This window comes from Phoenix dactylifera, chromosome 11, assembly GCF_009389715.1.
Source record: "Phoenix dactylifera cultivar Barhee BC4 chromosome 11, palm_55x_up_171113_PBpolish2nd_filt_p, whole genome shotgun sequence".
Taxonomy (NCBI): domain Eukaryota; kingdom Viridiplantae; phylum Streptophyta; class Magnoliopsida; order Arecales; family Arecaceae; genus Phoenix; species Phoenix dactylifera.
Window position 1 is genome coordinate 25,755,793 of NC_052402.1, and position 62,739 is coordinate 25,818,531.

Here is a 62,739-nt window from a genome sequence, read left to right on the forward strand (position 1 = left end):
GAGCGTGCCGAGATTTAGGCCCACGGTTGCTGGCGGTTCCCGGCGGCCGATCGTGCCGAAGTTCACGCTAGTAGTGCGGGTGGATCTCAGTGGTCAGTGGTGATGGCCGGCAACCGGTCACCTGCTCCGGCACTGGGTCTCTTCTCACTAGGAATGTCTTCCCGTCTCTCTTCGTGTGCGCGGTGGCCGACAGGCGCTGCAGCGGGTCCGAGGGACAGAGCCGAAAGAAGGGCAGCGATGCTCCTCTTCTTTTTGACAACGGGAGTCACTGGTGGTCCGTCAGCACGCTCCGGCATCCGGAGTCGGGTTACTGCGTAGATTTCGTGTGCCCACCTGAATCCTGGGATCCGACGGTGCTCCGTCATACACTGGCGTGGTGCTTCTGTGGAAGAAGTGGCTGAGAATGGAAGTGGAGGACCAGCCGTAGAGGCTTCTGCTTTGTTTTTTTTTTTTTGTCTAGTGTGAGATCCGAGATAGAGGGAGGAGGCAGCAGAAGGTGTTTATTTTATCTGAAACCGAAAGGAGAAGAGAACAGTAGGAACAGTGGAAGAGACAGAAGAGGGATCGAGGCTTTAGCAACAGTGGCAAGCCTGTCTAAGCTCTAATACCAAACTGATGCGGGACAGATGATTTAGGGTAGAAAATATAAATAGAAAGGAGAGAGGAGGGAAGTTCTGGAGTCCACCAGATGTCAAGACAAATTTTTCATTCCAAATTACTCTACCTCCAACAGTAGATATAGGGTGCCATATATAACCTCCTATACAACTACCCATGATCCTCATAAATGATCATGTAACTACCCATGATCCAACAACATCATGGATCACTACACTAGCTAAATACAACCATACAAGTCAGCAACTAATAAAAGACGAAAATACATAATAAATAAATAAAAATACACAAAAAAATAAAACTAGGGTGGCCAAAGTGCTATGCACGCCGGCGACGCCTATATACATGCTGGAAACGATGGTCTATGTCCCCACCACAAGCGTTCTCGTATGCATGCACAGTCCTCTTCTGTAGCTTGTGTTCTTCTACAAGTTATGTTGTGGCTGAGCAGACTCCAACAGCTCAGTTAGCATCAAAATGTGTGCAGTAGTTGCATAAACTATAAATGATATGCAAATAACGATGCATGTTTATTCCATAAGGAATGTTTCACAAGTTCTTGTAGCTCTCTCCCAGATTACATGCTGAAAACACTAAAAAAAGTTCAAAAAAACAAAATTGCTACTTAATAAGCCTAAAGACAGTCCAGTTATGAATAGCTTTGTCTCTGCAGAGTGGAATCATGTTTCTGAAATATTTTAAGTGGAAGGAACCAGTAGAAAATAGATAGATAACAAGCTCTCAAAAAGGCTGCATAACATCTTGATATAAGAAGAGACGAAAGATAATATTTGCTTTATCTATAATAGATTCATAGATTCAGAAAGTCTGATGATCTCAAAAGTAGAACAAAGAGAAAGAACATTATCACGAAAGCCTATGTAACAGTTTATATTTGTTCAGAAATTTCAGCTTTTTCATGATCACTGAAGAGTTGTTTTACCTGCCAATATGATCACAAAGTAAATATGAGCTGCAAAAGTCATGAACTGATAGATACAATCCTCGATAAATCGTGCCTTCGATATGGTACAAGATATGAAATATGACAGCAAAATGAACTGATTGAGGAGAGATCATGAACTGGCTGACAAGATGAACCGTCTAGCTAATATCAAGCCTTGGGAGACTCCCAATCGACCCCAAAGAGTTGGATCAGGAAGTGGTTTTCTATAAATTGGTCAAAGTTTGACATTCGGTTCACTTAGAGTATCCATAATTTGCTATCCGTCAAGCTTGCTCAGGCAACTAGATCATAAGCATACTTCACTTAAGACAAGAAATATCCATTAGATTGATTATCAACCTCAATACCAATGAAATTGCGAAGAATGCCAAGATCCTTCATTCAAAGGATTCACTCACCAGCATGTAGTGTCATAATGCCATCTAAATCACCATGTGTGATGACCATGTCATCAACATATAGGTGAACAATCACCCCTTAGCTGTAAAGAGAGTAAACACAGCAATATCATGACAACTTTCAGAAAAGCCATTTGTTAAATGGTGGACTGGAATTTACCAAGCATGCAGTGCTTGGTTAAGACCATAGAAAGATAACGAAGTCAACATACTTGATTTAGCTTACATGACATGCCGAGAGGTGGTGTCATATGGATCTCTTTATGGACATACCCAATGAGGAAAGCATCCTTAACATCTATCTAATATAGTTGCCATCTTGAGTTACAACAACAGCAAGAAGAGTGCGAATTATAATCATACCAGCAACAAGAGCAGAAGTCTCTTTGTAATCAACCCCATATTCTTAATTGAATCCCTTTGTAACTAATCAAGCCTTATACCATACAATAGATCCATCAAATTTGTTTTTGATCTTGGAGAACCCTTAACTTCCTTCTATAGACCTTCCAGGAGGTAAACTGACAACTTCCTAAGTATTGGACTTTTGAAGTGCAATAAGTTCTTCATTCATAGCTTCCTATCAGCATGAATTAAATGAAGCTTCTTGGTAGGACTGAGGCTCATATAGAGAAAGAACGGTGGATGGATAACAGCAATAGTCCCTGAGATATGGTGGAGGATGTTGTTTGCGAAATGGATAGTGGTGCTCAAGAGTAGCTGGTGGTGGATCACACATTGGGTCAATAAAGTCTAGATAAGGTGCTTTTGGTCAGATTCAAAAGAAGGAATAGCATTTGTGGTTGAATGGTTGTTTTAAGAAGTAATGGGATTCAAATCAAGAAAAGGATCAACAAAATGAAGTTAATGGAAGGAATTTTGTGCATTTAGGAGTGTGAAAAATGGAGTCCTTTCCCAGAAGGTAACATGATGAGGCATATATACTTTCTAAGGTCATAACAGTGAAATCTTTTTGTTGAATCCCATGGCCCAAAAACATATAAAAAACAGATTTGGTGCTACGATTGTCTTTTCTCTTTTTGAAGAACAAAACAAGTTGAACAAAAAACGTGAAGAGGGAAATGGCTAGGAGTAATATGAGATGGATGCTTTAATAAGGTTACTTCTGCAATTACAGTGGAAGGCATATGATTAATGGGATAAACAGTTATGTTCACAGCTTCTCCCCAAAATTCTACTGGCACAGAAGAAGACAAAAGTAATGTACAAATAGTTTCCATAATATGATGGTCTTTGAGTTCAGAAAACCTATTTTATCGAGGTGTTTCAGCACAAGACAATTAAGCAGTTGTCACCTGTGACTTAAGATCTTCAACGAAAGCCTTAGAAAGATATTCACCACAAGAATCTAAGCAGAAAACTTTTATGGTTTCAAAAATTGTGTTTTTATTATGTTTAAAGATTCTATGTAAACTTTAAGAAAATCAAGTTGAGAATGAAGTAGAAATATCAATATGTAGCAATGACATAAATTGAGCTCTTCTATAGAGGCAAGAGGAGCAGGCTCCCACACATCAAATGAATAAGATCAAAAGGAGCAGTTAAAATAGAATTACTAAGCATAAAATGTAGCGCAAATCCTAAAAATTTAACTGATCCTAAAAACTTAACCCTAGAACTTAACTGATCCTAAAAACTTGACATAACATTGTTCTTTATCAAACTTAACTGATCCTAAAAACTTCTATTAATCATATAAAGAAGTTGTAGAAAGGAAACATGACCTAAGAGGCTATGCTAATATATAAGAAAACGCATGACAGGAGTAGAAGCATCAATAGGATAGGTATTGAAAGGAGGTAGAACATGCAAGTTATCAAAAACTTAGAAACAACCAAGATTATACCCTATACCTACTTCCCCTGTCAAACATTCCTACAAACATAGTTAGACAAAGAGAATGTGATGGAAAAGCCTCATATAATTGTCCAATTGACATTAAATTGATTGAGAGTTTGGGCACAGGAAAAACATTAGGTAAAGAGAGATCATTAGATACGGTTTGAACATTTCTAACATGACTCACAACAATTGCAGACCCGTCAACAGTATGAATGAAAGGTGAGGAAGAAATAGGAATAGGCTTATAGTTCATGTGATTTGAGGCACTAGAATCAAAGAACCACCAAGCAGATGAAGTGCTTGAGAAAGTGGAGAGGACAAAAGCAAAAGTTGTATTACCAATACTAGAGAAAGCTTTCTTGATCATATCCTAGATGTCTTCCACAGTAGGACTAAATGATTCAGATGGACTAGCAACTAATCCAGGAGAAGGCTCCGACTGAGTGAGGGGTGCTGCAAACTTTTGTTTATAAAAAGTCTTTTTGTTGACCTACATGTTTCTAGAGATAGAAGAGGTGCAATTCTTAACCACATTTCCAAACTATTTGTAGTATTTGCACTATACTTGCGACATGTCTCTAAGTGGAAGTGCAGAAAGTTTAGGGTGTTGGAGAGGACAAGATAAGAAGCAGCTAAAATAATTGAGGCACTATTTGTTGTGGAGAAGTTGGTTGTGCTTTTACATGTTTCTTCTGCTATTGACTCTGAAAGGGCAGCATCAACAGGGTGCGGACTAGTAGAGTATTGAGGCTTGATTATACTCAAAATCATCTTGAAGAGCCATCAAGAATTGAACAAATCTAGTTTCCTCCCGGTAGTGATAATAGAGTTCAACATCAGGAATTGGGATTTCAGTACCCCTTATGGGTAGTGTCATGTATTGGGCTTATATTAATACCTATGTTTCAAATTGTTTTATATTTAATATATTTTTAAATTTTAGTTAATTTAGTATCAAAATTTTAATTTAAAACCACAAGCCCAAACCAGTCCATTTATATCATTAATGTCATACACTGACTAGGGCTAGTTTCGATGTCCCACATCTTGTTTCCATCTAGGATGCCACCAGAACAATATGGTATTGGTGGTACGACACCAAGCAGGTGGTATTTAAATCTTGGATGTAAAAATATTAAAAAGTGAAGCAAGGAAGGGAGAAAACAAATACTTGGGTGCATGAAGCACCATCCAAGATGGATCTTTGAGCATTGAACAAAATTAGCACTAAGCAAATGCAGGTGCAGGTTAAGGAGATGTGTTGAAGCAATATTGGATTAGAGATGGTTCTTCGATGATTGTGGAGTCAAAGGAACTTTGAGGAAGAATTTGGAAAAGATCCTGAGTTAGATGCCCAAGCCAGACTAGAGACAAGAAGGGATCAAGAACCAGGGCTCTAACACCATATTATAGAATATAGTAAAATGTGAGGAATAGTTGTATTTTGTGTATTATTCACTTGGGTAATCAACCTTTTGTATACAAGTTGATGCCAACTATATAATACATGGTAGTTTTCATTAAGTTATCATAAAAGATTAGCTAGCAGTATGTGAGCAAATAAAGTAAGTGTGGATGTTAATCTATAGGCTAATAAGATAATTATGGTGTCCACGTCCAGGCTAGATGCATGGTATATTAGTTTCCATGGTAGGCATGGTATATATGGTGGTAGTGTTTTCACGTTGGGTCACCTACACATAGGGTTGAAAATGAGCCGGGTCATGCAATCTCGGGCTTCAGGCCAAGCTTAGACCAAAAAAATTTTGGAAAATCAAGGCTGGGGGCGACCCAAATTAGCCCGTTTGGGCCAGAACTAGGACAGCCCTATTTGGCATGTTGTAACAGGAATAATTTGGCATAGATATCATTGTACACCAGTGTTGGCTGGGACCTAGGAATCCTTTAATCCCACAATGCTGAACATGAATTGAAATTACTGGGCCTATGGATGTTAGATGACTTCAGTCCAGGCACTAAACTAATAAAGTTACTTCCACAAAGTGCTCACAGGCAGTTTCTACCTGCTGGAGTAATTGATAACAAAACTCAGGGCAATTTCTTAAAGATTAAAGAAAACCATACAGGCAGTCCTGCTACCCCAGCCACTTCCTGACTCCAGAGCTAGACCCAAAAGGCCTGAAGACTTCTCTCAGTCATCTGCATCGAAGTCATGAGGCATTGCAATTCCAAACAATTATAAAGCAAAGAAATTGCTTGTGGATTAGGAACAACCATCAGGAGAGACCTCGAAGAGGTTGTGGAGAAGTCGGAGGCGGCCATTGGGATGGAAATCGAGAGCTGGGTTGTGGAGAATGAGGTCCGGTTGGACCTCTCCTCTTCCAGAGCTGACTAAGAATCTTTCGTCTTAGGCCACCCATCAAAGAAAGCCCAGTCGATATGCCTGCCTCCAGATCAAAAAAAAATCCCAAAAAATCGGAGAAAAACCAGGAAAATCGACAGAATTCGAGTCCGCGAGGGAAACCCTAGAAGTTGAGCAAGATGACGAGGATGCTGAATAGATGGGTCATGTCGCCGGCGAGCCGCAAGGCTAATAACGAGAGAAGCCCTAGAATTTTTCGCTGTGATCCGAGTGGGATTTGAGGGGGATTGGGAGAAGAGCGGTGGAGGGATCAGTGAGGGAGAAAACAAGTGGGGCGAATGTCCTTGAAGGGATCCGTTGCGACCGAGCCCGGATTTACTTGGACCCGACCACTTCTCAAATTACGCTGGGCCAGACGTCGGGCCAGCTCCGGCCTTGACTTCGGACACGGTTCGGGCTTTATTCGACCTCAGGCTCAGCCAGTCTCGGGTACGCGAGTCCGTCCGAAACATCTATGCGCACCAAACTTAAATCCAAATTTGATCCGAATCGACTCGGGCCTATAGCCCATAAACCCTATTTTTAGCAAACCCGATGAAACTTTTAAAATTGGCTTAATTGTGACAAGGATGACTGTACCTTGGTCATAGTGAACAAGTACATCGGGCTCGTTTGATTCATGGGAAGCATTTTTTCTCTTAGAAAAATGATTCATGAGAAGATGATGCCTGAGAAAGTACTTTTGGCATGTTTGGTTAACAATGGGAAGGTGACAGATTTTCAAAATGGTTGACCATCCACTTTTCTGGAAAAGTTATGTGTAATTTCTATTATACCCTTAATAAAAATTAGGTCTTTAATGCCTCTTTAATGCTGAAGGATCTTTTTGAAAAAAAAAAAATATAGTGATTCCTGACTCATGGGAAAGTAACTTTTCCATGTTTCCATAGGAAAAGACTTTTCCATTAAATATGTGAATCATATTCTTATGGAAATATAACTTTTCCATCTCTCTCCTTTTAAAACTCCAACCAAATAAGAGGCATCTCATTACTTTTCTGTTGACCACACTTTCTCCCATTCTTTTACCACAAATCAAACGAGCCCGATCATCTCTCATCACCAAAACAGATTAAATTCTTGTATAGAACTGGTCGTGTTTACATAATAATGAATAAGTCGTAAGAACCTTAAATCCAATTGGTACGGTACCTTTAATATTTTAATAACTAAAATGTCTATATTTTGGTACAATAAATAAATTAATTATCAATTCTGTTGCATTTTTTGAAACTTTAAATTTTATAATCAAATATTTTTTACAGATTCATGCTGTCGATTTGCATTATTTAACTTTATTATGTAACTATTTTGATTAATATTATATAATTAAGTGAAATAAATTAGAGAGTATCAAAGAAACCTTAAAATTAGATCAAAAATAAGCTTGTAAAACAAAAAAAAAAACATGAAATAAGCTTCATTTTTTATTATATATCCATACTAAAGTTAATTCTATAGTCATTTTTTATATTTTTATATTTTTGTTATTTTAGTATTTATATATTTTATTTGTGATATTATGAGCATGGGTTGACCCGTGGTGGAACCACTAAGCCATGAACCCGCCACCAAAATGGGTCGCTGTGGGTCAACAAGATTAAAACATCCTATCGTAGGTTTGGATGTAATTCCACATCACATTGACTTACATAAGCCTCCACGAGTTATACTAAAAAGTCTAGTTTCTACAACCATAGTCTTCCTCCCAAACATGCTCGCAAACTAGATGACACAAAGGGATAAGCACTAGCATAATGGTGCTAGTTTTTTTTTTTTTTTTTTGCTGAGGCGATGGATCATATCTGCCGAGTATAGATGCACCCAATAAAATCAAAAAATAAAATACCTCGGAGTGCTAGGGACAACTCTCCATCACCAGCCTACAGGGTGCTACCGGAATGACTGGCTACATAAACAGCCACCCAGTCCGTAGCCTTATTAGCATAATGGTGCTAGTTGTCTGGTCATCTGAATTGAGTATGGGCTAAATGATTTCCATATTAAGGCTTTTTTGGTTGCTGATGACCTAATAAGCTAGCTTTTAGATTGTGGTCTTGGGCATATTGTGGCATCATTTTTCTTGTTGTGCCTATATGGACCTTCCTTTAACTTGCCACCATTAGGGTAGCGTATGCCCTAAAAACAATTTATATATAATTGTAAATGAAGAAGTCTGGGAGAAGATATGTCGAAGCTACAGTGGCCGGCACATTCCTTGAAAACTGGCACGGCACTGAAACTGCTCTGCTACAGTAAACTGTTGAGAAAGCAGAGAACATGAAAGAAGAGTTTGAATGTGATTTTCATTGATTGCAAAGAGCTTACAGTAGGTGTGTATTTATAGCTGATGATCCAGGATACAAGTAAACCAGCTGCTGATTAGCTGGAGTTGGTTACAACAGTTGTAAACTAACTGAATTCAGTTGGGATTAACTGAATTCAGATCTTGCTAGAAGTTTACAGAGTGTGCTAGAGAATTCTGGAATGGACTAGTAGCTTAACACCCCCCTTCAAGCTGAAGGTAGGGAAGAGACCTTCAGCTTGGAATAGAGGAGAGAATGTCTTCTAGCAGTGAGTGATTTTGTGAAGATATCAGCAGGTTGATCAGCACTAGATACATGAGCAATATGAAGCTCTTTGGAAAGCACCTTCTCCCTGATAAAATGATAGTCCACCTCTATATGCTTCGTTCGTGCATGGAAGACGGGATTTGAAGTAAGAGCAATGGCCGAAATGTTGTCACAGTAGATATCAGTGGGTGAATCAACTGAAATATCAAGCTCACGAAGTAGTCGACGCAGCCAGATCAACTCAGAAGCTGTGATAGCCAAGGCCCTGTACTCAGCTTCAGTAGAAGAGCGAGCAACAGTCGGCTGCTTCTTGGCACACCAAGAAATCAAATTGGAACCCAAAAAGACACAAAAACCAGAAGTAGAGCGACGATCAAGTGAGTCGCCAACCCAGTCTGAGTCACAAAATGCGGAGAGAATGAGAGGTCCTAACTTAAAATGAAGAGAATGATTCAAGGTCCCTTTAATGTAATGAAGAACTCTCTTTAGCAGCTGAAAATGACAGATCTTTGGAGAATGCATGAATTGGCAGAGGTAATTAACGACATAGGAAATGTCAGGACGTGTATCCGTTAAATATTGAAGGGAACCTGCCAAGCTTCGATACAATTCAGGTGAAGTAAACAAGGCATCATTCGGACAGGAGGCTCCAAGTTTAAGTGGCAATGGGGAAGAGGCTGGCTTGCAAGTCAGCATCCCAGCTCGGTGTAATAAAGTATTGGCATAAGTAGCCTGACTAAGAAAAACACCAGCTGAAGTGAAGGTCGTTGTGATGCCCAGGAAATGAGAACATGAGCCAAGGTCCTTCATTTTGAATCTACTCTGCAGCTGAAGAAAAAGAGAAGACATAGCACTGGTATTGTTACCAGTGAGCAATATATCATCAACATAAATCAGCAGATATAGGACAACTCCATCTCAAGTGAAAAGCAGAAGAGAGGGATCAGCTGAACTGCTCTAAAATCCCTGCTTAATGAGAAAACTAGTGAATGTAGCAAACCATTGTCTTGGTGCTTGCTTTAAGCCATAGATTGCCTTTTTAAGACGGCAAACATGATCCAGATAATGAGGATCAATAAAACCCTTTGGCTATTCCATAAACACCTGATCATCCAATTTACCATGCAAAAATGCATTTGAAACATCTAATTGACGAATATCCCAGCCTGAAGTAATTGCAAGGGAGAGAAGAACTCGGATTGTTTGAAACTTGGCCACAGGGCTGAAAGTTTCTGTAAAATCAACTCCATATTCCTGTTTAAAGCCTTGTGCCACAACTCGAGCTTTGTACCGGGCCAAGGAGCCATCAGAATTCCTTTTGACCCTAAAAATCCAACGACAGCCAAGAACATGCTGTGAAGAACACCTAGGAACCAGCTCCCAGGTTTGCTGTGTTAAAACCCGCCCATGCCGCAGAAAATTAAAAAATTCAGATGGTAGCGGAAGAGGCATGCGCAGGATCAACCGTTCATCACATGAACGTTGTTCAAAAACCGTTCATAGTTAGATAAGGATTAAAAACTTTTAAACTATTAGAAAGATCAGATCTTCACCTTGTGCGGGTAGATGATCACCGCAAACTGATGATCGTGGTTTAGGATGAAGGTTCGCTTGAAGCCGTTCACGTGTCCGGCCTCTACGGGTATCCACACGAAGCAAAAACCGATCCTGGTTTCTTTGTCTCCCCGGGATGCTAGCTCCCTTGCAGAGACAACTTTAATGGCTGATCTCCTCTCTTTATTTCAACTCTTGAATGTGCTTGAGAGGAGGAAGAAGAAGGATGAAGAATAGTAAAAGAACAAAGCCCCTGCAGCCTTCTTTCTTTTCCCTGCTTTGGAAGGAGGAAGGGAGGATGAAGAGGCCACCTTTCGTTTTCTTCCCTTGCTTGCGGCTGAACCAAGAGGAGGAAGAGAGGGGGCGTACGGCTGAGGAGAAGAAGGTTTCAATACCCTAGGTCAGCCCCCACACCTCCTCTTAAATAGCATGTGGAGCTCCTACAAAGTAGGAGCTCCTTGATTAAATTCCAAGAGGGGCGCCGGCCCCTCTTCTTTGCCGCACCAAGCAAGGAAAAGGAGGAGGGGCGTGTGCCCCTCCTTCATGGTTAACCTAATCTTCCTCTAAGGAGGATTAGGAAGGTCACTCATGGTTAGGTCCTAATTTAATTAGGCTTGGACCAAGGGTGAACCAATTTGGGTTTAATCTAGGTAAGTCCTAATCCAATTAGAACTTAATGAGCCATGACTCAATTGAACCCTTCAATCCTAATCTAATTAGGAGTCATCTTGATTCATTAGATTAATAATTAATTGGGACTTAAGAAGTCCTAATCCCATTAGGATTTATTTAATTTTAGTCCTAATCCAATTAGGACTCTAATTTGAATTCGAAGTCCTAATCCAATTAGAATTTCTAGGAATCCTATTCTAAGTAGGAATTCAAAATAGATTCAAAATCCTAATCTAATTAGGATTGTGGGAATCCTACTTCAAGTAGGAATTCCAGTCCTACTCCAAGTAGGACTCCCAGTCCTAATCCAATTAGGACTTTAGGAATCCCACTCTAAGTAGGATTCGTGTTTTAAGTCTAATTAATCAATTCCCATTTCTTCTTCAACTTATTATCAATCGAATTGATTACTTGTGATTCATAATCACTTTTTCAACCATCGGATCGGTCAATACTTCTAGTGTGTGTGACCCTATAGGTTCTATTCTGACTGGTAGTGAGATATATTGTGATCCCTATCTCAATATCATTGAAAACTCCTTTCAATAGGTTTGAACGATTCCAATTCTACTCATTAGGGTTTATCGATCATCGAGATAATTTCTGAGAGTCTCACCATCCACCAGTGACACCTAGCAGCATGTAGTGGCTATCCAGCAGAATGGGATGATGAACCTCTAGGTGCAGTTAATATGTGATACAGTCCTACTATCGTGGATCCCTACAGGATGGAGGTCATGGACAACTCGTCAAACCCCATCGTCTGTCGTATGTGAAGATATATTCGACTTAAGTTCGAGAGTGCAAAACTCTTTCTCCACTATACAATCTGCCCTGGCCGAGGTCTTACGAACTCAGTCTTATAAATCACATAGGATCTCTCCTTATCTATCAAGGTCGATGGATTCCTTATAGGTGCATATCCTACTCCTACAGTGAACCTACTGCAGCCAATCTATATTGCATAGACCCATATGGCTAGAGACCATGTATATGTGCAGTCAAACTACAATAACCTCACTGTGAGTAGCCGAAGCATCGCAGGTCAAAGGACTAGTCACACTACTGCAACATCAAGCAAGTCACTGACGAGTGGATAGACATCCAAGTGACTTCTTGTTTTGGTCACACTCAGTACCCTTGTTCTCTAACAAGCACCTACACTATTACTTCAGTGTCCCTACACCGTGGACTTGAGTCTCGTCCATCCACAGGAAAAGTAATGTGTGCACTAATCTCGTCGGATCGATCACCGTCCTCGTGATGATCCATCGATCAGGAGCGTTTAGAAATTAATCACTAATGATAAATGGCTCAAATTCTCAACTCTTGAGATATGCATCATCATCTTATTAATTTCTTGGACGATTCATAGACACAATAACAATATGAATGAAAAAGATGCCTTTCATTTATTCAATAATAATAAAGTCAAGTACAAATTATGTCCCAGAATTAATAATGTGTCAGCCAAAATTGGCTTCTAGGGCATACATCTAACATGCTGATCAATTAAAGCACTGAATTCTTGTGACATGGTAGCTCGTCAATGGGGATCAGCAATAGCAGTGGAGTAGCAAGAAGGCTCAGTGAGAACAGATGCAGTGCTAAGTAGAGAGAAAATACGCCGAGGCTTAAGTGAGCCGGTCTAAAGACGGGTGACCATGTGGTGACGAGAAGGCTGTGGAGGAGAAGGCAATAAATGAGAAGAAGATGATAGGGAAGAAGAAGAAGAAGACTGGGAAGCAGGAACAGAAACAGAGGAAGATTGTGCAGGAGAACAGTTATGTGGTGATGTTTGTTGGAAAGTAGAAGACACAGCAGATGACTCTGAAGAGTGTGTGGATGAAACAAGAAGAGGATAAGAAAGAAGCGCTGGCTGAGAGGATGAAAGAGAAGACTTTTGAGAAAATGGAAACAAGGACTCATGAAATTCAACATGCCGAGAAATGATAACTTTCCCTGATTTCAAGTTGAAGCATCGATAGCCTTTATGTTGTGTAGAATAACCAATGAAAACACAGGGAGTAGATCTTGGAGAGAATTTATTCAATGCTTGTGGCCGAAGCCAAGGAAAACATTGGCATCCAAATACCTTCAAATGATTGTAATCAGGAGCACGGTTAAACAAAAGTTCAAAGGGGGAATTGCAATTAAGTTGTGGTGTAGGCAAGCGATTTATAAGGTATGAAGCAGTCAAAAGTGCTTCAACCCAGAATTTTGAAGGGAGAGAGGCATGAATAAGTAGACTTCGAACAACCTCCAAGAGATGGCGATGCTTTCTCTCAGCCAGGCCATTCTGCTCAGGTGTATATGGTGAGGACATTTGATGTACAATACCAGCTCGGAAAAAGAGACTTTGAAATTTGGCATTGTTAAACTCACCCCCGCCATCAGACTGAAACACTTTAATGGTGGAGGAAAATTGATTTTCAATTATGGATTTGAACTGTTGGAATTTGAATAAATTTTGAAAAGTTTTAAAGAGGTGTAAATAAAAAAAGATTTGTAACCCCCAAATTTTTAAAAGAGTTGTTATAACCTTTAAGTTTTTCAAATTCCATTTGGAAGTTTCAAAACTTCCCATTATCTTTCATTATGGCCTTAATGAGGCCATAAGTATTCAACCGTTATGGTTGGATGACAAAAGGCCTATAAAAGAGCCATTCCTTGTATCTAACAAAAAATACAATAAAAAATCCTTCTTCTTCCTCTCATTGTTTCTCTCTACCACCATTCTCTCTTTTACAATTTTCTATATTATTGGGCAACCGATATAGACTAGGTAATCTGCCTACTACAGACGTGCACTGTAGATTAGGCCCGCTGTGAGCCGTTTGGGTTGTATCTTGGAGCCGTCGCTGACCGCCAATACCTGCACGTGGAGAGGCAACAACGGTTTTAGGACAGTGCGTCTTTTGGCGTGCCTCTCACACCTCACAGGCCAGATATTTTCTTACCACCATTTTATTAATTGTTAGATTTTCTTTTATGTGATTTAAATATCTACAAAGCATCTTGGTAGATCAACATTCTAAAACCGTTGTTATATTGTTTCATCTATATGTTTATATATTCTGCAAGATGCATAGTTGAACACTGTTTTTGTTCATCTTTGATAGAAATCATTGTTGAATACACTTTAAATAATAATATATATATAGTTTAGCTTTAGATTCTCAATTTTAATATTAAACTGCTTAATTAAAAAAAAACAGTTTACTGTTTAATCAAAGGAAACAATTTACTGTTAAAAAAAAAAACAGTTTACTGTTTCAACAAAAAACAGTTTACTGTTTAATTAAAAAAACAGTTTATTGTTTTAAATAAAAAAACAGTTTACTGTTTAATAGAAAAAAATAGTTTACTGTTTAATCAAAGAAAATAATTTACTGTTAAAAAAAAACAGTTTACTGTTTTAATTAAAAAAAAACAGTTTATTGTTTTAATATAAAAAATAGTTTACTGTTTTTAATTAAGAAAATAGTTTACTGCTTTAAAAAAAAAAATAGTTTACTATTTAATATATATAAAAAAAAAGTTTACTGTTCTGATTTAAAAAAAAATAGTTTTGGTGAAGATATAAGTATTAAATCTAATTGGTGACATTAGGGTTATTTTTCTTTACAATTATTAGTAAAGTTATTGTTACATAGTATATTATTAAGAGATACTCTTAGGAACATCTTGTTTAAATTTATTCATTAGTGACATTATTGTTATTATTTTTCGTCACAGTTGAATACTCTACTGCCCTTTTTAAACTTTAAAAACTTAGAGTTTAAAATTTAGAATGGCAAATATGGAAGAAGCTAATAGTATTAAGCCTGAAAAATTTAGTGGACAAAATTTTCGTAGGTGGCAAAGACAACTTAAATATTGGTTGACTGTGTTAGGACTTGTATCTGCAATAGAGGAACCACGGTTTAATCAAGAGTTACCTTCACAAATGACTAATGAGCAAGTAGAGTACCACTGCTATAATAGAATACTTAGTGCTTTGTCTGACCACCTTTATGATGTGTATCATGCCACTACCTCAAGTGCAAAAGACTTTGGGATGCTTTAGAGGCCGAATATGGGATAATAGATGCTGGCATTGATCGGTTTACTGTCTCAAACTTTAACAGTTATAAAATGGTAGACAATAAACTAGTGGGAGATCAAATTCATGAGTATCAAGAACTACTGAGAGGAGTTGAGAAAAAAGGAACCAAATTTAGTGAAGATTTTAAAGTCTCCTGTCTTATAGATAAGTTGCCATCATCTTGGAATGATTTTGCTAGGACCCTTAGGCATAAACAAGGAGAGTTAACCTTAACCCAAGTCATAAACTCTCTTAGAGTTGAGGAAAAACATAGAGCCAATACTAAGAAAGAGGATGAAAAGACTCCTAAGGTGAACCTAGTTGAAAATAACACTAAGAATTTTTACAAGAGAAACAATTTCCAGCGTAAGGGTAAGAACTTCAAGAAAAATAATAGGTTTCACAATCGTTCTAACCAAAACCAAAACTTCCAATACCGTAATAATAATAATAATAAAACATTCAAGGGCAAAGGAAGTGAGAAAAGGCTATGCTTTGTTTGTGGGAGAACTAATCACATGGCGAAAGATTGCTTCTTCAAGAAGACTGAGGAGTATAAGCCCAAGCCCAAGTCAAATCACTATCAAAGAGATCCAAAGGCTCAAGTCTATATGTTGATGGATCAAGAAAATTCAGCTGAACCATCCTTTAGGTATAACTTTAGTTCTTCTTCTATCAATTTTACTTATGGAAATAAAGATTGGTGGTTAGATTCTGGAGCTAATGTACATATTTGTTTTGATCATGGTTATTTTAAAACTTATCAGAAATCAAGTGGAGGAAGTGTAACATTAGGTAATGACTCTGTTGCACGTGTGCTTGGAGTTGGAGACATAGATTTGAAGATGACGTTTGGAAAGATCTTAACTTTGAAAGGAGTGCGACATGTTCCAGAAATCAGAAGAAATTTAATTAGTGGGTCATCCTTAGTCCAACAAGGATACAAGGTTGTTATAGAATCCAATAAAGTTGTAATTTCAAAAAATAATGTATTTGTTGGGAAAGGATTTATTAGTGAGGGATTGTTTAAATTAAATATACTTTCAGAAGTTAAAGTTATCTCTTTAAGTGTTTTCAATGTTGAATCTTCTAATGTATGGCATGAACGATTGGGACATGTAAACTTGAAGAAAATTAAAAGAATGATGGATCTAGACTTAGTCCCTAAGTCCAATCTAAACTTTAAACATAAATGTGAAGTGTGTGTACAAGCCAAACAACCTAAAAGGCCTTATAAGTCTGTAGAAAGAAACACTCAACTCTTAGAGCTCATACATAGTGATGTATGTGATTCGAACAGACCACCTACTAGAGCAGGAAATAAGTATTTTGTGACTTTTATAGATGATTGTTCGAAATTCTGTTATGTGTACTTAATAAAAACTAAAGATGAGGTGTTTAATAAATTCAAGATTTATAAGACCGAAGTAGAGAATCAATTAGAAAAAAAGATTAAGAAACTCAGATCCGACAGAGGAGGTGAGTATACCCTTACTAATTTTAGCATCTTCTGTGAGGAATATGAAATAGTACATGAAATAACTCCCCCATACTCTCCCCAATCTAATGGAGTAGCTGAAAGAAAAAATAGAATTTTAATGGATATGGTTAATGCGATGTTGATAAGTTCTGGGCTACCTGAGAATTTGTGGGGAGAAGCAATTCTTACTGCATGTTTCATATTGAATAGAGTAACTGTAAAAGATAATGATAAGACCCCTTACGAAATTTGGAAGAAAAGAACACCTAATCTTAAAATCTTGAAAGTATGGGGGTGTTTAGCTAAAGTAGCAATCCCTGAGCCTAAGCGGAAGAAGATAGGGCCTAAAACTATAGATGCTGTCTTTATAGGGTATGCTCAAAATAGTAGTGCCAATAGATTCTTAGTTATAAACTCTGAGATTAGTGAAATTTCAAACAACACAGTTACAGAATCTAGAGATGCTACTTATTTTGAAGATATATTTCCTTATAAAAATAAAATTTCACAACAAGTAATAGATAAATCATCTACTAATGATAAACCTTCCACGAGTACAAGTGCATCTAAGGAACCAGAAACACAATTAGAGTTAAGAAGGAGTAAAAGATCTAGAATACAGAAAAATTTTGGAGATGAATTTTATACCTTTTTAACAGAAGGAGATCCTACTACCTATAAGGAAGCTATGTCTTCTTTAGATGCCCCATTTTGGAAGGAAGCTATACAAAGTGAGATAGAGTCTATTATTCAAAATAACACATGGGAGTTAACTAATTTACCTCCTGAAAATAAAGCTATTGGGTGTAAGTGAGTGTTCAAGAAGAAGTTAAAACCTGATGGAACCATAGACAAGTACAAAGCCAGACTAGTGGCTAAAAGTTTTACACAAAAGGAAGGAATAGATTACTTTGATACATATTCACCTGTATCTAGGATAACTACGATTAGAATTTTAGTTGCCTTAGCATCAGTGCATAATCTAGTGATTCATCAAATGGATGTTAAGATTGCCTTTCTAAATGGAGACATAAATGAAGAGATATATATGGAGCAACCTGAAGGTATTGTAGTTAAAGGTCAAGAACATAAGGTCTGTAAGTTAGTTAAATCCTTGTATGGTTTAAAACAAGCTCCTAAGCAATGGCATGAGAAGTTTGATAAAGTGATCTTAGAATATGACTTTAAGATTAATGAATATGATAAGTGTGTGTATTACAAAGAGGGTAATGGAGAACATGTGATCTTATGTCTTTATGTTGATGATATATTAATATTTGGGACAAATTTGGAGATAGTAAATGATGTTAAGTCTTATCTTTCTAGAAAGTTTGACATGAAGGATTTAGGAGAAGCCTATGTAATTTTAGGAATGAAGTTGGAAAGAACACCTAATGGAATTACTCTTAATAAAACCAGTACAATAGAAAAGATGTTAAAAAAGTTTAATTATTTTGATTGCAAATCTATATCAACACCATATGATCTAAATGTGCATTTGAAGAAAAATAATGGTGAACCAGTATCTCAACTGAAGTACTCACAAATGATTGGATCATTGTTATACATAGCAAATAAAACTAGGCCTGATATAGCATATGCTGTTGGGAGACTTAGTAGATATACTCATAATCCTAACAAAGATCATTGGATTGCTTTAGAGAGAGTCTTTAAATATCTTAGAGGAACCATGGAATACTCATTGTGTTATAAGGGATTTCCGAATGTAGTTAAAGGGTATAGTGATGCTAATTGGATAACAGACAATATGGATGTAAAGTCCACTTCAGGGTATGTATTTCTTTTGGGTGGAGCAGCAATATCTTGGGGATCTAAGAAACAAACTATTATCTCTCGGAGTACTATGGAGTCAGAACTTATAGCTTTAGATACAACTTGCTCTGAGGCTGAGTGGATTAAGAACTTGATGCTTGACATGCCTTTAGTCAATAAACCCATGCCTGCCATTTTCATACATTGTGATAGTAAGGCAGTAATAGAGTTAGTAAGGCAGGCACATACTAATAAGAAAATGAATAGACATTTGCAAGTGAGGTACAAATCAGTTAAAAGCCTATTGAATAAGAATATTGTATCTTTGGAATTTGTAAAGTCTGAGAAAAATATAGCTGATCAGCTAACCAAAGCTCTTTCTAAGAAAGCTGTCATTGATTTGTCGAGGGGGATGGGCTTAAGCCCATAAGGGAGTCACCTAGGGAGGTAACCCAACCTTTATGATTGGAGATCCCATGAAGAAGGTTCAATGGGTAGAAACAATCCATATTGCGTGACTCATTTCAGCACTACTTTTAAGGAGAGAGTCTCCTGCTCATCCCTATGGCAATAGTGCTTTGATATGTGACGTTAGGAAGGGTGTTACCCTGAATGAGCCCGAGGCAGGCATACTCCTGCAGGATACAGGTCACATGTATTCTTGGAGGACTCACCTAAATGAGAGTTGTCGTGAGGCCGCGACTGTGAGAATTGGGCTGTTCTCTAATAACTCTCATGAGAATCAAGATTCAGCGCATGGCCATAAATAGCGCTAACCCGCACCAAGTCTATATCAATACTATGTGTGTGGCATGTTAAAATCTGGTCCAAAGGGTCAAGTTCAAGACTTAGTTCACTATGATCCTTCAGGTTAGAACTGTCTACACTAAGTGTAGGTTCAAGTCCGGAAGACACCTGCACCCATTGCATAGTATAAAGCTGCCCAAATTTCTCTCTATATATATGTATATGATTTTATAAAGTTTTGAAACTTGTGGGGGACTGTTGGAATTTGAATAAATTTTGAAAAGTTTTAAAGAGGTGTAAATAAAAAAAGATTTGTAACCCCCAAATTTTTAAAAGAGTTGTTATAACCTTTAAGTTTTTCAAATTCCATTTGGAAGTTTCAAAACTTCCCATTATCTTTCATTATGGCCTTAATGAGGCCATAAGTATTCAACCGTTATGGTTGGATGACAAAAGGCCTATAAAAGAGCCATTCCTTGTATCTAACAAAAAATACAATAAAAAATCCTTCTTCTTCCTCTCATTGTTTCTCTCTACCACCATTCTCTCTTTTACAATTTTCTATATTATTGGGCAACCGATATAGACTAGGTAATCTGCCTACTACAGACGTGCACTGTAGATTAGGCCTGCTGTGAGCCGTTTGGGTTGTATCTTGGAGCCGTCGCTGACCGCCAATACCTGCACGTGGGGAGGCAACAACGGTTTTAGGACAGTGCGTCTTTTGGCGTGCCTCTCACACCTCACAGGCCAGATATTTTCTTACCACTATTTTATTAATTGTTAGATTTTCTTTTATGTGATTTAAATATCTACAAAGCATCTTGGTAGATCAACATTTGAATTGTAAGAAATATTGAAAGACATCAGACTTATTACGAAGAGGATAGACCAAACAAAAACGAGAAAAATCATCTACAAAAAGAACATAGTATTTAATTCCTCCTAAAGATGCAACAGGTGACGGCCCCCAAACATCGGAATGAATGAGTTCCAGAGGCTTTGTTGATGCTGCAGAACTGGACTTGAATGGGAGTTTATGACTCTTCGCCATGCTGCATGTATGACAGACAGAGAAAGAGTTTGGAGAAGAAAGTGGCTGTATATTAGTGGACAATGTGGAAAGCACAGAGGCAGCTGGATGTCCAAGATGCTGATGCCAGATGGAGGAAGACGATTTTGAAGCTAAGAGTGCTTTTGGAGCAGTGGAAGCTGATACCGATGATGAAACAAAAGTGAAGGGAATCTTATAAAGTCCTTCACTACAACGTCCCTGAAACAAAATCTTGTTCGTATGCTTATCCTTAATGGTACAACCATCCGAATCAAAAATAAGAACATAATGATTGTCAGCTGCTAATTTATAGACTGACAAGAGGTGATGGGAGATTTGTGGAGCATGAAGAAGATGAGGTTATGGGAGTATACCAGAACCCATGTGATGAATAGGGATAGAAGCTCCATTTCCAAGTGCTACTTGCTCAGACCCAATGTAAGAAACAGGTTGATGTAGGACTGATTGCTCAGGCGTCATATGTGCCGTAGCTCCACTGTCAATAATCCAATCCCCAGTTCTTGTTGATGGAGAAGAACTTACAGATGAAGCTTGAGAAGCAGAGTTTGCTAGAAGAGCCTGAGAAGTATGTGCCGTTGTGGATGCATTATAAGTAGAATCCATTCGTTGCCAACCTGTGCTACTGTAATTTGAATCCATCCTGTGCCAGCAGTTTACACCAGAATGACCTCGTTTATTACAAATTTGGCATTCCAATAAATTTCTCTGGTCTCTGCCTCGATCTGGAAAGGACCATCCTGATGTTCTTGACCTGCCTCGTCCTCGGTTGGTGAAGTAGAAACGTCCACGACCTCTGCCGCGAACTGAAAGTAGTGCAAATGCAGAGTCGACAGAGGACTGTTGTTTTTCCTTGTTAGACAAGATAATCTCTTCACTGCATAAAAGTGCATAGAGTTCATCCAAAGTAATAGCTGATGACCGAGTTCTAATTGCAGTAGAGAAGGAATCATAAGCTGCTGGGAGGCCATTCAAAACATACAGCGCCACATCCTCCATATCTAACTTGGATCCAACAGCTGCAAGGGCATCTATCTTATTCCTGATCTCATTTAAATACTGCTGCATTGGTAGATCTTGCTTCTGTATATTGTGAAGCTCATTCTTTAGTTGAATTACATGAGATCTAGTTGAGGAATTCAATCTACATTCCAATGTAGCCCAAAGTTGATGGCAATGCTCAAGATTAATTACATAGGGTAGGATAGAAGAAGAAATTATTGAATTCAAAGCCACTGCTAAGAACTGATCATTCAAAAACCAAGCATCAAATTCAGAACTAGTTGGTGATTGTAGACAAGTTGATGATCCGTCTAGAAATCCAAAAAATTCACTTGCTTTGAACACTCGAGTGATTTGGGATTTCCAGACAAGATAATTTTCAGAGGTAAGTTGACTGGGTACAAGTGATTGAATCCTTGAAGTCAAGAATTTAAGTTTGGGAGATATAACCTGATCTTTAGAAGACCTTACAGCTTCATCTGATCTGGTATGATTCACTGATGTAGGTGATGCCATAGAATCACTCTTAAGATCTTCTAATCTTACTAACAGATCTTAATGAGCTAGTGGATCATGGTGAGATGATCTGGATCCCTGCTCTGATACCATGAAGAAGTCTGGGAGAAGATATGTTGAAGCTACAGTGGCTGGCACATTCCTTAAAAACTAGCACGGCACTGAAACTGCTCTGCTACAGTAAACTGTTGAGAAAGCAGAGAACAGGAAAGAAGAGTTTGAATGTGATTTTTATTGCTTGCAAAGAGCTTACAGTAGATGTGTATTTATAGCTGATGATCCAGGATACAAGTAAACCAGCTGCTGATTAGCTGGAGTTGGTTACAACAGTTGTAAACTAACTGAATTCAGTTGGGATTAACTGAATTCAGATTTTGCTAGAAGTTTACAGAGTGTGCTAGAGAATTCTGGAATGGACTAGTAGCTTAACAGTAAACACTGACCAGTTTAATGCATAGTTTTTTTTTTTTTCATGATCTTATGAACAATGTCATGTGTGTGTTACATCAGTCGTAGAGCTAAAAAATATTTCATGAATATTTTAGAGATTATCCAAGTGGCTAAAGTGGACAACAATTTTGTAGGTCCTCTTTCACTAAAGTAAGATTTTGTACAGACACCTAAGTGTGTCATCATATAGAATAGTTAATATTAGCAATCCATCTCACAAAGCACTGTCTGGATAGATGTGTGAACCAGATGCACGAGCATGCAAATGACCGTTGACAAGAAGGATAGGAAATTTTACTGTATTTTGGAAGTTAGTAAATTTGCAGCCAAATCCATATACCTACGATAATACTTTGGACTATATCCTTAATATGGAGCATAATGCTTTATTCATTTGCTTACTTCAAACCTTTGTTGTGAATTTGGATTAAAATAAGGCCAGATATTAAGAAAAGGAATCATTGCATGTTTTTTTTCTATTATTTAGCTAACTAAAAAATGGTTTACTCTGGAAGATTTGGAGAGCTTTTGTAAGAAAATTTATTTATTCTTGATATAGGTTTGGAACTCATTATCACTAAATTTTAGCATGTATAGAAATAGCTATAATTAATGAATTAGGATGCATTGATCCTAGGTTAACTAAGTTCTAAATTAAGCAGCCTCATTTTATCCTTAAGCACTAACAAACGCAGTTCATAATAATAAATGCCTTAAAAATTAGGATTTGGAACTAGCAAGTGCAGGCTTGTAAGATGTCACAACTACAGTCTCATACACAAGACTCGCTCTCCTATGCAGTCCCAAAGCCCCTCCAATGTCAAGCTCCATCACAACCTGTGGTACGGTTAGTCCCAGTCATTCTCCCAATCACAGAATTAACTTCATGAGCATGTTATCCAACAAGCAGCCGAAAGATCTATCGCAATATCACATGAAGATATGTTGACATGGCATAATATTGGTCTCAAGAATCGTTTAATCCAAAGCATTGGAAAAATACAGTCGAGAAACAATGATGCCGCAATATTTTTTTTCTCTTTATATAATTAAATAGGATATTATTCACTGCGCAACAATCATCTCTACAATCTACTCAACACTACAAAAAAAATTAGACATTATTGACGCTTTTTATTGCATATATTGATGTCTATAAGCGTCGTTAGTTTTATTCCCGACGCTTTATAAAGTATCGCAAAAGCACCGGCAATGTGAGCATTGAAATTCAATTAATTACCGATACTTATAAGTGTCGGTATTTAGCGATGCAAATAAGTATTGTCAATTAGTGACGCGTATAAGCATCGGCAATTAGCGACGCAGATAAGCGTCGCTCATTGCTGACGCTTTTATGTGTCGGCTAATAGCGATGCTTAATAGCGTCGGTCATTAGCGACGCTAAAAAGTGCCGCTAATATTTATTATAACGATACTTTCAAGCGTCGTAAGAGTTTTTTTTAAAAAAGATTATTTAAATTTTTTTTAAAACTATGTATATATATATATATACACTAAATACATACATAACAAAAATCATATTATTATATATATCACAATCAAACAGATTATTCGAAATATTCATATTGTCAAATATAATTACATTTACGTTATAAATTTACATTTACAATATATTTTAAAAAATAAGATATATATAACTCCTAAATAAATAGTCTAAGAATTATCAGGGGATTAAAGAAAGTATCAGGAACCTTAAAAAAAAGATAGAAACTTTAAAAGTAAAGAATACGAAAATTATTATGCTAATACAAAAATATATAATAATTATGTAAAATATTTAAAATTATTTTTTGTTGAGATCTACAAAAGGTTTGCAAAGATAGCCTATTTGCCAAAAGCTATTACGGTATTTGGGGTCCCTGAAAGTGTTTCTGGCTCGATCAACTCAGGGGTTATTATGCTCTGGCGGTTAGACTCTGAAAGCTATAGATGAAATACTTTAAATTATTTGTTATACCTATTGATTTACAATATGTTATAACGGAAAAATCTTACTTTCTCACAGATTATAGGAGTTATATATATATATATATTGAAGCATATTAACAATGTAAATGTAATTATATTTGATAATATAAATATTTCAAATAATCTGCTTGATTGTGACATGTATTATTATACGACTTTTTTATATATGTATTTGGTGTATATATGTATACAAAGTTTTATTTTTTTAAAATATTTTTTTAAAAATAACTCTTACGGTGCTTTAAAATGTTGTTATAATATATATCAGCGATTAGCAACGCTTATAAGCATCAGCGATTAGCAATGTTTATATGCATCACCAATTAATGATGCTTTCAAAAAGCGTCGGTAAGTTGATTTTCGACGTTTACATTATCGATGCTTTTACGACCTTTTAGAAAGCACTGAAAATAAAACTACCGATAAGCAAAAGCGCCGGTAATACTTATTTTTTTTATAGTACATTATTTTTGTAATAGTAAAGACCACTTGATGAAATTTCTACAGCAGTAAGAAAATGCTACTAAATTCCGATAAATACTGCTAGTAAAAGTTTACTTCTCCATTAGCAGCGCAATGTGCTAAAGTTAAAATAGCGACAGGACATTCGACAACGACCAAGCAGCGGAAGGGAAAATCGCTTGGAAAAGTATCCACAGCAATTTTTCATACTTTTACCGGCTTCGACCGTTGCTAAATCTTCTTTTTCTTATAGTAAAAAATAAAAAAATATAAATAAAACTAATTTTTTTAGTGATGGAATAAATTTCATCACTAAAAGTAACTTAACATAAGGCAACAAATATCAACCTTCATGCAAAAAGAAAATTGCTTAGCGATAAATTCATCAATGAAAGCTTTCATCACAAAGATTGTAGATTTTGTGACAAAATTCATTTTGCCATCAGAGTTAGCTGTTGCTGATAAAAAAATTTTTGTAGCCAGTAGTTCACAATTTGCAGCAAAAGTATTTCATCCCCAATACCTGACTATGCATGATAAAAATACTTTGTCTCCAACAGTCATTCTTCTATGGCGAAGAAAATTTCATTATCAAATCGTTTAATAATGAAAGTTTTTTCATCATAGAAAATATCATCTTCATAGCAAAAATTACTGCACATGACCTTTAGAAATAAGATGAAATTACTTGTTTTCATGATGAGATTTACATACCTTTAATAACGAAATATTTTGTCATAAATCATGGATAAATTGGTGATGAGAGACGTTTCATCACGAAATGCTGGGTATTTGGTAATGAATTACTGCTTCCATCGTAGAAAAAGTCTAGCGACCGGGCGCTAGCCATGAACCTAGTAATAAATTTTGTTTTTTACTGATGAAATTTTTTATAGGTAAACTTATAAATTCTTATAGTGATAATATTAAGTCAAATAATTACATATAAAAATTATAAAAATAATAGTTGCTAATTGTATTATATATAAATTGTTAATTTTATATTTTTCGAGCTTAATTGAACATATAAAAATTATACTAATATGCAAACTTGAGCCAATCGGAAGTAGCCCATACACAGCTTGTTTGTTTGGTAATCTTGATAAAATAGGCTTGGGTATCTTGAATTTCAACATGCACTTTATAGTGATGGTAGTATACGCACTACCGGCCAGGCCATCATTGAGGTGGAGCTGCAGGCTGCCTGAAAGAGCATGTCCTATGCAAGAAGAGTCCTTGAAGCCGACATGATATTTCTAGAGGGGACTCCATCACGGTGGTTGACTGGATACAGGGAATGGATCCGGATGGAGACGAGCATCCATTGTTTTGCGAGATCCGCGATTTGGCCAGGGAGATAGGCTTTTTTCAAATAGCGCATGTTTATAAGGAGGCGAACAATATGGCAGACTGGGTCGTCTTCTTTGTGGCTCGGCATTCGGGCGGATTAATCTGGACCAGGGTCGGAGATACACCCCACTCTCTATATCATCTTTTTTTTTTTGATTTGGCGGACTGTATTCATGTGAGATATATATGAATGCCGTTAAAAAAAAAAAAAAAAAAAAAAGAAAGAAAAAGAAAGAAAGGAAGGAAGGAGGAGAAGGTAGTGTACGTGTCTACATTGTTCTTCCAAATTGGCTAGTACGAGTTGTTTTGTGTGCGTTGTATCAAGAGAATGTGATTTACAACTGGAGAAATTATTGGTCGCACCAACTTGACCGTATATGCAGCTAATAATGATAGTTGATTTTTAGAATGATACAAGGAGATAGGACAAGCTGCCGTGGTTGGCTGCATGCACCCACGTTGCGCACGCAGGATAGGCGATAGTTCCTCTTACAAGAGACCGTGTCAATTTAGGCCATCTAATGAACCGTTCGTGTATGATAGCCCACAGAGTCGACTTTGGAGCGGTTTTATCGGCACACAGAAAGAAGAAAAAGTTGCAGACTCCTCCCTCGACGAAGTCTTTCTAACGTATCTTTTGTAACTCCTGGAAAGAAAATAAAGAGAAATACCACCATGGAGAGTGTAGACATTGATAACGCCAACGTCAAGTTGAAGCGGCTTTGCATGCCTTGGGACTAAGAAAAGGTATGTCGAAGTAACAAAACGATATGCATCCAATTCCGGCCAATTTTTTTTGACGGAATGGTCATGCAAACACGTCTTTTCTATAGCAAAAAGCCCGTAGGTACCTTGTGGTACTTTTTTAATATATCATTTTGGATCCATGCAGCCTTCTCTCAGGTTGAACCTGCCTAAGGTAATTTATCAACCTTAAGTAATAAAACACCAACTTGGTGCATCAGGACAATGGCATGTGATGAATAAAGGTCATTCAAGTTGATTTATTGACCATCTCTTTTTGTCTGATTAAAATTTGGAGCAACAAAGTCACATAAAAATAGCGAGCATGTGCTACTCAAGTATTTTCTGAGACAATGGTCTTGCAGATGCCACCTTTTTCTGCAGTCAGATGAGTACTCCTTGCATACTGCCAATCTAATTTGTGTCATGCTGCAAAAATCTGTCCTGATTCACGAGTTGATGAATCTGGTGTTTAACACTAATTCAGACAAAATGCCATCAATTACTTTTTTTTTTTCTCAAAAAAATGGTGAACGATCACTTCATCTACCTCCACTTTAGCCTGGGTGTTTGACCGGACCGGTTAAATGATCAAAGGTTCATCAGCCAAAGCAGTAGCAGCAAACTAGCAATTTCTAATCCAAATCCGTCTACCTATATGAGTCAAGAGATGGTTCTTGATGACTTAATTGGGTCAGATTAGGGTCAATCAATTTAAGTATAAACGGATTGGGTTTCCCACATCCCTGTATCATGTAAGCATTTGGGAACCATAAGTTTGCGAAGGTTTAATTCCATTGATTAAAAAGCTTTGGTGTCAAGGATTAAAATAAAAAAATGTCAACGATAAAATGATGCAGGATTTATCATATTTTCTTCTTCATTATAATTTGTTCTGCTCTCTCTATATTTTAATATCCAATTCAACATTCTTCCCTTGATTTTTTTTTTTTATTATATATATTCAAACGATAGGAGATTATGTGATTTTTTTTATTTGTTTGTGATCCCGTATAGTTTTGTACTTGGAATTTTCAAAATCTCACTCCCCAAGAGCCACCATGAGGTGACGTCTTTGTTTTTGTCTTTTGTTCTTTTTTCTACTTTTCTATTTTTTCCGGACCACGTCCAACTTAGAGCAAAACAACACTGTGATTGGTGGAATTTTTTTTAATTATTATTTGGCGTGAAAAAAAAGTTTGATGAAACCCGATCCTTCACAACTTGTTGGAAGCCATTCCAATACCGTCAGTTAACAACTTATTAGCTCAGCTACTCTTTTCCAAGGACGACTCTCTTTGAGATTCGTGTACGATATCCGTGAGCCCTGATGTAGTTGCGGACGGCAATCGTGATGCAGCGCAAACACTTTGGTTTCATGGTTCGGTGCGTCAAACTCGTAGATTCGTTGGTTTTGGTTCCCGTTAAGCTGAGAACGAACACGTATCACGGTCAGTCTCTGTCTTCTTCCACCAGGACTCCTTCAAACCAGCGCTTAGAAAAAAGAAAAGAAAAAAGAAAGACTTCAAAATCTATTAGACTTCTCCTCGCCACATACAATTTTACCAATTATCTCCATCTCTCACCATCAAAATAGTCCAATTAATACTTGGTCATCTCGCACACGATTTTCATAATTTTTTTTTCGTTTGTTTTCTTCTTATCCTTCGATGAATTGGGTTGTGGCATTCGATAAAAGAAAGAAGAAAAAAAAGAAAAGGAAATGGGATAAGAATTTTTGGATGTGAATGAAATTATGACGTTTGTGGATTAGGAAGAAGTGCTGGAGATGCCGTTCTTCATTTCCACCTCGAAAAGCTGATCCAAAACCAGCCCCTATTTTCCTCCACTCTTGTCTTAAATTAATAGATGATTTCCTGCACGTCACTACCCCTCCTTTGTCATCACGTACAGACCCAGTGTACCTCCCCCAGCCCTGCTCTTTGTACAACGAACAAATCACCATCTCTTATCGCCAGCCTATATATGACTTTGATCCACACCACATCCATCCATTCCGGTTTCACTCCATTCGCTCTCTTCTTAGGAACTGAGGTTCTTTTCTCTTCCTTTGCTGTTCTTCTTTCCTCGCTTGATTGCGTTCTCTACTTTCATGTTTTTATTAGCTTAACTTGATCAATGATTAGCTAGTTGGGATTTTGTTTTTGATCTTGTTTTTGTCAAAAGGTGATGATTTTTTTCCTTCTTTTGATTGTTTTTAAATCTATTTTAGATGTATGTATGCACATACATGAGATATTTGTATATATGCTTAGTTTCCTTTTTCATTCTGAAAAATCTACTTACAGATTTTGCGTTTAATATCATGTTATTCCATGTTGAGCAGCATCAATTGGATGCTGGATATTAGGAGGTGGGGTTGCAAGATTTGATATGATTTCTTCTTTTCCTGGCTGAATCACTCTGTTGTTATGAGGTGAAATGTGTGACTTGAGGCTCAAATTACATGTGTTTTGAGTTGTAGATTGTCTGGGTTGCAGGGGGGGTGTGCGATAAGCAACCATGAGCATGGAGATCACCAACGTTACGGAGTATCAGGCAATCGCCAGGCAGAAGCTGCCTAAGATGGTCTATGACTACTATGCCTCTGGTGCAGAGGATGAGTGGAGTTTGAAGGAAAACAGGGAGGCATTCTCGAGGATTCTGTAAGCTTCTTCTGTTGATTGTCTGTGTTCCCTTTCTGTTGATGTTTACTTTTGTTGATTTGATTTCAAAATCTGTGCTCTTCTTCTAATGATAAATATGATCCAAACTGATTCCTGTACCGTTGAAGCGAGCAACGCCAGTCTTTTATATTGATGATGTAGCTTATAATGACACCATGTTGGATCTTTCAGAATCTGGCATTTGTTTGACACTATGTTGGAAAGATCACTGTATTGGTTGCCACAGGTTGTGTCAATTGTCAAGATTGTTATATCTTAAGCAAATGATTCATTCAGTGCTTGATGGTGATGGATAATAAAACTTTTGGTCTTTATTTTGCTAGGTAAGATGGATTCAAACTCATATTAAAATACTTACATGCATCTTTTTTGTTTATTTGTATTTAGAAGGGAGGTTTTCGTGTTTCATGCAGATTTACCCTTCTGCCTGCAACTAAGACTTTAGATTATTTGAGATTTACCTTTTCATAATGCAGTTATCACAAGTACATGTGAATGAGATTCTTTCAGAACCCTCATGGCAAGTTCAGCAGTTCATCTCGCCAGAGAAAAGTTTTTGCTTGACATGATTTAGAATTATTTTTTCAAGATGTCTCATTTTTTAAAGCAGAAGTCACATGTCAAATCTGTAGAATGAGCATGATCATATCTGTAGGAAGGGATTTGTAGAAAATATACAATCTTGTGAGCTGCAGGATTAAGATTTTCTCCTCCTCTGCCTTGTATTTAAAATTTCATATCTTTCAGCTGGTTAATATGATGCTAGTGTAAGCTAAATAATATTTTCCCCCTCCTTTCGATATCTCTATATATTTCATCTTTTCTGATATACAGGAAAGAAGGGCGGTATGAAGGAATATATCATTAAAGAATTTCATTAAGTACATAGTTCTCAAACTTGTCACTTTCAGGCTCTAAGACGTTTTTTGTTGCTATGCCTTCCATTGAACACATTATGTTTTAGCTGTTTAACATGGTGTTAGTGTTATCTAACAGTTTCCCTGTATTTTGCCTTTTTTTCTTTCTGCGATAAGATCAAGATGCCTTTTCTGCATGTCTGGTATGCATACATGTTGTATTCCTCACTTTTGGTTGTCTTTCCAATCATACAGATATGTAATGCCCCTCTGTATCATATGAAAGATCCAACATATGCTGCTTCAAAGACTTCATATCATTAGTCAATGTACACTAGATTTCATCTTACTGAACCTGATTCATTGACTGTGGACTAGGTTTCGACCACGCATACTTATCGACGTGTCCAGAATTGATATGACCACAACTGTGCTTGGTTTCAAGATATCAATGCCAATTATGATTGCTCCCACTGCCATGCAGAAAATGGCCCACCCAGAAGGTATGTGAATCCCTCACCTTGTATCTATCATGTTTGTGTCAAGTTTTAGGAATTTGTAGCAACTCCATTGGGTTCATTAAGCCCAGTTAAGCTCAAAATGAAACTGAATTGTCGGATATAAGTTCTCAGTCTCATACTAGAATCTGAAAAACGGGACAAAGTTTTAAGTCTTGGCAGCATGAAGGCATCTTGGCTGTCCCATCTTGTTCCTGTAAGACAATGGGATTGGGATGGGGTGGGATTCCTAAATCCATCCACATGGGCAAGAAATGAAAGAGGAAAGAAAGGGAAGAAGAAGAAAAAGGGAAAGGAAGGAAGGAAAGAAGAAAAAAATAAAAAGTAAGGAAGGGATAAGAAAAGGAAGGAAAGAAAGAAAGAAGAAGAAAAAAAAAAAGATATGAAGGAAGAGAAGGAAAAAAAGAAAGGAAGAAAGAAGGAAGAAGGGAAAGAAAGGAAGAATGAAGAAAAGGGAAGAAAGAAAGATAGGAAAGAAGGAAGAAAGGAAAGAAGGAAGAAAAAGTAAGGATGAAAGGAAAGAAGGAAGAAAAAGAAAGGATGAAAGGAAAGAAGGAAGAAAAAGAAAGAAAGAAGGAGAGGAAAGAAGAAGGGGATGGAGACAAAGGGTACCAATGCTCGACCTGGATGGACACCAGGGAGGGGGCAGGACAGCAGGGCATCCCACGTTCAAACCGGGACAACCTGCCTCACAGAATTTAAAAACTTGAAACAAGATATGATATTCTTTTTTCTCCATTTATCAATTTTACCTTTTTTCGAACATGGATGAGCTTTCAAAATATTTGTGTTAATTTTTACTGCTTTTCAAGAAATGAGGATACAATATTAACTTGTGTGTGTTTGTTGACTTATGACAATGTTACAAGTTACCTCACATAGTACTTAGTATTTTGCATGGGCTGGTTCTTGAGAAAAAGCATCTGACATTGAGTCTGATATTGTACCTCAGGAGAATATGCAACTGCAAGGGCATCATCAGCAGCTGGCACCATTATGGTTGGTCATCATTTTCTTGTAGTAATATGGTTTAATGATTTGGAAGTGACACTAATGGAGAAGCTAATGTGAATTTCAAGAATAACAACAATGTGGCCTTTGCTGAAATTGGATAACAAACAACAGTTTCTGCTGCTAAGACAAGCCCTAATCACTACCAAAGCATGGCTGGCTTTAAGGAGCTTTAACATATTATAGAGTGATGAGAAATATATCTTGCATCTAGCTTGAATAACTTTACAGCTTAGATGCCTCTCCATTCAAAATTCTGTTAGAATGGGTACTTGATCATTGGAACACTCATTTGTCCTTTCTCTCCGTGCCAACCAAGAAACAAGAATAGTGCACATGGAAATTGCCATTGGCAAGAAAACAAGTTCTTTCTCCAATTTCTACATGTTCTATCTACGTAGTTTCTGTCATGTACACACTTGAAATAGAGTTGAGTCAATCTCAAGCAAGCAGGCTAATCAAAAGTATTTTGTCCCTGTTAAGGAAAGGACTGCTTCCCTGCCAAATAATTCAGTTGTTATGATGAATGTTAAATTTGATTAGGTTATGATGAGAAATAAGTAAGTAATGTCCTTCCTGAATAAACATCCCAGCTCTAGATTCAATAGTCAGGCCATCACTTCTTTCAGAATTTTTTGAGACTGTTTGGTTGAAATTGTTAATAACACAAGTTTATAAAAAATCAAAATGAATGAGTAAACTAAATGGTTCTTTGGCTGTCTACTATAAAACCTGTTTTGCCAAAACTGGAAAGTCATAAAACCTGAAAAATGAGGTTTATGAAAACCAGGTCTTACTGTCATGCATAAATCATGTTTTACAAAGTTCATGTTTTATGGTAATCTCTTTTAAACAAATTCACAGACAACTGAGCAGCCCCAAATATGTATTCGAGTCCTATTTATGCTTCAGTAGTTTCATTCTGATAGAATCAGCTTCGAGACCTTTCTTGACAAACATCCAGACGCTTCATCCTAAAAGGAAGGGAATGGGTGGAATGCAATATTTTATCCCTTGAAGTTATACTGGCTGAAGCACCTTCATAACTTGGAAAATTTAATTGTGGCATAGAGATTGTCATGTATGAACTTATCATGTCATTGCTCCTTGCCTTGTAGGTTAGGTTTTGTTAATTAAATTAAAGAATTGAGATAATATGGAAAGAAATAGCAATACTCTTCCAATTATATCCCCGTTGAACAGAAGTCTATGAATCCTGATATGGCTGTCTGCCAAGCTTGTTGCAGTACCTCTGTAGAGTTGATCAAGGAATAATCATCCTTTGATAAGACTTACATGGTTTCATGTCCAGCTTATTTCACTTGCCAAATACCATGCGTACATAAAAAAGCTTGCTGCCTCTATATGTCTTTGCTCGGTAGGAAACCAGAATGCTGCCAAATTCTTAGAAGTCAAAGGCATTGCTCTTTTGTGCTCTCTGGTAGATGCAATTTTTACCATGTGCCACTCTAGGCTCCCCCAACCCCAACCCCCCCAAAAAAATCTTTTCAATTTTTTAAGAGTAACCATTTTTTACCAAATCATTGTTTTTCTACATGTCAACCATACTTATGCTTTTGTTATTTTGATTTGCCAATCTCAACGTGAAAAATATACATAGTGGTTATGGTTTTTCTTTATTTCTTTTGTAGACATTATCATCATGGGCTACTTCCAGCGTCGAGGAGGTTGCTTCCACAGGACCAGGAATTAGATTCTTCCAGCTCTATGTAAATATTTTCTTCTGTTTTGTTATCACTTTGGTTTCTTAGTACTAATTATATGTTTTCTATAAGTTTTCTTTGGATTTGTTTGTTCTCATAATTTATTCCTTGTTTTCCTAGGTATACAAAGATAGGAATGTAGTTGCACAGCTTGTAAGGAGGGCTGAAAGGGCTGGGTTCAAGGCAATAGCTCTCACTGTGGATACTCCAAGACTTGGGCGTAGGGAAGCAGACATCAAGAACAGGTATATACTAATTAGCAATTTGATTTCTTCCACCGGGTTATATTTGTGATACATTTAAGTTTTTTCTTTTTTTTTGAGAGAAAGTGAGGGAGACCCAAATGCATTGTAATTATATAAGTCCTAGTACTTGGGGATGCATCACCCAAGACTGCTAACTATAACCTTTGGTTGCTAAGCAAAGAGCCATGACTACTAGGACAAGCACCAATTGATGATATGTTTGAGAATCTTGACTGCTTGGATGATTGTTAGGAGAACTAATCAATGCGTGCATTATCTATAAAGCTTTTGGACTTAGACCCTTGTGGTTTTACTTGGTCAAATTAGTTTATGTTCCCCATGCAAAATATCATCTGTGGCTTGATTCATAGAAAAGCAAGAAGAAATTGGCATAAATATTATTTAATAACTTAAGATGCTTATAAAGTTATCCAAATGCAATAACTTGTATTTTCACATTTTAAAATTACCTCTCATTGATCGATCATTACTAAGATCACCTAAGGTGTCTAAGTTATTTTCTATGCCTCAAGTAAGAGGATTTATCATTTGCTGAGTAATTAATATAAAGTATGATCTGCCAAACCAACCCTAACTGCCTAGTTCGAGATGTATTGAACTGAACTAGTACAGACTCGGATCGATTTAAACTCCTAGTTCAGTAACTGGTTTGAATTAGCCTGAATTGCTTTGAAGCGAGCGAAACCACTTGGTTTGGCTTGCTTCGGGTCATTTTGGACCATCCTCTGACCAAAAAGAGAGAAGGCCATAGGATGTCATTCTCATCTCTTTTCTTCGAAAATTATAAAGGGAATAATTGGTTTTGTGACAAAAAATTCATATATTTTACTGCAACATTAATTTCATAATAAGAATTTAAAATTGGAGATGGTCCTGATCATTATTAGTTTCCAAAACTATAGAGAATGACAAAGGATCATATAGATCTCTGTGAAAGAACTTCTCTTCAGTTAATCTAGAAGAGGGACTATTGAAGACACAACTACAATATTTAATATTTAAATAAAAATATTTTTTGACATTCATAACCTTTTCAATAACCTATACCGTGCCTTTAAATTAGAGAATTTGCCTCCATCTGAGCTTTGTGTTGCTTAATTGAACTATCAATAAATAAAAATACTTTCCATGAATAGTGCTCGGAGAAGGCAAGCTCTCACACATCAGTATGACCAAAAATAACATGCACCTTAACCGTAGCCTTTATCATCTAGGAACCTAAAATCCTCCTATAATATTTTAGCTCTTGATGGGAATAGTAGTTGTATAAATAAATTGAAAGCCTAAGAAAACCCTAAGACTATTTCATTAGATTAATACCTTTCTAGTAGATGCTGATTGTAAATCAGAAATGATAATTAGAGAGAGAAATAGAGAGATGGAATTATAAGCCTAGGAGCAAGACAATAACTAGATCTTAAGGTGTCACGTCCACCTATATATGCGGATAATGTAGTCTATGTAGATCTATCTAATGCAGGCAAAAATAGTAGAGTTGAAAGTAAGGGGAGGACGACAAAAGTCAAGAGCAAGAGTTTAAAAAAAGGCTAACGGTTGAAACAAAGTCATAGATGATGAAAACTAGGACATACAATGATATGCATCTGCATACCGAGTTATAAATCTATGTTTGATTATTACAATTGCATCCATTAAGCAATTATGTGGTCTTTTAGGACCAATATGAAATACAATGGCACTAATACACCCTCAAATCATAAAATAAAGATCCATAAATCTTAAAAAAACTTAAAAATAAAAAAACAAAAACACAAAAAGGGCAAAAAATAGTGAACTAGTACCAATCGGTACATATTGTTGGTAAGGTTCAGCTTGATTACAATTCCTGATATCAAGATTGTGGACCTTGAGATAAAGAAAACAAAAGAGGAGGATGAGTGAAAGAATTAATGAATGTAACTGATAGTGTTTGTGATACGACATAAATGGCAATAAAAGAATTAATCATGAAAAGAGGGAGAAGAATGTACCTTCTCCACTGCTCCAATCACATCATGTTTTGTCACTCAAACCTTACATAGAAGAAGCAGGATTAAGTGAAGTCTTTTGCCTGTAGATGAGACTCGAACTGCTTCTTTGATATTAGAATGATATCCACCACCAACTTTGTGGTTTACTTGAATTCCATGTGGAAAGGTTGACCCTCCACTCTATGGGTCCCTTGACCTCCATAAGTTGGCATGTTGAACCTCCAGTATATGGGAACGTCGATATCCATGCAGAAGTAGGTCAAACGTTTGCTCTAGGCCTCTCAATGTCCATGTGAGAATGGATTGAACACTCACTCTTTAGGTAGAATTGGAGTCATATCTATTGATGGTCATGAGATCCCTTCATTGTTAAGAAAGGCTTTGGATCATAGAGTTCTAGGAGGGTTCATTGGACCAAGCTCTCCATCAATCGTAAGATAGTAGGCAACCAACACTTGATAGAGTGTTGTTGTGTTGAATATATAGGAGAGAGCAAATTGATCTTTTTCCCTCTTATCATGCAGAGTGGAAGTTATTTTCAGAAATTTCTTCCTTTAGGAGGTAGTTTCTTGTCCTGGTAACTCCTCAGATGGTAACCAGCAGTTTCTTACATAAATAACCCCTTTTGGATGGTTGGTCTTGCAAATAACCGTTCTACATCCTGATATCTTTCTTTAGGAAGGTAATTTCAGCCGTAAAACACTCGTATGTGGTTTTTAACAAAAAAAAAAACACTCATATGTGGCCTCTTATATGAGCAAAAAGTGCTGGAACATGTTTTATTAATCAAATCTTGATTGGCCTAATATGTTTGACCATTTACTAAAGTTGGTCAATGGCCAATTAATTTTTTGGGTGTAAACAACTTGAACAGACAAATATAAAGAAGCTGTGAGATTCAACTTGACGAATGCTCATGTCAAATGCTAGTTGCAAAGTCTGAATATCTTGAATGGATGTTATTCTACTATGCTCTTGAGAGATAAATCTCTTCATTTGTTGTTTTTACAGATTCACCTTGCCTTCATTTTTAACTCTGAAGAACTTTGAGGGTTTGAACCTTGGCAAGATGAACAAGGTAAGTTTAAATTTCTCTATCCATTTTTAGTTCTCTGAGTATCAATCTCTCTAATAAGTTTGTGGTGTTGTGCAGGCCGATGACTCTGGGCTGGCATCTTATGTTGCTAGCCAAATTGATCGAACACTAAGTTGGAAGGTATGTCAAAGTTATTTGGTTTGTGCTTAATTACAAATTTATTATTCTATCCTCAGCGGTTTGGGATGTTTACCACGATCCACAATGCCAATAGGTGGGTGCCATTGTAAAAAGGATCAAGTTTTTCTGTACCACCTTTTGATGTCAAAGCAGTTTAGCAAGTAGTTCAGGTTGCTTTACTTGCTTTATCCCCGGCAGATTGATAGGATTTGTTGTTGGATTGAAATTCAAACATCTGAGCACTTCCATATATGTTTATTTAATTGCCTAGCCTATATAAGATGACCATGACTTGATTCTCAGTTTGGAAATGCAAATCTGTCATGGTAATGCACCAATGCTGATTTACTCTGTTTGTTTGGTGAATAACAATTCAACTGATATCTGTGGTTAATTTTTTTACTTCATTGTACAATGTGAATCTAATATAACGTTCTTTTTTCCTTGAAGCTCACTCTCTTTGAATGCTGAATTTGTTAAAAAGTCAGCACAAATGTTTTAATACCTATAAGTACTTGGTTTTGATTTCATATATACATACATATACAGACATGCATAGATACATATATACATATACAAACACACATGCAGGCTAAGATTATGTTCGTCTTAAAAATATATATATATGTAAAGTCTACAGAAAAAAGGTAGGTACTTAGCATTCATATGTGATACAATATCATTTGGCATGCGGAGATATTTGTTTTTGCATGTGAATATATATCCACATTGAACTCTATATGGGCCTTGTTCATCATATTGCTAATGTAAATCCCTCCCTACTCTCTCTGCATACAATACGTCTATGCACGGACAAACATAAACACACTCTATAACGGTGTTACTGATGTTGCATTTTTTTCATCAATTTTCCAATCCTTTCTGAGGCTATTTGCTTTGCATCTGGACAGGATGTTAAGTGGTTGCAGACAATCACTACTATGCCAATTTTAGTGAAAGGAGTTCTCACTGCTGAAGATAGTAAGAATTCAGTTTCTGTATATTCTGCTCTTTTGTTCTTTTGAAATGAGTTCATATTCATCTGGGCCTGATGTCCCACATGTACCATTATCTTTTATTTTAAAACATCCAGCAAGGTTGGCCATACAAAATGGTGCAGCTGGTATCATTGTGTCCAACCATGGAGCTCGCCAGCTTGACTACGTCCCTGCTACCATCACTGCTCTGGAAGAGGTACATCTACTTATGAAACCAGCTTTACACTTTGTCTAACAAAGACTGTTCCACTCTAGATAATATCAAATGGTGAAAATCTCTTATGGTCCACTGTTAGCCTAAATGAGCTTTTTATCTACAAACCAAGGCATGCTTCTTTGCACGTAAGATGGAATAGCCTTGTTTTGGATTCTTTTGGATTCTTCAAATATATCATGGGAAGTGCTTGTTTGCAATATCAGCTGAATTTTTCTGAGGCACCCTCATGTTTGTCACCTGTGGCTACAGATCAACATCCTATTAGGCATTTTAAAATAATATTTGACTTACTGATGCTCTTGAGTGGTGGTATATTCAGGTTGTCAAAGCTGCACAAGGCCGAGTTCCTGTCTTTCTAGATGGTGGTGTTCGTCGTGGAACAGATGCATTCAAGGCTTTAGCTTTGGGAGCCTCCGGTGTATTTGTAAGTAAAAGTGGAATTGCTAGGTAGAAAGCACCACATACCATAGGAATTGGTCTTTCAGTACTTTTCCCCATACTGTTGTTTCTAGTTGCATTATCATTATACCCAATTCACTTAAGCATTAGGATGGTTATTTCTTTTGCTGATTTTGTTCTCGTCATGTCACAAGGCTTGGATTTCATTCTAGTATCTTACATGACTTCATGACTTCAGATTGGAAGGCCTGTGGTGTTTGCTTTGGCTGCTGAAGGCGAGGCTGGTGTCAGAAAGGTGCTTCAAATGCTTCGCGACGAATTCGAGCTGACTATGGCATTAAGTGGTTGCACCTCGCTCAAAGAAATCACTCGCAGACACATAATAACTGAGGCAGACATGCATCGTCCTGTATCCAGGTTATAGATTACCTGGAGGATTTCTTTTTAAGCTCCAAGAACAGAGAGCTACATATAAGCTCTGCTTTCGGGAGAATTTCATTTCAGAAGCCTATTTGTCCAGGCGATAAAATTCCAATGGATTTCAGAAATCCTATATAAAAGTTTTAAGTTGTTATGATGATGATGATGGATTATATTTTTCATTTACTGCCATAAATGCTGCCTCCACCGTATATTTTTGTTATCAGATACTTATTCACCTTAGCATAAATTTCAAATTTTGGAATTTGAATCAGCTTACTGGAATACCTACAAGATGCCAGTGAGATGGCTTGCTAATATTCTGCTTCTTTATTATGTTCACAGTCCAGTTGTGAAAGCTTTATTCTGTTCTAACAAAATTTGCTCGTTGAAAACCTTACAATAGACTGGTTGTGTCACACCCCAACCGGAGTTTGCAAGTCAGGGGTTGCATCAACCATCACATACTCATGGGAGCTCTCCCCAGGCATCTCAACATGATATTGTAAACAAGCACCAACATAAATTTTAAATAATAATGTTCAAACTTTATCTTAAATTACTAATTTCAAAAAAAATAAATATCTCACAATACCAACAATTTTCTAAATTATTGTATCAACTTAAATAAATCCTAATCTAAGGTAATGTTTGTCAAAATTCTACTAGTCATTCTCCCATAACGAACTTCGGATCAGGTTAATTCTTCGAATCTATGAAAGAATTAGAAATCGTATAATGAACTAGATAGCTCAGTAAGCAATGGTAAATCGGACAATTAAATAAATAATAATTTGCAAAAAATAAGCACATATGTAGTACTATCATATGAATCAAGCTTTCTTAAAAATTAATTTTTTTGTTCACGGATTCTAATTCTTTCTAATATTCAATTCATCTTGCAATGTACTGCACATCATCTTGCAGCAAAATCCTTGAGGATCATACATCTACTTGTAGTTTTTTCATGTAATATAATCTTCAGGATAAATTAAGTGCTAACGTATTAGTCTCTATTGGCGGGGACATAGCCATGTCAAAATTCAAATAGCTTTAGAATTTTATATTCTGATTCAATAAAAATACTAAAAATGTATCAAAATTGATCAATCATATCCATAACAAGATCATATATCATCATAATATTTCAAAATAAAATGTATTCAATAATAAAATACCGCTCATCAAATTCATGCATCATGAGTAATACGATTCAAAAGTTATTAATATAATAATTTTATAATTATGGATAAATTTAGAAAAATTGAAATATCACTTACCTTGCAAGCAAAACCAAACTATAGATCCAATCAATTTCAAATTTTTTTCTCAAATCATGATATTTAAAAATTAGATTTTCATTAGAATTATATCATGACTATTTTAAAAATAAAAATTCTAAATTCTAACTTCCTCATAGGACTGACCATGCGGGAGTGCCCGACACCTTGATCGGTCCAATCGAAGTGAAATTTACCTGATCATGCTCGGACTAAGATACAATCAATAGAAATCGGAAGTGACCAAATTTAACAATATCTAGGAAAGGCTAAGGTGGGGGTTGGCATACCGTCCGACGACCATAGATCAGGGCCTTTCACGAAGATCGATCCAAAATCACTGAGAGGAGTCCCTTACTGGATCTAGCACCTTTAGAGAGAGTAGAAAGACAAAACCTAGGTAGAGAGAAAAAATGAGAGAAAGGAAGGAAAAAAGAGAGAAAGGGGAGAGGAGAGAATAGAGCTTCTCTCTCTTTAGGTTGGTGCCTAGGGTTCAGAGGATCCATAGTCGGCCAACAAGGGGCCGGCGGTGATTGGTGGCACAAAATCACCCAAAATAGGGGTTTTCATCTCTTAAGCAGTGGAAACCAAACATCTCAGTGGCTGAAACTCCGCCATGGCTTCCAATTGCTGTAGGGAATCGAGAGAAGACTTCGACAACGAGCGTCGACGACAAACAACAGTTAGAAAAAAAAGAATAGCCAGACTTCCAAAAATAGGGGAAAATAGGGCTTTGCCCTTCTCATCCAACTGGCAATCACGGGTTGGAATTAGGGCTCCAAAAAGTTCAAAAGGAAGAGAAGAGGAGTTCATCAAAGGTTGTCGGGTTCTTACCTTGCTTCCGGCGATGATTGGTAGTGGCAATGGCAATTGGCGTTCGGAAAAGGATTCGAAGAAATCGTTCGGCGATAAGCTCTGATTAAGGTTAGATCTTCGGGTGATAGAGGGATCGGGGAGGGGCTCTAAATAGTGGTCATCACCAGAATTCGGCCTAGAGTTGGATTTTGTCCGATGAACAAGGAAGGAAGAGACTCCCACCGGGAGTCCTCTTTCTTTCTCGCATGTGCGTCCAAAAATTCTTTTTTTGTTTTCATCTTTTCATCTAGGCCGAATCATCTGGGCCGGTCAAGTAGACTGGGTTTTAAAGGTTGTCCACTTAAAGCCTGGTACTAGAGTTGTCAAAGGGCATTAGTGGAATGATGTACAGTAAATGGTAAAATGTGTGATGCAAATGTCCAGCTAAAAAATTGCATTGGCGAGGACCACTGTTCCAACATATTGCTTGGCTTCTAGCCATTGTTTTATCTAACTTGTACAAAATGAAAAAACAATAGGTATCCTATGTTATCTATGCCAAATCCATTATGATATTATCTACTTGCCTGATTGGCACCCTAAATACTCAACCTTTTCAGTAGTTCAATACATAATTGAGTTTAGATGAAGTCGGTCTAGGAATTAAAGTAGGACTTTGCCACACCACTTCCATATCTAGTCTACATGACAAAAATCATATGGGGTGTTGCCCTTAGTAAAAGTCTGAAGTTATGCATGTGATGATATTTGCCTTAGACCAGAAATGCACTCTAAAATGTGATTCTTGTTTTGTTAATATTTTTTTATGCAGGCTTCATGCTCAAGCTAACTACAAAAAAAAAAGACATCAAATAAATTAGCTATGTTGCAAAGAGGCAGTGGCCTTGACATTGGGCTGCCATGATGCCTAGATTTTGATCTCTTCATTATATCTTGGTACATGTGTTGCAGATGGAAAAGGAGACTTCTTGCCCCCTCAATATGACTATATTTTCATTTAGCTGGACTTTTACCAAGATATAATTGCACGGGTCAAATTCTGAACACGACTGAGATTTTTTGGGGAAAAAGATGAGAATGACAAATACATAGAATGTGCTAAGTGAAACAAATATTTTTTTCACCGACAATAAGCTACTAGCTCTCTTAGAAGAATATAATGAAGAGATTCAAGCCAGTATCTTTTGACATTATTAGTACTAGCCAAAGTAGAACAACTTTTGGAGTTGAAGATTTGATTATTCCTTTCTCTCTAAGTCAGCCACGAGATAGACATCACAATTTGTCACGCCCTGTCTCACTAGCATGAGCGAGCATATGACAGACTCATCCTTAATTTCCTGAAATGCTTCATGACTTAGAGATTTTTTTTTTTCCCTTTCAAGATCTACCTGAGAAGGTACTAACAGCATTTATTTACCTCACTGTAACAAGTGATGCAGGTAGTTGATCTACAATTTTAGTTGAGTTAATTTGAAAACTGATAGGAATCTTTAAATGAAGAACCAACAGGACAATAACTGCAAATAATAATGATTAAACGATAAAAAGTTTTTTTTCAGAAAAAAAGAAGAAAATTTGGAAAATTCATCTTCTATTTCATTTGAACTTTGAAATGAATCAACATAAGTGAATTCAATCATCGACATCGTATCTCTGAACACATTCTTTGCATTCAAAGCCAACACCCAAGTCGAAAAAAAGAAAAAGAAAATCCCTATTCGTATGACCTGACCTACATAAATCGAAATTTAATCTTCAAACTATCTCAAGCACCGCAAGCTAGGGTGGGGTGATTAGATTGGTTACTTAGCCTAGTTTAAAATCCATAATATATGTTTCCAACTACAGTGATCTGCAGAGAGGAGGAGGGAAGTTTGATCCCCAACCAAAGGAATGTTATGAGGTCCTAATTGCCCATCTGAAAACTTGAGAGCCAATAAACAACTCATTGAGGGCATAATCCTTGTGTCAATTGGGTCTATGGGTGCTTACCTAGTACCTACACAAGTTACGAGTGGTCAGGTTGGACTATCCTGTACCAGCCTAATTGAGCTCAAGAACAAGAAAAAGAATAAAATATCCAACAACTCAAAAAGATGGCTGCTCAAATGGAAGAAGACTCCATGGGAGGTTCAAAGCAATGTATGCCATTTTGGGACCCATAAAAAAACCTAGCAGTCAGACATTCTACCACTTGTATCCAGACCAGGCCCCAACCGGAGGATTTTTAAATTTGAGTTAGGCTACCTCCTTCTGCCGCCCATAAGATTATTTAAAATCAAAAGTCCACAAGGACAACTGGAACTCTGAATCTTTCCTGGTGTCCCACCAACCAACAAGATATGCTTGATATGCAATTCCTTGCTCACATTCGTTGAATTTTAGAACAATGACAGAGAAATTTTCTTTTAAAAAGAAGTAGGTATGTACGACAAAAGTGGTCTACTTTCCTTGAGCCAATTACCATAATTCACATTAGACGGTGTATATATAATAATTTCTCGACGATGGAGGACAACTACAATCTTCTGTACAACCACAGAAATTTCTCCTTAGTACTTTTCCAAAGGGCTCTTTGATAGTAGGAGCAATCTGTGGCTGTTCTCAGGCAGTTTCTGTGTCCTTATATATTTCTTATTTTACTTAGGAGCCACTATCCCCTATTTTCTCAGCGTCAACTTTGATGCTAGTGTTTAGAAGGGAGCTGCTTTTAGTGGAGCCGATTTTATCATTAGAAATGCTAGTGGGACTTTTGTAGCTGCAGGTGGTAGCTGCAGGTGGTATTAGGATTTACAACCTAACAATTCTAATGGTGGAATTGCGTGTTCCATAGGAAGAGCTAATTTATGCTATTCAAATATTGTGGAGGATTAATATTTGATTAGAAGGATATTTTCAGACAATTATTCGATGGCTTTCTGATCCATTATTTGCTGATACAATATTTCATCCTATTCTCTTGGACTGTTGGCAATTCTTGCGTTCATTTTTTGTATTTGAAGCTTTTCATATATATATATATATATATATATATAGAGAGAGAGAGAGAGAGAGAGAGAGAGATAGAGAGAGAGAGAGAGAGAGGTCAATAGTGCAGCTTATTGAATGACGTTTTATGTGGCCAATCATACATGTTATAGGATTCTAGATCTCATCTCCCTATGTCATTGCTAGATATTTTATTTGCTCATTCACACAAATGTACTTATACTTGTTTGATTTAATTTATCTAATTTATCAAAAAAGAAAAAGATAGGAGGACAGCTCTTTTTTTTTTAATAAAATGAAAGGGAGGTCAGAACGGATGAAATTAAGGACCACGACATATTTACATTAAAGAAGACACTAAATTGGAGGCTTTACATATTGAAATAAAATCTTAGAGCAGTGGATTTCAACAGAGGAATAAAATCTTAGCTGATGAGTGGTTGTTTTTGATGCGGCCACAAAACTATATGACAAGACTTGTAGTTTAACAAAATTAATTAAATTAAGGTGGTACATTATGCTAAGTAACGTCGATTCATTGATTAACACACGAGAGAGAGCGCGAGAGAAGCTGCAGTACAATATGTCATTCCCTTTTGTGCATAAAAATCGCATGAACATTTTTTTTTTTTGGTAAAATCGCATGAACTTTTTCAGTTGTAGAACATGAAGTATAAAACACACCAACTATTTATCCGAGTCAATATCTAATAATTTCATGCACAGGATTGTAGATATGATGTTTTTGTCGCTTTAGCACAAAAGAACTGCTGTTGTTTTCGACTTCCCTTTGTTTAGTTCATACAAATCACATGAAGCTTTTGCATTAATATAGAACATGAAATATACATCACACCATATATTCCATTGATCTCGAGTTGATAGCTAATGACCTTCACCTAGACATTGAGTGTATGATAGCTAATTCAAAATTAATACAGACTTTCTTCATATGTTGTAAGCCTTAGTTTTAACTTCCCAAAATGATGAGCAACTCATTCCAATGTCTTACAATACGTAAAGAAATTATTTAGCTACAAGCATAACATACCCTGAAATTGTAATGATTTATGTCATTTGATTCAACATGTTCCCTTTTCAATTGGGATTTGAACACCATCCTTTTATTTGATAATATTGAGGTCAAAATAAAACTATCTTAACTAGGGTAAATCCACTTTGCCATCTGTTCATCCACGTGAACTCGAGTGTAATTGTTGATGATAGTTATCTTTAAAGGCTTCTCTCCCTAAAATTAATCTAGTTTGTGATAGCATGACTGCAACTCTCATTTTCTATTTTTCATTTTTAACTCTAAATAATTATATCTTCTTTTAGGGAAAAACATTTCATACCTACACAATGACGATTGTTTGGTATGATGGAAGGTATGCGAAATTGTATTTCATGCTTTAATTTTTGCATAGAGGTAAAAAAACCACTAATTTTCTAATTGTATTAGTTAATTAAGATGTTTCCTTAAATGCATCAGCAATTACTCTGATACTTGTGGTTCCCAGAAGAGGTTGCTGCACTCTTGCAAAGTTCTGCTCTCAATTGACTATAAAATGTAATTGCTTTCTATGAAGAGTAACACCTTCTAAATTTTAAAATATAGCATTTTGCCACTTTGCATATTTTTCTTTTGATATTTATATTTAGGCTAAACTTTTCATTTGAAAAGGTTCCAGGTGATAGTTGGCTCTTTACTCATGCCAAAGGACTTCTTAGAAATCCAAGATCTTGATAATTCAACCATATAATGTTGGAAATGATGAAAATAACCTTCATGAAATGTTATAAAAGAAGTATACTGTTTCTCACTCAAGAATATTTAGATACATGAAACCAAAATCAATCACATAGAACTTTTCCTAGGAGGAGAGAAATTACAAAAAAAGGGCTAAAGCATACAATCTACGATGTCGGAAAAAGTAATAGCCCATGTTTGTTGTTGTAAGGAGAGAGAGCATTTATTCTTGTCTTCCTTTTCTGAAGAAACCGTTGCAACGATTTTTTCATCGAGAGCCCTTGGTTAAGAACCTCCGGCATGGCCTGAGAAGAGGATGCCGGAGGTTGAGGTGGAGTCGACTTGTTGTGATGCTTTTGTTGAAATTGGTGCTGCTGGTGCTGGTGATGGTGCTTGTTCATCCTGTCATCCATCTCTTGCTTGGCCATAGATATTATGGCTCTTGCCTGTTCCCAATTAAAGATAAAAGGATAATTAATATATATTTTGTTTTAAAAAAATAAAATAAAGAAAGAGATAATTAGTTGGTTTTCAATATCACTCTTTCTACGCGGCTGCTACAAGGGATTGAGAACACGCAAGAAAAATGAGGATGAGGTAGGGTGGCTCCGTATCTTTGACTTGTATGCTTGGTCAAAAAAGCTAAGCTTTGGGTTGAATCAAATTAAAGAACCCAAAGAGAAGAAAGAGAGTGGCTGCAAGAGAACCACGTTATAGAAAACGATACAGCGCCCGGACCACTTGGACCAAGTCCATTCCCACAACCACCACCTTCCCCCCTCCGACTGACCTACTGTTTGCTCTCATACGATCATTTTTTTTTCTCTTATGTTTTGAAAAGGAAAAAAAAAATTCTTATGTAATCTAGATTCAAGAATAAGGGAGAACACAAGGAATTGCCTGCAATACACTAAATGAATCAAGAAAAGAAGAATTGGTGGATAATATGTGACTAACGTAGAGCTCTAAAGAAAAGTGCTAATGGTGATCACTTAGAAGGATCCCTGTAGAATTACAGCAAAAGGAATGGCTTAAAAGAGAGATCAAGAAAGATGGCCAACCTGAAACTCTGTGACGTCGGAGACACAAAGCTGACCATTGTAAAAGATGGTAATCTGCTGCTGCTGCTGCTGCTGATGCCGCTGCTGGTTTTGTTCCGAGTTTGCCGACGATCCATCAGTCCTTCATAATTCAAAAAACTTCATTAGAAATTAATAGAATCATGGGGAGAAAAAAAAGCAAGAGATTCAAATAGATGGTTGTCTTTGCATTTCGATCACAGTATATACCTGCTGGATTCAGCAGAAGACCAATCTTGGCTGCTGCTGCCAAGGCTGAGACGCAGCTCCGGATCAAAACCTTTCCCGACCATTTTTACAGTCTCCTTCTTCTCTCACGACTCGAATCTTTCTTCGTAATTCTTTCTTGCTACAATTCAATTCTGGACATTAGAAGCAGGTCGACAGGAGGGATGGAGAAAGAGGGAGCAAGGGACTCGGCTTTATATGAACCGGGGAGAGAGAGGAGGGAAAGGTGGTGGTGGGGTTCAAAACACGTGGAACTCGCGTTTCGCGTGCGGCGAAATTCTTCTAGTCGGCGCGGGGCGCGATTGGGCCGGGGGATGGGCGCGGTGCGACTTGATCTTTTCCTCCTCCGGTTGGATCCCATGTGGTCCTACCACGTTTTCCTTTGTTTTTCTCCCCTTGTTTGTGAAAAATGATAGATTTATGGCTATCTTGGTTGCCAACTAGCCCACATATATATTTTTCTAATTTTTCATATTATTTTTTGAGTTAGTTAGGCTGTGATTCAAGCAAACTTTTTCTTAACAGGATCGGTCCAATAATATTTGCAGAGAAATTAATAGTGGAGATCATAATGAAATCCTACCTAACTTAATTATGATCGAGTTCTATGACTTGTGGTTTTGGTTTCAATCACAAGCTTGGACTAACCAAGGTTCAATTGCATTATTGACTAATATAATAATGATAACAGTAGTGATAATTCATGTCCATGTGAATGGGATTGTTAAGACTAAATAATTAATGGATGCTGTAATTATGATGGTTATTATTTATCTTTATGATGGAGCATGATGATTAGTAAAAGAAAAAATAACAGTTTTATTTGCAAAAATCATTGTTTACTAAAGAACAAATTATATCTAGTATCAACAAACTATTAAATAATGATCATTATTCTCGTTATATAGGATTAATTATAAAAAAATAACAATCAAATACAATTGTAATTTAAATTCCTTTTAATGCTGATATAATGTAAAGGTCCCCCTTTCAAATGGACATTATATTGTTATGACGGTCTTAATAGAGTTGCACTAATTCCAAACCTGCAAATAGATTCATCATCATCATCAAAGTTTTTTTTCATTAAATATGAAATAGATTATAATCATAACTCTAAAATAAAAAAATCTTTTAAGGAGCTATTAAGTTGATCTTTAGGCTCAACTATTAACTCGACCCGAACAAATTAGCATTTTATCTCAGAATACTAAATAGCATAAATTTGAAGGAAGAAAAGGGAAAAACTTGTAGCTTATTTTTCAAATAGATCCAAACCAATCCGATCGGACTCGAGCTATGAAGTGAATAAATAGGATTTGGTTGTCCATCATTGGATGGGTAGGAAGTCACTTCACTAAATGACTTCACTCTCCACTCATAGAAATTATTTCTTGTATTTCCAAACCTAGTTTTCTCCACTTACAAGCAACCAAATATATCATAAATAAAAGTATACACAAAGGCTGCATTTGGACATCAGATAGCTAACCAAGGGCAGATAACTTTAATCAAATAAACCCATCACTCATTGATTAACTTGGAAAAAATTGTTGTTAGGCTGCCGCTCACTTAACAAGCAGCAGCCAAACATATGAGCAACCAAACATATCATAAATAAAAGTATACACCAAGTCTACATTTGGACATCAGATAGCTAACCAAGGGTAGATTACTTTAACCAAATAAAGCCATCACTCATTGATTAACTTGGAAAAATTGTTGTTAGGCTGCTGCTCACTTAACAAGCCTTTTTGGCTGTGATGGTAAAATCCTATTTCACTGAAAAAAGCATGGCTTCAATGGTCAAGAGCTTTTTAAACTATAAAGATAAAAAAATTAACAACAGAAAAATAATTTAGAAGAAAGAGCAGGTAAAATAGATTGCAAAATTAGGAGAGCGGAAGAGTTAAAGTGGTTAAAGTTAATTCATCTCCCCCGTTAAAATAGCTGGCTAAAGTGACGTTGACCGTTAAACATAATCGTCTATATAACGGTGACGTTTGACCAGATATCCTAATAACCATAATTTATTCATGGGTTTTCCAACATTCGAAAGCAGTTTAGAAGGCTAGTCTCAACCAGACCTAGGTCTGCTTTAGATCCGTGGATTTCGGCTTTTAGTTGCCTGGTTGGATCATTTCAATTTTCAAAGCACGTGTCTTCGGAGCCTACTATAAAGTCATCAGGTCCATGGGTCGTTTTGTGGTAAATATCTCTCATTCTTGGACCTAGAAAATTGACTTCCAATAGTTATATATATCTCTGTATATGTGTGTGTGTGGGTCGTTTTGTGGTAAATATCTCTCGTTCTTGGACCTAGAAAAGTGACTTCCAATAGTTATATATATATCTCTCTGTGTGCGCGCACGCGCGTGCATGCGTGTGTGCACACCCACGCACCCGTGCCTGCGTAAGCACGCACATGTGTGTATGTGCAGGTGCGTGCGTGTGTGGGAGCACATACGCGCGTGCATGCTATAGCGAGGTCAATAGTGATTGCCCTTTCACTTTTAAGTAAGATCATGTTCAGAAAAATATATTAGAGATTAATAAATTATCACTTTTAATCTAATGATCTGTGTGGGACATTTGAAAGGTACAATACTAATGAAAAATATCTTTCATTAATATCAGCATATATTGAGCAAATATGGTTATCAATAATATCATTAATTTCTATATTAATTCAGTCCCACTAATGAATTCTTTGTTTGGTAAGTATATATTAAGCATACATCAGTATATATTAGGAAAATATGGTTATTGATAATATCATTAATTTTTATATCAATTTTGTAGTACTAATGAAATTTATAGTTAATAGAATTTAATAAGCTAATAATCTTCTTATAAATGATATTTTGTTATTATATTATGATAAAGAAAAGTATTAAATAAGAGCCATACTTATTATCCGAAATAAAGTATTTTGTTAATAGCATTATTAATATAGGTATCCATGTGGCGAATGGAGAGCTCTGCACAAGATCAATTTAGTCAGAATAATAAAATTTTGTTTAATAAATATATATTAAGTATACATCAACAGATATTAAACAAATATGGTTATGGATAATATTATTAATTTCTATATTGATTTCGTAGTACTAATGGAATCTTTATTTAATACAATTTACTAAGCTGATAATATTTTTATTAATGATATTATATTGTTATATTTTGATAAAGAACCATATTAAATAAGAGCTGCACCTATTATCCGAAATAAAGAGTTTTATTGATAACATTATTAATATAACTATGCACATGGTGAATGGATATATCTACACAAGTAGAGCTTTTATTTAGTATGTGTGTGTATATATGTATATATCTATGTCTATGATAAGCTGGTCATACTAGTTTAGGTTGCTATGGTGGACTAAATAACTAACTCAAGATTACATGTTTAATTCACAAGCATTGGTGATACAGGATATATGTTTACTTATAGAAATGCTATATTATTTTTGAAAATTAAGACAAATGATATGGAAGCATAAGCTTGCTATGAAAACTCAAATTTAAACAAGCTTGATTAGATTTAGTTGGAAAATTCTAATATTTCTTCTTAAAGATAGACATAGCTCTGTCCTTACACGATAAGGATTTTTTTTTTTTTTTGATACATATGTGAGGGAATTTTACGTGGTCCGAATTGCCAATAATTGGTAGAATTCAGGTCCAACCTACAAACACAAAATCAATTTAGGTTAGAACTAGTTGTAGCTTAGCCTAGATCTCACTGATTTCTCTTGCACAAATGTTACAAACTAACAACAGGAAATAAGATGCTCCTGCAATAATATGTCAAAGCACACGAAGCGAAATTTTTTAGTGAGTTGAAGCCTAAATCCTCATCCACATACATATTCATTAAATTAAGTTTTTTTTAAAAAAAATATCATGGAACCATGCTTGGTCATCTCAACAATTTCATTCATCAAGCCAAAACAGCAGGTGGAATGAACTTTGAGACACATTGCGACAAGCCAACCAAATCATACACCGACCACAGCGACTATTAGGAGTGATCCCAACGGCAAGAAAATTACACTACACTCCTGCAGCTATGAGCCATATGGGCTGCCGCGCACGCAACTGTATACCATTACCGGCGGAGGGCGGTAAGCACACCGCCGCCGCTTGCGGGTCTTCGTTTGTCAGCGTCAATGGCGCTGGGGAATTTGGCCTTCAGAAACGTGGTGCGGAAAGTGACGGCGTTAACGTGCCCTCCACGTTGAGCACGTGATATTTTTGTGCGTTGGAAAACTGCGTCCACGGCTGTGCGTTGAAATGGACCATGTTCATTTACGGCTAGCTTGGGGTCTCCCGTGGACAGGCATGTGGCTCGTGGCATTTGAATCATCCACAACAGCATCAGGCAGCAGACGATTCAGACTATTTGGCAACCTGAAATGCATGTAATTTATCCTCTGTTTATGACCAGTAAAGCTATGGAGCCAATCTCTGATGTCGAGAAAAAGGCATATAGCATCTATTTTTTGGTCATCGACATAAATAATTATTGTTATTATGATTATTACACGAATCGGTCATTTGATTGATCAAATGAGTGTACTCAACCATGATTATAGCTTTAATATTTTTACTATTATAGCACAAACTACTTGGACGGATGATGTACTCTCCGCTGATTTTGACTTTAAAGTTATTGTTAAATAGATGAAGATAGAGAGTTATTTAGTGTAGTGCACGGATACATCCAATAAAGTAAAAAAAAAAAAGCAAATCTTGGAGCGCTCTAGGCAACTCCCTTTCTCCAGGCCACAAGGTACTCTCGGAGTGACTAGCCACATATGAAGCTACCCAGTCCGCAACTCCATTTGCCTCTCTAAAAATGTGCTTGATCTGCAAGGCCACGCCACCACTCGACATAGCCCGAATGTCTCGAAATAGTTGGTGGCCCCTCCACTGGGGTTGGTACCATCATGAATCCATCCAATCACAATAGCTGAGTCTCCCTCGAGTATGACAGAGGAGGTCCGCAGCACTCGCCAAGCATGGCCTAGGCCGGCCTATGCCGCCCTGAGCTCTACTCTTGAGACTGAGGTATCAAAGATTTGGCAGCCTCTTGTATCCACCACCATGGAGTCCGAGCCTCGGATGACGAAGCCAGCACCACCCTTCTTGCCACCTTCAAGCATATATCCGTCAAAGTTGACTTTGAGAAAACTCGATCAAGAGTGGGGGCTTCCAGGTGAAAAACATCGTACGAGGCATTGCACGAGTAGAAAAAGAGCCTCAAGGGTCTTGAGCTTTCAAAGGTCCATTCGACAGGTCTACACAAGTAATCTCAGCTGCATGTACCCAAGCCTGCTCCACCACAATCCTCGAGGACGGGCAACTCTCGCCAAAGGTTCAGAATTTTTGGCCAGACAGATTTGGTAGGCAGTATAGGTCGCCTCTACGGCCGCCTGCCGCATCTTGGGGGCATCAGCCCATCAATGAACCGCCTGCAGGAAGGGTCCCAGATGGCTCCAAACATCTACGAAGTCTCACCAAGCCTCCAGGCCCGCTCGCATTGGAACAAGGCATGCTCCATGGTTTCAACCACATGGTAGTTCGAGCATTGGGGCTCGATACCCGGTCCCCTTCTACTCAGCTCAAGTCTCGTCGGCAGTCGCCCCCATGCTACTTTCTACAAGAACAGTGTCACCTGCAGGTGGAGACCGAATCCCCAGACCCAGGCATAGTCTAGCCTCGGCCCATGCTCCCACTGGAGGGCGCAAAAAACATCCCCCACCTGTACTCTAGCTCTATAGGATGTGCTCAAAACACTCACATCTTTGTAGGACGTGCTCAAAACCTTCACATCTAGGTCGGCACACTCCGGAACTGGATGCACTCAGCTAGATGCTCACCAAATAGCTGTCCGATCCTGCTAGCATCCCACTTCACCTCCTCTGGTCGAACCAGATTGCAAACCCGTAGTCCGTTCGCAACCTCGATGCTGATTATGGTCGGCCAAAGCCTCATCGGAAGTAAGTCTACCCAGGGGTCCTCCATCACGTCCACACTTTGTTTATCGCTGATCAGCCATCTGGAGTTTGCTAAGGGATCTTTTGCCACAGGTAGGAGCACCTCTGGCCACTCGGAGCCGCTCCTTCGGACCGTACCCGGCCATACCTCGTCGTCATCACCTGGCTCCAAAACTCCTGTAGCTCAAGAATGAGCCTCACCACATGACGAGCAATCAAAACCTCCTGCCTCTCTAGAAGGGACTGTACCCGTAAGTCTCTCTTGTAGATTGGCAAGTAGACCCTCTCCCAGGCCAATAGATGCACCCCCCGGCCGCCACCATGTGAGCCCCATAGAAAATTCTGAAGGAGCCGCTCAATTTCTATTAGTACAGTCTTCGGAATAATAGTGTTGGACATCAGGTGAATTGGCATGGAGCTCAAGATTGACTTGACTAGTGTCATGGATAGAGATGATGCCCTCCAGCCCTGTCGCTGGTCTTGGACTCGTTGCACCAACCTGGAGCACTCTAATACCCGCAACCTCCTCCATGAGATTGAAAACCCCAGATAGCTCCACGACTCCTCCTGCTCCCGCATCTCGAGGAGCATCCTGATCTCCTGCCTCACCCATAGCTCCGTCTTTGGACTGAAGCAAACTATGGACTTATGGAGGTTCATATGGAGGTTCACTCTCTGCTCCCAGGTCTCACAGTAGTCTGCCAAAATTTTCTTAAGGGCCAGCACATCCTTCGCCCTTGCCCTGAGTAGGAGGAGGCAATCATCTGCAAAGAGGAGATGAGAAATCGGTCGAGCACCAGCAGCTGGTGCATAGGCTTCCAGCTCTTGGTTCCGACAAGCTGCTCGAAGGGCACGGGAAAGCACATTAGCACAAATAATAAATAGGTACAAGGACAAGGGACAACCCTGGTGAAGCCCGATAGTGTACCGAAAAAGCGGCGACGACATCCCGTTGACCAAGATGGAGAAGACTGCTCCTTGAACACAACTCAGGACCCAAGCTATCCAAGTCTCATGGAATCCAAATGCCTCCAGCGCACGCTTGAGGAAGTCCCACCGAATCCTATCGTACGCCCTTTCCATATCCAGCTTGACTGCCATCAGACTCTTCCTTCTCGAAGCTCGTTGTAGGTCCCATATCATCTCCTAGGCAATAAGAACATTTTCAGAGTTGTTCTTTCCCCCTATGAACGCCTCCTGCTCACAGCAAATGATGTCTGGCAACAGAGGCTTCATCCTGCCCATCATGATCTTTGCCACTACCTTGTAGAGAGTGGTGCAAAGTGATGAGAGCACAAAAGTGCGACCTACATGTCACCTAAATTAGTATTATTGCTAACCGATAATGATAAATTCACTAGATTAATATTATATTTGGGTTTGGCACAGATTTTCATAAATCAGAGATAAAATGCACATTGAGTACAAATTTGAATTCAAATCGGGTCCGAGTCGGGTTCGGGTCCGAATCGGATCCATTTCTTTCGAGCCTTTGGAAAATAATTTTGGACAAATCTAAATTAACTATGAGGTGCTGGGTAACCCATGACTTGAAAGACTTGCAATAGACCTTCAGTCAGAACAAATGATCCCTGACGAACTGAGTCCGTCCGTTTACAAACCAAATTTCACATCACACTATTTGTTTTTTTTTTTATCTATATGACTGAACTTAGTGTCTCCCAGCTCCCATATCAGGAGGGCCAAAGATCGCACAACGCCCGCGCCTCCTTCAACCCGTGATCCAGAGATCGCATGCCAGCGCCCCCCCTCTTCCAGAACCGAGAGTCCCAGCATCACGCGTCCGTGAATGGCATCTCCAGTGGTCCCGAGTCCCTGTTTCGTCCGCATCCTTAGCATCCCAACTGCGTGCATCACCGCCCTCTCCTTCCTCCTGAGATCCCGTGCGAAAGAAGGGGAGAAAAAAGAATTCACCGCGTCCCCACCTCCCGGAATCCCTTGATGCAAGCCGTTCCCACCTTCCGCTCCCAGCATCTTTCCTCTTCCGCTCCATCCCGCGCGTCTCCTTCCTCCCGACGATCACGCTCTCAGCTCTTCCCGGATCGTAGCCGCATCCCGACCATCCGTGATTCCGCATCCTTCCCAGCAACCAAAGAAGGAAGTCCTCATTCGTGCCTTCCTTCCGTGCACCTCCGGCTTCAGCCCCCCTTCCAGCAAGACAGATCCCAAACCGGAATCCAAGCCGCAGATCCCTCTTCCGGATTCAAGCCGTTTGCATCCCCCTCTTGGCCCAAAGAAGGAAGCTCACAGCCTCCCAAATCAGCGACTCCCCTCACGCGTCCGTGATCTTCTCCTCCGCAATCGTAGCATCTCAGCTCTTCCGGCTTCAGCCCTTCCTCCGCATCGGAATCCCAGCCGTGATCCACTCCGTGACAGCTCGCCCGTGATCCCAGCGCTCGGATCTCGTCCGTGATCAACTCCTCCCCGCGTCCCCACCTTCCGATTCCAGGCCGTCCGCAGCTATAAGAGGAGAAGGAGGAAGAGGAAGGGGGGTGTGCTCGGTTGGGGTGGGAACCAAAGAAGGAGTCGGCTGGGTGTTGAGAAGAAGAAACAGAGCAAGGCTCTGTTCTTGGGAAGAAGAAAGGAATAAAGAAAGTATTTTATTTTGGGAGCTCCACCGTGGGAGAGAGAGGGAGAAGAAAAGTGACTTGTTCTACTTTCTTTTTCTTTATTTTATTTACAAAAGAGAAGGAGTATTAGGTCTAATCTCCATTGTTATTTGTAATCGATGTTATTTTTATCAAATCTATCATTTCTTTTTCATGCAATCCTTGTTCTAGGTTTAGTTTAATTTCTGTTTTCTTCATGCAATGGTTTAATTTTTCTTTTTATGCAATACATTAAATTTTTCTTTATGCAGTTTCTTCTTGTTTTCATCCATTTTTATTTATGCCAAAGCTTTTCTTGGATTAGTTAAAAATATAAATGCTCTTTAAATCTAAGTACATGTCTTTTTATTATTTTTAAATAAAAAAATAATTCTCCAGTAGACTAGAGAATTCATCATCATCCCCGATATAATGTTTTTCTTCTATTATTCAAAAATCGATTTTGAATCCGAGTGAACGTTCTAATTTTTATGCAACTCCAATCACCTCCCTGTGGATCGACCTCTTACAACCACTATTCTTCGAGTAGAACAGGTAAGAGTAAATTTAAATTTAACTTTTGTTCGTCGGTTCTAACAACGATCTGTTTAGCATATTTTTAGTTAGACAGGAATCGGACGAACAGAATTTTGGCGCCGTTGCCGGAGAGGCAAATCGAGAAGCAAGAACGATCACGAAGATCAAATCAAATTTTGGATGCCCGGAGTGAACGTACTCCGGTAGTAAGTTTTTATTTTTATTTTTATTAATTTTTCTTATTTTGATAATTTCTAGTTAATAATTTCGTAGTTATGAAATTCTGAAATTTGAAATTCGAAATTTAAAAAAAAAATAAAAAAATTAAAAAAAATTTTAATAAAAAATTTTAATAAAAAATTTTTTTTTCAAAAAATTCAAAAATTTTCTAAATTCAAAATTTGAATTCTGAGATTCGAAATTTGAAGTTTAAAAAGAAAACAATTTAATTAAAACAAAAAAAAATAATATAAAAAAAAATAAATAAAAAGAAAAAATTTTATTGATTGCTCATTTAATCAACACAACCTAATGACATTGCATAAACTTTAAAAAAAAAAAAATTTATTGATTATTTGTTGCATCAAGCATTGCATAAAATAATTTAAGGGCAAAACCCACTAAAAAGATAAGGTCAGGAAGTCATTACCTGTCCTTAGCCCAAAAATCACCACATTGCATACTTATCCTAAGCCAAATCAAATTAAAATCAAATTAGACGTTGGCCTTAGGGTTTTCGAGCTCAATTAGGCTCTTGGAAAGAAGCGGCTGAAAGCCACTCCAGTGAGAATTTAGTAATTGGTGATGTCTAGGAAAGTTTTACAACAGTGAGAACTGTTACGGGTATTGTGGTATCGGTGTATCCCTTCTGGCACCACCACACACCCCGGGACTTTCCTGGTCACTGATTACTGGATTGCTTAACTGGTAAGCTCAAGCTTAATCTGAAAGGGAGATTAGGAGCTGTCTAATCTAGGAGAGAATTTCAGGAACTTTTTAACCTGATACATCTCTGTGCAACTAGATTTAAGAAGCTACTAAACCTCACTTAGTTTTAAGATTAATAGGGTCAAATTGTTGTGTGGTGTTGGTTGTGGTCATCTGTGTCTAGCCCTTCTCTTCTTTTAGGACTTCGTTCATTGTAGAAGTCGAATCTAATTAAGTTGTGGAAAATGTATGCATGGTAGAAGGTCATTAAGGGATAAGTTAATCCCATTTGATCCTGAGATTGAAAGAACTTTTCATCACAACCTGCGAACTGTAAACCAACCGTCGATCTCTACAATGGGTGAACACATTAGAACCCTAAATAAATTGTTTGCACCCGCATCCGCTAGTCTCCCTACTTGCATAGTATTACCAATTAATAATGCAGCCCAATTCGAGATTCGGGCTGCAACAATAAACATGTTACCCAAGTTTCATGGGTTCGAGAGTGAACAACCCTACATTCATCTAAACAAATTTTTGACAATCTGTCAAACGTTTAGAAATCAAAACTTAGATGAAGAGGGTATTAAATTAAGGTTGTTTCCACTTTAGAGGATCGTGCTGCTGCATGGTTGTATTCCCTAGCTTCGAATTCCATCACATCATGGGAATAACTATCTAGGAAGTTCATGGCTAAGTTCTATCCCATGGTAAAAACTGAAAAAATTAAGGATGCAATCAGAACTTTTAGAGGAAAATCTGAGGAGGAATTTTCCCAACTTTGGGAAAGATTCCATGACTTGTTGGTCAAATGCCCACACCATGGGCTTGATAAGGCTGATCTGGTCCATTTCTTTTATAAAGGACTACCTCCAGCACATAGAAACATGATTGAGTCCATGCACAAGGGTAGGTTCATGAACCAAACCCCGGATCAAGCCTATGAATTTCTTGTTGACTTAGCCGAGAACGCCCAAAATTGGAGTAGCTATGGTGAGGAAGTAAATAGAGATGAGTCCGGGTCTAGAAAATCGGGTAATTATGAAATGAAAGCAGACCCAGAACTCAAAAATGTCATGTCCAATCTGGTGACTGGAATGAACAACTTAAGCAAAAAGTTTGATGCTTTCACTGTTTCCACTAGTCCGAGTTCATATAAAGAGTTAAATCCAATCATGAAAGTGGATCACGAGTCACATAGTTTATGTATCTTGTGTAATAGTTCTGAGCATCTAGTGGAGTGTTGTCCTAGTTTACCCAACATTAAGGCTGAGCAGGCAAATGCTCTTAACTCATATAGTGCCTTCAAGAAGCCCACTCCCAATTCATTCAGCCCAGTCTACCACCCTGATAATAGGTTCCACCCAAATTTTTCATACAAGCAAAATGAACCTATTCAGCATCAAGGTGGTCCACCAGGTTTTCAGAAGAATTTTCCTGGGATAGGTCCATCACAAATAAACCAATCATTGGCTCCACCTATTCCTACTTATAGGGCCCCTATCCCTCAGCAAACTACATCATTAGAAGCCATGATGGCTAACATGATGAAGCAGCAACAAGACTTCATCCAACAGCAACAACAGACCAACATAGCTCAAACCCAGACTAATCAATTCCATGCGCAAGCGATTGCAAAACTTGAGGTTAGTCTGAGCCAAATAGCTAACTCTCTAGGGGATAGGAAGAGAGGTGAATTGCCCAGTCAGCCAGTACCTAACCCTAGTAGACAACAGAATCAAGGGCCGAGAGGCCAGTTTCAGATTGATTCTAATGGAAACCCTACCCATGAAGTCCAGGCAATTACCACTTTACGGTCTGGCAAGCAAGTGGACAACAAAGTCCAACTTCCAGTGCAAGAAAAAGAAGAAAAGCATGAACCAAATCCCACCCAGAAAAAGGCACAAGAACAGGGAACACAAGGAATAGAGGAGAAACCAATAGAAACTTACACACCTAAGGCTCCCTTTCCTAGTAGACTACAAGACTCAAAGAAAAAATCTCAGTACGATGAAATCATGGAAGTCTTTAAAAATGTTCAAATAAATTTACCCTTCCTAGATGCCATCAGACAGATTCCCTCCTATACAAAATTCTTAAAAGACCTAACCACGGTGAAAAGGAAAACCAGTATTCCTAGGCAAGCTGTGATGGCGGCACAAGCCTCATCTCTTATTCAACAACAGATTGCCCCAAAATACAAGGACCCTGGTTGCCCCACTGTTGAAATTAAAATAGGAGAAACCATCATTCGGAGAGCCCTATTAGACTTAGGAGCAAGTGTGAACCTATTACCCTATTCTGTCTACACCGAACTAGGTTTGGGGGAATTAAAGTCCACAAATATTACCTTGTCATTAGCAGATAGGACTGTGAAGTATCCCAAAGGAATTGTAGAGGATGTGATTGTAAAAGTTAATGAATTCTACTACCCTGTGGATTTTGTAGTCCTTGAAACTGAACCAGTAAAAAATCCAGAAAGTCACATCCCGGTGATCCTAGGTAGACCATTTTTGGCCACTTCAAATGCTGTGATTAGTTGCCGAAATGGAATAATGACTCTAGCCTTTGGGAACATGACTGTCCAGCTCAATGTTTTTCATAGTAGTAGTCAGTCAACTGAGATGGACGATTTGGAAGAAATTCACATGATTGAGAATATAATTAGCAGTTCTTTTGAAGAGTCGAGTTATTCTGACCCATTAGAAAGATGTTTGGCTAATTTTGGTCAAGATTGTGAGTCAAGTCAAGAGGTTAATGCATTGTTAGATTCCGTTCCTGTGATGGATACTAGCAGATGGGCCACCAAGTTTGAATCATTGCCTATTTCGGAATCTCAGCTAGTGTCATCCAATGTCAAACCTCCACAACTAGAACTCAAAGACCTTCCCGAAAACTTGAAGTATGCATTTCTTGGGGAAAACAAGACCTTACCTGTTATAGTTGCATCGAATCTAACTAAAGAACAGGAAGAGAAGTTATTAAGTATCCTTCGGAAGAATCAGGAAGCTATCGGTTGGTCTATAGCTGATATTAAGGGGATTAGTCCTTCTGTGGTCCAATATAAAATCCATCTAGAAGAAGATGCAAAAATTTCTAGAGAACCACAAAGGCGACTTAATCCAATCATGAAGGACGTAGTTCGAGCCGAGGTCATCAAGCTGTTAGATGCAGGGATTATATATCCTATTTCTGATAGTCAGTGGGTAAGCCCAGTTCAAGTCGTACCTAAAAAGTCTGGCATCACTGTGGTGAAAAATGATCACAATGAGTTAGTCCCTACTCGAGTCCAAATGGGATGGCGAGTATGCATCGACTATAGGAAGCTTAACGCCATGACTAGGAAAGACCACTTCCCACTACCCTTCATTGATCAAATGTTAGAACGTCTAGCTGGCCACTCTCATTACTGTTTTCTTGATGGTTATTCTGGATATAACCAAGTACCAATTGCACGTGAGGATCAAGAGAAAACCACATTCACCTGTCCTTATGGTACTTTTGCCTATCGTCGCATGTCTTTTGGGTTATGTAATGCACCGGCTACATTCCAGCGGTGTATGATGAGTATTTTCTCCGACATGGTGGAGAAATTTTTAGAAGTTTTTATGGATGACTTTTCTGTATTCGGATCTAACTTTAATGAATGTTTGCATCACTTGACCCTTGTTGTAGAACGATGTAAAGAGAAAAATTTAGTTCTTAACTGGGAAAAATGTCATTTTATGGTCCAATCAGGTATTGTTTTGGGACACATTGTGTCACAAAGAGAAATTGAGGTGGATAAGGCCAAAGTAGAATTAATTGCTAAATTGCCACCTCCTAAGACTGTTAGGGAAGTCAGATCCTTTTTAGGGCATGCGGGTTTTTACCGCCGCTTTATCAAGGATTTCAGTAAATTGTCGAAACCCTTATGCGATTTGTTGGCGAAAGACGCTACTTTTAATTTTTCGCCAATTTGTATAACTGCTTTCGAAAGACTAAAGTCTGAACTAACCTCAGCACCCATCATAAGGTCCCCTGATTGGAGTCTGCCATTTGAAATCATGTGTGACGCATCCGATTATGCAATAGGTGCCGTCCTAGGTCAGCGAGTGGGGAAGCTTTCCCATGTGATTCACTATGCGAGCAAAACTCTGAATGATGCCCAACTTAACTATTCTACCACTGAAAAAGAATTGTTGGCTGTTGTCTTTGCTCTAGACAAATTTCGTCCCTATCTAATAGGATCCAAGGTCCTTATTTATTCTGATCATGCCGCCCTTAAGTACCTTCTCACAAAGAAGGATGCTAAGGCGAGGCTCATTCGTTGGATCCTATTGCTCCAGGAATTTGATCTCGAAATTCGAGATAAAAAGGGATCTGAAAATGTAGTAGCTGACCACTTGTCCAGACTGATTGTTGAGTCATCTGCGGAATCCTTACCTGTATCCGAGACTTTTCCGGATGAACAACTAATGATGATTTCCCACACCAATGTTCCATGGTATGCTGACATAGTCAACTACCTTGTTACTGAACAAATGCCCAGCTCTTGGACCAAACAGGAACAATTTCGCTTCCTAGCTCGTGTGAAGTGGTATTTTTAGGATGAACCATACTTGTTCAAATACTGTCCTGATCAAATCATTAGACGATGCATCCCTGAACATGATCAAAGGAATGTCCTTTTCTTTTGTCATGACCATGCTTGTGGTGGTCATTTTAGTGGGAAGAAAACTGCTGCAAAAGTTTTGCAGTGCGGATTTTATTGGCCCACACTTTTTCGAGATGCGCATGACTATTGTAAATCTTGCGATCGATGTCAACGATTAGGAAAACTTTCGAGAAAGAATGAGATGCCCCTGAACCCTATCTTAATTATAGAAATTTTCGATGTTTGGGGTATTGATTTTATGGGTCCTTTTCCTATGTCGTTTGGGCATCAGTACATTCTTGTGGCAGTTGACTATGTATCAAAATGGATTGAGGCTATCGCGTGTAAGACCAATGATCACAAAGTGGTGATCAAGTTCCTTAAAGAATCTATCTTTGCTCGTTTTGGCACCCCTCGTGCTATCATTAGTGATGGGGGGAAACATTTTTGTAATAAAATCTTTAAAGCCCTTATGAGAAAGTACAACATTAATCATAAAGTCAGTACACCATATCATCCACAAACAAGTGGACAAGTCGAAATTTCCAATCGGGAGATCAAGACCATCCTTGAAAAAACTGTTCATACATCTCGAAAGGATTGGTCTCTTAGGCTAACAGATGCACTATGGGCATATCGGACGGCTTACAAAACACCAATTGGAATGTCTCCATATAGAACTGTCTATGGCAAGGCCTGCCATTTACCTGTTGAGTTAGAGCACAAGGCCTATTGGGCTATTAAACATTTAAATTTCGATCTTGACAAAGCAGGAGAACATAGGAAGCTTCAACTCGATGAGCTTGAAGAAATTAGAAACGATGCTTACGAGTGTGCCAAGAAGTACAAAGATCACATGAAGATCATGCATGAC

At 37.7% G+C, this 62,739-nt stretch overlaps 3 protein-coding genes and 1 long non-coding RNA gene across 5 annotated transcripts; 1 reads left to right on the forward strand and 3 right to left on the reverse strand.

Moving 5' to 3' along the window:
- Nucleotides 1–441: 441 nt before the first annotated feature.
- On the reverse strand, nucleotides 442–6,510 carry LOC120112471. Its single transcript, XR_005514109.1, has 2 exons — nucleotides 6,082–6,510; nucleotides 442–6,006 (listed from the first exon to the last, which is right to left on the reverse strand). It is a non-coding gene; the product is annotated as an uncharacterized LOC120112471 (long non-coding RNA).
- A 2,232-nt stretch (nucleotides 6,511–8,742) lies between these two features.
- Nucleotides 8,743–9,612, reverse strand: LOC120112566 (uncharacterized mitochondrial protein AtMg00810-like). Its single transcript, XM_039132147.1, has one exon. It carries the CDS (start codon nucleotides 9,610–9,612, stop codon nucleotides 8,743–8,745), a length of 870 nt encoding a protein of 289 aa, XP_038988075.1.
- An 18,990-nt stretch (nucleotides 9,613–28,602) lies between these two features.
- Nucleotides 28,603–39,278, forward strand: LOC103697143 (peroxisomal (S)-2-hydroxy-acid oxidase GLO5-like). Of its 2 annotated transcripts, XM_039131974.1 has the most exons (12): nucleotides 28,603–28,755; nucleotides 29,204–29,366; nucleotides 30,623–30,747; nucleotides 31,715–31,761; nucleotides 33,426–33,503; nucleotides 33,618–33,742; nucleotides 36,766–36,832; nucleotides 36,908–36,970; nucleotides 37,882–37,951; nucleotides 38,064–38,164; nucleotides 38,505–38,609; nucleotides 38,823–39,278. In XM_039131974.1, exons 2-12 carry the CDS (start codon nucleotides 29,224–29,226, stop codon nucleotides 39,006–39,008), a joined length of 1,110 nt encoding a protein of 369 aa, XP_038987902.1. In that variant the 5' UTR covers nucleotides 28,603–28,755; nucleotides 29,204–29,223; the 3' UTR covers nucleotides 39,009–39,278. The 2 variants fall into 2 exon arrangements, with proteins under 2 accessions (XP_038987902.1, XP_038987903.1); XM_039131975.1 differs by lacking the exons at nucleotides 28,603–28,755; nucleotides 29,204–29,366 and adding an exon at nucleotides 29,389–29,710.
- A 6,582-nt stretch (nucleotides 39,279–45,860) lies between these two features.
- Nucleotides 45,861–47,325, reverse strand: LOC120112472 (protein TIFY 5A-like). Its single transcript, XM_039131976.1, has 3 exons — nucleotides 47,131–47,325; nucleotides 46,903–47,023; nucleotides 45,861–46,287 (listed from the first exon to the last, which is right to left on the reverse strand). The coding sequence occupies exons 1-3, from the start codon at nucleotides 47,211–47,213 to the stop codon at nucleotides 46,009–46,011; spliced, it is 483 nt and encodes a 160-aa protein (XP_038987904.1). The 5' UTR covers nucleotides 47,214–47,325; the 3' UTR covers nucleotides 45,861–46,008.
- Between the last annotated feature and the right edge of the window lie 15,414 nt (nucleotides 47,326–62,739).

Bases quoted from the DNA above. Each gene is read 5' to 3' on its own strand.
- LOC103697143 (XM_039131974.1), top strand. From the start codon at position 29,224: ATGAGCATGGAGATCACCAACGTTACGGAGTATCAGGCAATCGCCAGG. The intron at 30,748-31,714 runs GTATGTGAATCC...ATTGTACCTCAG, and splicing joins GAAAATGGCCCACCCAGAAG to GAGAATATGCAACTGCAAGG. The intron at 33,743-36,765 runs GTATATACTAAT...TTGTTTTTACAG, and splicing joins GAAGCAGACATCAAGAACAG to ATTCACCTTGCCTTCATTTT.
- LOC120112566 (XM_039132147.1), bottom strand. From the start codon at position 9,612: ATGAAGGACCTTGGCTCATGTTCTCATTTCCTGGGCATCACAACGACC.
- LOC120112472 (XM_039131976.1), bottom strand. From the start codon at position 47,213: ATGGTCGGGAAAGGTTTTGATCCGGAGCTGCGTCTCAGCCTTGGCAGC. The intron at 47,024-47,130 runs GTATATACTGTG...TGAATTATGAAG, and splicing joins TCTTCTGCTGAATCCAGCAG to GACTGATGGATCGTCGGCAA. The intron at 46,288-46,902 runs GTTGGCCATCTT...AATTGGGAACAG, and splicing joins CCGACGTCACAGAGTTTCAG to GCAAGAGCCATAATATCTAT.